Raw genomic sequence first — 72,089 nt, forward strand, 5'->3', positions numbered from 1 at the left:
CACTGAGACCATGGACTTAGGGCACCTCTGCAAGCGCTTGTTTCGGTGGGTCCAAAGGGAGACTGTAGCTCAGTATGTAAATGCGTTGCAGGAAGTGATGGCCCATATCACCAAGAAGACTCCAAATGGGTACAGAGGGCTGGGGCCATTGGATGAAATGATGAGGGACCAACTGGTTGCTGGAATGAGGTACCACTATCTGAGGCAGCATTACAGGAACCTGATTCTGAGCTTTCTAGAAGTCGGAGCTGAAGCCCGGATAACAGAACGAGAAGCCGCTGTCCTGACAGCTTAATATGCCGGATGAAGAAGATGGGGAGCGTCTTGGGACCTCCATGTGGCTTATAGTAGACTGGCGTGGATTTTTTTCTTTTTAATAAATGGGTGAAAGAGAAAAATTGTTGGGGAACTATTTTTACAAATAAAGGACTTTTGTGTGGCTGTGTAACAATGTGGCACTGGGTGGTAGTTGTGGGCGAGTTCACTAAGCAATAGTCAGTGAGCACCCCGGACCCTTGCACATGAAAATACATTTTTACTATATGTGTGCGTTACCCCTTTAAGAGCAGGGGAGCATGTGTGCCCTATGTACGCCACTGGGACTTAGAACAGGAGGGAGGCAGGGAGCATGCAAGGGGATCACAAAACACCATATTCCTCACATGTCCAAAAGAAGATTGTCCATATCTGTCCCACGATATGTCCCATGGTTTGGAGAGCAGACACATCCGTGATCAATGACGGCTGTCCATGCCAGCCAGAACACACTGAGCAGAGCGTGAGAAGTGCTGCCTACCTGTGACCAGCAGTGATGTCATTGAAGTTACCGCTGGTCACAAGCAGAGCTTCTGACTCTGTTCAGTGTGTTCCAGCTAGAAAGGAGAGTGGTCGCATCACTGATTTGACTACTCTCCAAATCATCTGGTTCATAGTGGGACAGATATGGATTATCTTCTCATCAGACAAGTGAGGAACATGGTGTTTTATTATTTGTATTTTTTGACAAAAGCTCCATTTGCTTTGAATGGATTTGCTCATCTCTAAGCTAATGTCTGCAATTTGATGGGAAGGGCTAACTAAATAAAATGTATTGAAATATTCTGATTTTTCTCTGATAGCAATTATCTTGGAAAAGAAAGATAAGGCATCATGAATTCAACATGCATGCCTGGTCCCCAGCAGAGATAAGGCACTTTCCGAAGTATTTGCCAGTGGCATACACCCCTATCTCCATTCATAGTGCACTGAGGGTACATGAGTATGGTGGAATTGGAGGTATATTTGTTCCCTGAATGAGATTTTTACTGACATTAGAAACCTAATGCTCTTTTTACCCATCCATTGTCCTTCATAACACACTACTGTCTATTGTAGGTCTCTTTATAATAGGCTATCAGACAGAAAGTGCTTATGCCCTAACATAACAACAAGAATGCATACCCGCATAGCTCTATGCATTCTACTGATGCCACCTAGTCTGCTTCCCGTAGATTATACATTGCTACTACAAACCAATTATCCCTGCAATAAAGGTTGCATGTTGTTGCATTGGACATTCAGTCTTTTGAGAGATGATTCCTTTTCAAATTTGTGTTTTATATTCTCCAACATCCAGGACAAAATTAGGAAATGTGTAAGTAATATTTTCTGATAGAGGTGACCTGGCCACAATTTCCTTTGTGTTTTTACCCTAATCTATTGTGGTGTGATACCATTTGATAAGAAGTGATAAGAAGCAATGTGACAATAAAAAATTCAATCTTTATTAATGAACAACGATAGAAAAATAAATGTAAAAAGGCAGGGCAGAAAAATAGGCCTCCAAATGGTGGGGAACCGAAAAAAGCAGCAAGTAATGGTAAAGTGCGCAGTGGGTTTGAAGAAGGATAAGGAGAGCACATATATAAAAGAGGCTGAGTTGACAGTATAATCCTTATGTTCATAGAAGGGCACCAACAGAGGGACTAATAGTTGCATTAAGTGCTGAGTTTTGTAAATACAATATTATAAACTTGCCCTTAAACAAAAAGTAAGGAACAGTGGCCCAAGAAGTGTACAGTAAGAGTAAAGCTAAATGCTTATCAGTAATGTTATAGATCTTCCCTCCAGCGTCGGTCTGAAACACCTTGGGCCCACCAGAGAAAATCACTCTTGGGGCCCACTATGTAGCTACATAGAATTAAATACAAGACCACCAATTATGTGGTAAAACACGTTAATATCAAGGTATAATATAAGGTAGTACACATCTTAATTATGTAGCAGGGGTTGAGGTAGCCCCCTCATATAATATAATGCAGCCCCTCATAGAATATAATGTAGCCTCCCTCATGGAATATAAAGCAACCCCCCTCATGGAATATAATGCAGCCCCTCATAGAATATAATGTAGCCTCCCTCATGGAATAAAAAGCAACTCCCCTCATGGAATATAATGCAGACCCCCTCATGGAATATAGTGCAGCCCCCTCATAGGGTATAATGCAGCACCGCACAAAATATAATGCAACCCTCTCATAAGGTATAATGCAGCCCCTCATAGAATATAATGTAGCACCCTCATAGGGTATAATGCAGCCCCTCTCATACAGTATAATACAGCGCCTCTACATAGAATATAATGTAGCCTGTTGTGATTTTGCTTTTTGCTCCCTCTAGTGGTCATTAGTGATTTTACTCTGGAGCTTCTGTCTTTTCCTATATCCTCACCTGGGCCGTTAGTTCAGGGGCGTTGCTATATAAGCTCCCTGGACCTTCAGTTCAATGCCTGGCATCGTTGATATCAGAGCTAATCTGTTGTGCTCTTGTCCTATGATCCTGGTTCCTGTATTTCAAGCTAAGTCTGCTTCCTTGCTTTTTGCTTTTGTTTAGTTTGGTATTTTTGTCCAGCTTGTTCCAATCTGTATCCTGACCTTTGCTGGAAGCTCTAGGGGGCTGGTGTTCTCCCCCCGGACCGTTAGACGGTTCGGGGGTTCTTGAATCTCCAGCGTGGATTTTTTATAGGGTTTTTGTTGACCAGATAAGTTATCTTGCTATATTCTGCTATTAGTAAGCTGGCCTCTCTTTGCTGAACCTGGTTCATTTCTGTGTTTGTCATTTCCTCTTACCTCACCGTTATTATTTGTGGGGGGCTTGTATCTTGCTTTGGGGTCCCTTTCTCTGGAGGCAAGAGAGGTCTTTGTTTTCTTCTCCTAGGGGTAGTTAGATTCTCCGGCTGGCGCGAGTCATCTAGCGATCACCGTAGGCATGATCCCCGGCTACGTCTAGTGTTGGCGTTAGGAGTAGCTATTTGGTCAACCCAGTTACCACAGCCCTATGAGCTGGATTTTTGAATCTCGCAGACTTACACGTTCCTCTGAGACCCTGTCCACTGGGGTCATAACAGTATGCCAGGCCAGTATTAAATGTTTAATGCATTGCAGAAGTGGGATTATAAGAAAGAAAATTTTGAGTTTTTTTTTTCTCTCTCTCATTTTTTTTTTTTTTCTTTTCCCCTTTACCTCAGAGTGGCTTAAGCTTGCTGCAGACATGAATGTCCAGACCTTGATTACAAGTGTGGACCAGCTTGCCGCTCGTGTGCAGGGTATACAAGATTATGTTACCAGAAATCCTAGGTCTGAACCCAAGATTCCGATTCCTGAACTGTTTTCAGGAGACCGATTTAAGTTTAGGAATTTCAGGAATAATTGTAAATTGTTTTTGTCCCTGAAACCTTGTTCGTCTGGAGACTCTGCTCAACAAGTAAAAATTGTTATTTCATTCTTACGGGGTGACCCTCAAGATTGGGCTTTTTCGTTGGCGCCAGGAGATCCGGCATTGGCTGATATTGATGCGTTTTTTCTGGCGCTCGGTTTACTTTATGAGGAACCAATCTTGAGATTCAGGCAGAGAAAGCCTTGCTGGCTATGTCTCAGGGCCAGGACGAGGCTGAGGTGTATTGCCAAAAATTTCGGAAATGGTCCGTGCTGACACATTGGAACGAGTGTGCACTGGCCGCTAATTTTAGAAATGGCCTTTCTGAGGCCATTAAGAATGTTATGGTGGGTTTTCCCATTCCCACAGGTCTGAATGATACCATGTCCCTGGCTATTCAAATTGACCGGCGGTTGCGGGAGCGCAAAACCGCAAATTCCCTCATGGTGTTGTCTGAACGGACACCTGATTTGATGCAATGTGATAGAATCCTGACTAGAAATGAGAGGAAAATTCAAAGACGCCGGAATGACTTGTTTGCCCGGATTAAAGGTGCCAAGTGGTTTACCAAGATAGACCTTCGTGGTGCGTACAACCTTGTGCGCATTAAGCAAGGGGATGAATGGAAAACCGCATTCAATACGCCCGAAGGTCATTTTGAGTACTTGGTGATGCCTTTTGGGCTCTCTAATGCCCCTTCAGTTTTTCAGTCCTTTATGCATGACATTTTCCGGAACTATCTGGATAAATTTTTGATCGTTTATCTGGATGATATTCTGTTTTTTTCTGATAATTGGGACTCGCATGTGGAGCAGGTCAGGATGGTCTTTAAAATTTTGCGTGAAAATTCTTTGTTTGTCAAGGGCTCAAAGTGTCTTTTTGGTGTACAGAAGGTTCCCTTTTTGGGGTTCATTTTTTCCCCTTCTGCTGTGGAGATGGACCCAGTCAAGGTCCGAGCTATTCTTGATTGGACTCAGCCCTCGTCAGTTAAGAGTCTTCAGAAGTTCTTGGGTTTCGCTAACTTCTACCGTCGTTTTATCGCTAACTTTTCTAGCATTGTGAAACCTTTGACGGATATGACCAAGAAGGGCTCCGATGTGGTTAATTGGGCTCCTGCTGCCGTGGAGGCTTTCCAGGAGTTGAAACGTCGGTTTACTTCGGCGCCTGTTTTGTGCCAGCCTGATGTCTCGCTTCCCTTTCAGGTTGAGGTGGATGCTTCAGAGATTGGAGCAGGGGCCGTTTTGTCGCAGAGAGGCCCTGGTTGCTCTGTTATGAGACCTTGCGCCTTTTTCTCTAGGAAGTTTTCGCCTGCGGAGCGAAATTATGATGTGGGCAATCGGGAGTTGTTGGCCATGAAATGGGCATTTGAGGAGTGGCGTCATTGGCTCGAGGGTGCTAAGCATCGTGTGGTGGTCTTGACTGATCACAAAAATCTGATGTATCTCGAGTCTGCTAAACGCCTGAATCCTAGACAGGCCCGCTGGTCATTGTTTTTCTCCCGTTTTGACTTTGTTGTCTCGTATTTACCAGGTTCAAAAAATGTGATGGCCGATGCTCTTTCCAGGAGCTTTGTGCCTGATGCTCCTGGAATCGCTGAACCTGTTGGTATTCTTAAGGATGGTATTATCTTGTCAGCTATTTCTCCAGATCTGCGACGTGTGTTGCAGAGATTTCAGGCTGATAGGCCTGATTCTTGTCCACCTGACAGACTGTTTGTGCCTGATAAGTGGACCAGCAGAGTCATTTCCGAGGTTCATTCCTCGGTGTTGGCAGGTCACCCAGGAATTTTTGGCACCAGAGATCTGGTGGCCAGATCCTTTTGGTGGCCTTCCTTGTCTAGGGATGTGCGGTCATTTGTACAGTCCTGTGGGACTTGTGCTCGAGCTAAGCCTTGCTGTTCTCGTGCCAGCGGGTTGCTCTTGCCCTTGCCTGTCCCTAAGAGACCTTGGACACATATCTCCATGGATTTCATTTCTGATCTTCCGGTGTCTCAAGGCATGTCTGTTATCTGGGTGATATGTGATCGCTTCTCCAAGATGGTCCATTTGGTTCCTTTGCCTAAGCTGCCTTCCTCTTCCGATCTGGTTCCTGTGTTTTTCCAGAACGTGGTTCGTTTGCACGGCATCCCTGAGAATATTGTGTCAGACAGAGGATCCCAGTTCGTTTCCAGATTCTGGCGATCCTTTTGTAGTAGGATGGGCATTGACTTGTCGTTTTCGTCTGCTTTCCATCCTCAGACTAATGGACAGACGGAGCGAACTAATCAGACTTTGGAGGCTTATTTGAGGTGTTTTGTCTCTGCTGATCAGGACGATTGGGTGACCTTCTTGCCGTTGGCTGAGTTTGCCCTTAATAATCGGGCTAGTTCCGCCACCTTGGTTTCGCCGTTTTTCTGCAACTCTGGTTTCCACCCTCGTTTTTCTTCGGGTCATGTGGAACCTTCTGACTGCCCTGGGGTGGATTCTGTTGTGGATAGGTTGCAGCGGATCTGGAATCTTGTGGTGGACAACTTGAAGTTGTCACAGGAGAGGGCTCAGCGCTTTGCCAACCGCCGCCGCGGTGTGGGTCCCCGACTACGTGTTGGGGATTTGGTGTGGCTTTCTTCCCGCTTTGTTCCTATGAAGGTTTCCTCTCCCAAATTTAAACCTCGTTTTATTGGTCCTTACAAGATATTGGAAATCCTTAATCCTGTATCCTTTCGCCTGGATCTTCCTGTGTCGTTTGCTATCCACAACGTGTTTCATAGGTCCTTGTTGCGGCGGTACGTTGTGCCTGTGGTTCCTTCTGCTGAGCCTCCTGCTCCGGTGTTGGTTGAGGGCGAGTTGGAGTACGTGGTGGAGAAGATCTTGGATTCTCGTCTCTCCAGGCGGAGGCTTCAGTACCTGGTCAAGTGGAAGGGCTATGGTCAGGAAGATAATTCCTGGGTGGTCGCCTCTGATGTTCATGCGGCCGATTTAGTTCGTGCCTTTCACGCTGCTCGTCCTGATCGCCCTGGTGGTCGTGGTGAGGGTTTGGTGACCCCTCACTAAGGGGGGGGTACTGTTGTGATTTTGCTTTTTGCTCCCTCTAGTGGTCATTAGTGATTTTACTCTGGAGCTTCTGTCTTTTCCTATATCCTCACCTGGGCCGTTAGTTCAGGGGCGTTGCTATATAAGCTCCCTGGACCTTCAGTTCAATGCCTGGCATCGTTGATATCAGAGCTAATCTGTTGTGCTCTTGTCCTATGATCCTGGTTCCTGTATTTCAAGCTAAGTCTGCTTCCTTGCTTTTTGCTTTTGTTTAGTTTGGTATTTTTGTCCAGCTTGTTCCAATCTGTGTCCTGACCTTTGCTGGAAGCTCTAGGGGGCTGGTGTTCTCCCCCCGGACCGTTAGACGGTTCGGGGGTTCTTGAATCTCCAGCGTGGATTTTTTATAGGGTTTTTGTTGACCAGATAAGTTATCTTGCTATATTCTGCTATTAGTAAGCTGGCCTCTCTTTGCTGAACCTGGTTCATTTCTGTGTTTGTCATTTCCTCTTACCTCACCGTTATTATTTGTGGGGGGCTTGTATCTTGCTTTGGGGTCCCTTTCTCTGGAGGCAAGAGAGGTCTTTGTTTTCTTCTCCTAGGGGTAGTTAGATTCTCCGGCTGGCGCGAGTCATCTAGCGATCACCGTAGGCATGATCCCCGGCTACTTCTAGTGTTGGCGTTAGGAGTAGCTATTTGGTCAACCCAGTTACCACAGCCCTATGAGCTGGATTTTTGAATCTCGCAGACTTACACGTTCCTCTGAGACCCTGTCCACTGGGGTCATAACAGTAGCCCCCTCAGAATATAATGCAACTCCTCATAAGGTATAATGCATCCCCCATAGAATATACTGTAGCCCCCACATAGGGCATAATTGAGCCCCCTCATATAGTATTATGTAGCCCCAGAATATAATGTAGCCCCCTGAGAGAATAATGCAGCCCCCACACAGAATATATTGCAGCCCCCCACAGAAAATAATGTAGCCCCCCTCAAGATATAATGCAGCTCCCCTCATAGGGTATAATGCAGCCCCCCTCCACCTCCATCACTGTCTTCATCACCACCTCCATCATTGCCTTCTCACCCACAACCCCTATCATTGCCCATTCCATCACCTCCATCATTGCCTCCTCACTCACCACCATTGTTCTTTCCACCACTACCATCATTTTCCTTTCCACCACCTTCATTTTTGCTTTCTTCCCCACCACCTCATCATTGCCCTTTCTACCACCTCCATCATTGCCTCTTCCTCCACAGCCACCATTGTCCTTTCCACCACTACCATCATTGTTCTTTCCACTACCCCATCATTGCTTTCTTCCCCACCACTCCCAATCATTGCCCATTTCACCACTCCCATCATTGTCCTTTCCACCACCCCATCATTGATTTCTCCCCCACCACCCCCATCATTGCTAATTCCAACACCTCCATCATTGCCTCCCCCACCACCACCATCATTGTCCTTTCCACCACAACCATCATTGCCTTGTCCCCCACCACCCTCATCATTGCCCATTCCACCACCTCCATGATTGCCTCCTCTCCACCACCCCATCATCCTTTCCACCCCCACCAACATTGCCATTCCCATCACTGATCTCTCCATCACCCACATCATTGCAAATCTCCAATACACACAGCAACACACACACAGCACCATTCCCATCACTGCTCTCTCCATCACCCATATCATTGCCAATCTCCAATACACACACAAACACACACCACACCACATACACTCACGCAGGCAGACAAACAGAGACGCAGCAACACTCACCTATCCGCATGTTCTCCACAGCCGCAGCACATCCAGGAAGCAGCATCTTCGGTGCTGGCAGCTTTCTCTCTGAAACAGCTGAGCTGAATGATGACGTCATCCAGCCACGCTGTGTCAGACAGGAAGCACCGGGCAGCAGACAGAAAGCAAGACGGCATTGGATCCCTGCAGCTCCGCTTTGCTGCCAAGCTGCAGGGATTAGCTGCTTTGCAGGGGCCCACCTCTGGGGCCCCAATGCAGCTGCTCCAGATTTAAATGCTGGCAGTGTTAGCCTCAGCCTGTGGCTAACACTGCCCGCTATGTGAAATGAATACTCACTCCTCTTCACGCCCATGGGGGCATGGGGAAGCGTGAATATTCATTTCTCTTTAGCAGCGGGGACAGGCTCCTGTCTCCAGCTGCTGCTCAGCTGACACTGTGTGGGCCCCCCTGACTCAGGGGCCCCATAGCTGAGTTCTCACATGCCATAAAATGCTGATCAGTACACTACCCTCATCAAATGTCTATTGTTACACTGCCGTGAATCCTAAAGATGATTATCCTTATTCAATTGTCCTGACCATTTCCTTAAACTGTATACAGTCTATGATATATATCTGTGAGCTAAAGTGCCTGGGCTTCATGTTGATATATTTTACCTTTACTGATAGATTATGGCTAACACCGTGAAGAATTTGTTCTACTGTACAAGGTTGCAGAAATGGCTTTCAGCAAATTGGTTTTACTTAGTTTATTGGTTTTTATCCTCATTCCCATCCCTCTCTCTTTCTGGAACCTGCCATTAAAAGCCTTGAAATCCCACACAATAACCTTCCTCACCTTTCACAGAATGTTTACAGCATATCCCTGCAATTATATGAGTGCTGGAAAGGATTGTTTAGCGTTGGATGAGTTCTTTACTCTGCCTTTTCATTTACTGTTTTGTGCCCAGGGCTCCGGTACTTGTGCAGATGGCGAAACAGCAGGACCAGACTGACAAGTTATGGTCACTTGGCAATGGCTTGAGTTCTAACATACAGTACATCTCTTGTCATTTTAAAATATTAGTTTGGGGCTAGTGATGAGCGAACATGCTCGGATAATGTCTTATTAGGGCACGCTCGGGTATAATCCAAGCATCTGGGCGTGCTCGTATACTATGTTCGAATCCCTGCGGCTACATGGTTTGTGGATATTGAGATATGTGCAGACGATCAGTAAACACTGCGGGTTGGAAGCTGATTACTTGTGCAGCGTCCAATCCACATTATCCAGATGTTACAGCATAGTGGATGAGATTTCAAGAAATCCCATGCCCACTATGCGTCCAGTGATGCCAGAAACTCACCCGCGGAGACGGACATGCGGCTCGTCTTTCCAGAAATAAACATTATATACATAAAGTGCTCGTGATAACCAGTGCACTAGATAAAAAATGGCACAATCTCACCCAAATTCTTTGCTGGCACTTGGAATTCTGCTCCAAATATCATGAGACCAGACGATGGGGAGAAAGGACATAAAGACCAAACAACAACAGGGGGGAGTGGGGAACACGGGGGGCCTCTTTACCCTGTCGTGCCCTCTGCAATTAGCTCCCGCCCTTACAAGGGCAGTACCCAAGTGTGAGCCTATTTTTCGGTGCCCCTGGTCAAATATAGCCTCCCTGAAAAAATCATGTGTCTTCCCTACGCGTTTCCCCACCCGTTTGGGGGGTTCATCAGGGGAAGTTTATCCGGGCTAAAGAAAAACGAACGAGGTCACCTGCAGTGGCAGGGTATGACCTCTCTGTATGCCGAGATCCTGTGTGTAAGGAAAAAAGGTCTCTCACCTGTTCAATGTTAACTGCCATTATATAGAGAGAGGAGATAGGTAGGAGGGTGGTGCTAAAATTTAGCGTCTGACATCACTTCCTCCTTTATTCCAAGAAGAAATATATTTCTTTCTTTATGCTTAACCGTATGTTTTCTATACATTAATTTCGTACCCCTTATTTTCACTTGCTTCTCTCATGCCCCCTAGCGTTCTCTTTATTATCTGTTTATACACATTTTCCTTTTTCATTTACTAAAGCTTGCGCAGGCGCCATAGCAACCGTACCATGTGACCGCAGGTCCTGGTCGGCGCTAGTTTACTTATGCGCTTGCGTTCTGGATAGAATACCAGTCAGCTCCTCTAAGGTCCTGAGCGTTATACATTCTTGACGGTTTCCTTCATTATTTCCTGGAACTTGCGCAAGCGCCGTGACGACCATACAGACCATGTGACCTCAGGTCCTGGTCGGCGCTAGTTTGCTTATGCGCGTCCGTTCTAAAATCAATACAGAACACCCGGTCGGCTGATCGCAGGTACTGACCGTGGTACATTCATTATTTACTGGAACTCGCTCAAGCGCTGTGACGACCATACAGACCATGTGACCTCAGGTCCTGGTCGGTGCTAGTTTGCTTATGCGCGTATGTTCTAAAATCAATACAGGACACCCGGTCAGCTGTCCCAGGTACTGCCCGTCTACGTTCATGACGGTACATGTGCGTGCCCCTATTACCATTTTCCACCTGGTGTATCATTAAACTTACCCGGGTGTACTCTATGGATAGTTTCAGCGTTCCCAGTCATATAACCATCAGATCTCAATGTACAACCCATAAATTATTGCGCTTGCGCTCTCTCTGCGTGTTTACATATAACTCAGCAAGTTTGTGTCCATCTGTATTGAAGTAGGGGTACCAACCTAGATTAATAAGCATATTTCCTCTCAGAACCCAATTATTCCATTTCATATTACCCTTCGCTCCCCTTTAATATTAGGTATACTTATACAGAACTTCACTGCTACCAGAAGGCTACGGTTTACACATATATCCAAATGTGCAGCGCCATGATACAGAATGCAACAGTGAAAGTATACGCACCTATATATGCTGCTTGATGCAGCCAAGGTTTAATATTCAAGATCATAAATAGACCTATATACAGGTTGCCTCTCTTGGCCCTGTTCAACCACCATCATAGTACAGACACAACATCGCCTAATGAGGAGACACTCTCAATAATAATTAATCAGAGGGGGAGAATTTCTTATAAGAAGCAGCTGTAATTAAGTTGTTCATTTAGTCCTAGGGGCCACTGGGTGTCCAGCCGGTATATCCAGCGGCACTCCCTCTGTAAAATCAGTCTATCATGATTCCCCCCTCTATTGGGTGTTCTCACTTGGTCAATACCCATGAATTTGATAACTCCACAGTTACCGCCATGGCAATTGTTTACATGTTTTGCCAATGGCGTGTCTCTATCATTACGTATGTCCCCTAGGTGTTCTCCCACTCTGCGTCTAAATTCTCTGATTGTTTTTCCCACATACGCTTTTCCACAGATACATGAGGCCTATAAGTTATAAATTATTCCTGTTGTTTTACAGTTAATAAACTGTCTAATTGTGAAACTCTCCTGAGTGGTATCATTCACAAAACATTTTCCAGTTTGTATGAAATCGCATGCCATGCATTGTCCACACCTATAGCACCCACTAGGTTTTACCGGGAGCCATGTTCCTCTAGCCTCAGGTCTCTGTAGGTGACTGTGTACCAGTCTGTCCCTAAGGGATCTACCCCTTTTGTAGGTAATTTGGGGAGCAGCTCCAATTACTTTCGCCAGGTCCTGATCCATTAGGAGAACATTCCAGTGTTTCCTCAGGACATCACGTACTGCCGATGTCCCATTGTCAAATGTAGTGATTAAACGAATAAGCCCCACATTTTCCTCATTTCTCATTTTGGGTTTCAACAAAGCTTCTCTTGATTGAGTTTGTGCAAATTGAAATGATTGTCTCAAGACCCCATCCGGGTAGCCCCTCCTATGGAATCTCTCTCTTAAATCATCTGCCCAGAATTTGAATTCCTTTTTCTCTGAGCAGTTACATTTTAGTCTTAGGTCTTGCCTCTTCGGTATACCTCTTTTTTGAGCAACCGGGTGATGACTCTCCCATCTTAATAGGGAGTTTGTTGATGTTGGTTTACGGTAGATGGATGTTGTGGGGACACCTTTATCAAGTGCTTTGGTGATACAAATATCTAGGAAGGGTAACCTGTCCGTCTCAATCACTGAGGTGAACCGAAGGCCTATTCTATTAATATTAAGGGCTGCCACAAATGCCTCGAACATGTCCCTCGTACCACTCCACAAGACAAAAACGTCGTCAATGAATCTCACCCAGAGATCCACAAATCTGGTGAATTCATTCATAACCTCTGAGAAGACTATTGTATCCTCCCACCAGCCCAGGAACAAATTTGCATAACTTGGCGCTGCCGGATTGCCCATTGCAGTGCCCCTGAGATGGTGGTAGGTGTCTCCATCGAAGGTGAAAGTTGTTTTTGAGAGAGAATTCTAGGAGTTCCACAACAAATTGATTGTGTTTTCTAAATTGGCATCCTCTAGACCCAAGGAAATATTTAACTCCTTGTATCCCCTGATCATGGGGTATAGAGGAGTACAACATTTCTACATCTATACTAGCCAACAACGTTTCTTGGTCAATAGGGATCCCCTCCAATTTCTGTAACAAATCTGTTGTATCACGAATGTGTGAAGGCAACGCCGTCACAAAGGGTTTTAAAATGTAGTCAACATATGTCCCCAAGTTATTACAGATACTCCCTATTCCAGAGACTATCGGTCTTCCTTTAAGAGGGGTGTACCCTTTGTGTACCTTTGGAAGGCTATAAAATGTGGCCATAATCGGATACCGGGGCAAGAGAAAAGCCAGTTCATCTTGGCTAATCAATTGATTCTCTTTTGCTCCCAACAACAAATTTTTAAGAGTATCAATGCATTTAGTCAGCGGGTTACCCCTAACAATTTCATATGTCATGGTATCCTGGAGGAGAGAAAAGCACATTTCCTTATATCGTTCAATGTCCATTATAACAATATTACCCCCTTTGTCGGAGGGCTTTATTGCTATAGAATTATCTTGTTCCAAATTTTGGAGGGCTTTCATCTGCTCTCTAGAAAGATTGTGTGGTACATGTGCCTTTCCCATCTCCTTAATATCTTTCGTTACCAGATTAAGAAAGACATCAATAGCTGACACATCCCCTCCACTAGGGGGCATTTTGGTGCTCGGATTCTTGAGGGGGGTAAACGGACCCAAACCTAATGACATTGGTGGCACCTCATCAAGTTCCGCTAGACACTGTACATCAGATAGCATTTCAGGGGGGATATTATATTCACGACAGATTTTCTGATCCTTATCCTTAAAAAACTTATGCCACCTAAGTTTTCTAACAAAAAGATTCACGTCTTTAATGACATCAAAGGTTACCATATCAGTTGTAGGCACAAATGATAGCCCTTTACTGAGAACCGTCATTTCAACTTCCGTGATGGGTCTCTGGGATAAATTAATGATTTGTAGGTCTATTCCTTGTTTGGGAGGTTGTTCCGATTCCTCAGGGGGTATGCTCGATCTAAAAAAACCCCTCTTGGTGAAGAGGCTATATACCTCTCTTTCCCGGAATAACCTCTTTGTCTCCCTCTCTGTCGCCCCCTGCTGTTTCTCTGTCTAGCGTCTGTATCTGAGAGCTCGGTGTCTGTCGATGAAATATCCGTTTCCCTCTCCCTCTCTTGTCTCCCTCCTACATACTGATACACCTTGTTATCCTTGAAGTCCTGTAAATCTCTACAAAATTGTTTATGCTTTCTTTCCTTTAGATGATACTGAAATTTTTCAATTGTATTTTGTAGGGCTACCTCTTTTACACCAAAATCCCCCTCTGTTTTAAACTTCTTAGTGATGTCTATTTGTTCTTTAAGCTTAGTATTTAGGATTTCAAAATTACATTTCTCCTCATTCACCAAAATCTGCATCAATCTTAGAGAACTAGCAGTCGCTTCTTTTTCCCATTAACTCATCAGCTGTGGAGACCGACAACGAGGTGCTGGTAACAAATTAATTCGTAGGCCTCTGGGTACTATGTTATTTTTTATGTAGCTCTCCAAACTCTGTATTTCCCACCAAGAGGAAATCTGCTCTTTATACACCTTAGTAAGGTCATTGAAAGCTGCCGCGTATGTGGGAGTGTATTTCTTTTGACAGAAAGTTTTTTCAGAGAAAATATCTTTGGCCTCATTAAGCCATGCTTCTGTGTCCGGACAAGACGAAAGAAAACCGGCCATAACAACCACAGAATTATTACCAGATTATGAGCAATGCGACAACCCAGAAATTCTATTCTGAATGTCTCTGACTCCAAATATCAACCAGACGCAGCAAAGTCAGCCCTTTAAATGTCAGATAAAACTTAGCATTTGATTTATACACCTAAAATGAAAAAACATGGATAGAAATAAACATTATATACATAAAGTGCTCGTGATAACCAGTGCACTAGATAAAAAATGGCACAATCTCACCCAAATTCTTTGCTGGCACTTGGAATTCTGCTCCAAATATAATGAGACCAGACGATGGGGAGAAAGGACATAAAGACCAAACAACAACAGAGGGGGGAGTGGGGAACACGGGGGGCCTCTTTACCCTGTCGTGCCCTCTGCAATTAGCTCCCGCCCTTACAAGGGCAGTACCCAAGTGTGAGCCTATTTTTCGGTGCCCCTGGTCAAATATAGCCTCCCTGAAAAAATCATGTGTCTTCCCTACGCGTTTCCCCACCCGTTTGGGGGGTTCATCAGGGGAAGTTTATCCAGGCTAAAGAAAAACGAACGAGGTCACCTGCAGTGGCAGGGTATGACCTCTCTGTATGCCGAGATCCTGTGTGTAAGAAAAAAAGGTCTCTCACCTGTTCAATGTTAACCGCCATTATATAGAGAGAGGAGATAGGTAGGAGGGTGGTGCTAAAATTTAGCGTCTGACATCACTTCCTCCTTTATTCCAAGAAGAAATATATTTCTTTCTTTATGCTTAACCTTATGTTTTCTATACATTAATTTCGTACCCCTTATTTTCACTTGCTTCTCTCATGCCCCCTAGCGTTCTCTTTATTATCTGTTTATACACATTTTCCTTTTTCATTTACTAAAGCTTGCGCAGGCGCCATAGCAACCGTACCATGTGACCGCAGGTCCTGGTCGGCGCTAGTTTACTTATGCGCTTGCGTTCTGGATAGAATACCAGTCAGCTCCTCTAAGGTCCTGAGCGTTATACATTCTTGACGGTTTCCTTCATTATTTCCTGGAACTTGCGCAAGCGCCGTGACGACCATACAGACCATGTAGCAAATAGATAATGGCTGCACTCAAGTTTATTGTGCTAAAGCAAGGAAATGTGCAATACATGAAATGTGAACAGCATAATGGCTTGTGAAATTTATGAAAAAACACATGAGATTTTTAGCACAAAATTTGGCCAAATGTTGTGAGCCCATTCACCAAACGTCAAGGTAATCTCAGATCGAATGGGTAACTAACCTGTCTGCCTAGTGTGAACACTTACCTATGGCTAATAAAATGGTAAAGCCTGTATTTATAGAGGAGGTTAGAACCAACTGTGTTTGGATGTAGTTAAAATCACAGCATGGTGAAGGGCGGGGCGTTCAAGTCAGAAAAAGCAATACATAGTAAATATAGAAAAACTGACTGAACAGCCATCTAGTCTGAACTGGTGCATAACCAAAAAGTCTTACATAGCAAATAGATAATGGCTGCACTCAAGTTTATTGTGCTAAAGCAAGGAAATGTGCAATACATGAAATGTGAACAGCATAATGGCTTGTGAAATTTATGAAAAAACACATGAGATTCTTAGCACAAAATTTGGCCAAATGTTGTGAGCCCATTCACCAAACGTCAAGGTAATCTCAGATCGAATGGGTAACTAACCTGTCTGCCTAGTGTGAACACTTACCTATGGCTAATAAAATGGTAAAGCCTGTATTTATAGAGGAGGTTAGAACCAACTGTGTTTGGATGTAGTTAAAATCACAGCATGGTGAAGGGCGGGGCGTTCAAGTCAGAAAAAGCAATACATAGTAAATATAGAAAAACTGACTGAACAGCCATCTAGTCTGAACTGGTGCATAACCAAAAAGTCTTACATAGCAAATAGATAATGGCTGCACTCAAGTTTATTGTGCTAAAGCAAGGAAATGTGCAATACATGAAATGTGAACAGCATAATGGCTTGTGAAATTTATGAAAAAACACATGAGATTCTTAGCACAAAATTTGGCCAAATGTTGTGAGCCCATTCACCAAACGTCAAGGTAATCTCAGATCGAATGGGTAACTAACCTGTCTGCCTAGTGTGAACACTTACCTATGGCTAATAAAATGGTAAAGCCTGTATTTATAGAGGAGGTTAGAACCAACTGTGTTTGGATGTAGTTAAAATCACAGCATGGTGAAGGGCGGGGCGTTCAAGTCAGAAAAAGCAATACATAGTAAATATATAAAAACTGACTGAACAGCCATCTAGTCTGAACTGGTGCATAACCAAAAAGTCTTACATAGCAAATAGATAATGGCTGCACTCAAGTTTATTGTGCTAAAGCAAGGAAATGTGCAATACATGAAATGTGAACAGCATAATGGCTTGTGAAATTTATGAAAAAACACATGAGATTCTTAGCACAAAATTTGGCCAAATGTTGTGAGCCCATTCACCAAACGTCAAGGTAATCTCAGATCGAATGGGTAACTAACCTGTCTGCCTAGTGTGAACACTTACCTATGGCTAATAAAATGGTAAAGCCTGTATTTATAGAGGAGGTTAGAACCAACTGTGTTTGGATGTAGTTAAAATCACAGCATGGTGAAGGGCGGGGCGTTCAAGTCAGAAAAAGCAATACATAGTAAATATAGAAAAACTGACTGAACAGCCATCTAGTCTGAACTGGTGCATAACCAAAAAGTCTTACATAGCAAATAGATAATGGCTGCACTCAAGTTTATTGTGCTAAAGCAAGGAAATGTGCAATACATGAAATGTGAACAGCATAATGGCTTGTGAAATTTATGAAAAAACACATGAGATTTTTAGCACAAAATTTGGCCAAATGTTGTGAGCCCATTCACCAAACGTCAAGGTAATCTCAGATCGAATGGGTAACTAACCTGTCTGCCTAGTGTGAACACTTACCTATGGCTAATAAAATGGTAAAGCCTGTATTTATAGAGGAGGTTAGAACCAACTGTGTTTGGATGTAGTTAAAATCACAGCATGGTGAAGGGCGGGGCTCACAACATTTGGCCAAATTTTGTGCTAAAAATCTCATGTGTTTTTTCATAAATTTCACAAGCCATTATGCTGTTCACATTTCATGTATTGCACATTTCCTTGCTTTAGCACAATAAACTTGAGTGCAGCCATTATCTATTTGCTATGTAAGACTTTTTGGTTATGCACCAGTTCAGACTAGATGGCTGTTCAGTCAGTTTTTCTATATTTACTATGTATTGCTTTTTCTGACTTGAACGCCCCGCCCTTCACCATGCTGTGATTTTAACTACATCCAAACACAGTTGGTTCTAACCTCCTCTATAAATACAGGCTTTACCATTTTATTAGCCATAGGTAAGTGTTCACACTAGGCAGACAGGTTAGTTACCCATTCGATCTGAGATTACCTTGACGTTTGGTGAATGGGCTCACAACATTTGGCCAAATTTTGTGCTAAAAATCTCATGTGTTTTTTCATAAATTTCACAAGCCATTATGCTGTTCACATTTCATGTATTGCACATTTCCTTGCTTTAGCACAATAAACTTGAGTGCAGCCATTATCTATTTGCTATGTAAGACTTTTTGGTTATGCACCAGTTCAGACTAGATGGCTGTTCAGTCAGTTTTTCTATATTTACTATGTATTGCTTTTTCTGACTTGAACGCCCCGCCCTTCACCATGCTGTGATTTTAACTACATCCAAACACAGTTGGTTCTAACCTCCTCTATAAATACAGGCTTTACCATTTTATTAGCCATAGGTAAGTGTTCACACTAGGCAGACAGGTTAGTTACCCATTCGATCTGAGATTACCTTGACGTTTGGTGAATGGGCTCACAACATTTGGCCAAATTTTGTGCTAAAAATCTCATGTGTTTTTTCATAAATTTCACAAGCCATTATGCTGTTCACATTTCATGTATTGCACATTTCCTTGCTTTAGCACAATAAACTTGAGTGCAGCCATTATCTATTTGCTATGTAAGACTTTTTGGTTATGCACCAGTTCAGACTAGATGGCTGTTCAGTCAGTTTTTCTATATTTACTATGTATTGCTTTTTCTGACTTGAACGCCCCGCCCTTCACCATGCTGTGATTTTAACTACATCCAAACACAGTTGGTTCTAACCTCCTCTATAAATACAGGCTTTACCATTTTATTAGCCATAGGTAAGTGTTCACACTAGGCAGACAGGTTAGTTACCCATTCGATCTGAGATTACCTTGACGTTTGGTGAATGGGCTCACAACATTTGGCCAAATTTTGTGCTAAAAATCTCATGTGTTTTTTCATAAATTTCACAAGCCATTATGCTGTTCACATTTCATGTATTGCACATTTCCTTGCTTTAGCACAATAAACTTGAGTGCAGCCATTATCTATTTGCTATGTAAGACTTTTTGGTTATGCACCAGTTCAGACTAGATGGCTGTTCAGTCAGTTTTTCTATATTTACTATGTATTGCTTTTTCTGACTTGAACGCCCCGCCCTTCACCATGCTGTGATTTTAACTACATCCAAACACAGTTGGTTCTAACCTCCTCTATAAATACAGGCTTTACCATTTTATTAGCCATAGTTAAGTGTTCACACTAGGCAGACAGGTTAGTTACCCATTCGATCTGAGATTACCTTGACGTTTAGTGAATGGGCTCACAACATTTGGCCAAATTTTGTGCTAAGAATCTCATGTGTTTTTTCATAAATTTCACAAGCCATTATGCTGTTCACATTTCATGTATTGCACATTTCCTTGCTTTAGCACAATAAACTTGAGTGCAGCCATTATCTATTTGCTATGTAAGACTTTTTGGTTATGCACCAGTTCAGACTAGATGGCTGTTCAGTCAGTTTTTCTATATTTACTATGTATTGCTTTTTCTGACTTGAACGCCCCGCCCTTCACCATGCTGTGATTTTAACTACATCCAAACACAGTTGGTTCTAACCTCCTCTATAAATACAGGCTTTACCATTTTATTAGCCATAGGTAAGTGTTCACACTAGGCAGACAGGTTAGTTACCCATTCGATCTGAGATTACCTTGACGTTTGGTGAATGGGCTCACAACATTTGGCCAAATTTTGTGCTAAAAATCTCATGTGTTTTTTCATAAATTTCACAAGCCATTATGCTGTTCACATTTCATGTATTGCACATTTCCTTGCTTTAGCACAATAAACTTGAGTGCAGCCATTATCTATTTGCTATGTAAGACTTTTTGGTTATGCACCAGTTCAGACTAGATGGCTGTTCAGTCAGTTTTTCTATATTTACTATGTATTGCTTTTTCTGACTTGAACGCCCCGCCCTTCACCATGCTGTGATTTTAACTACATCCAAACACAGTTGGTTCTAACCTCCTCTATAAATACAGGCTTTACCATTTTATTAGCCATAGGTAAGTGTTCACACTAGGCAGACAGGTTAGTTACCCATTCGATCTGAGATTACCTTGACGTTTGGTGAATGGGCTCACAACATTTGGCCAAATTTTGTGCTAAAAATCTCATGTGTTTTTTCATAAATTTCACAAGCCATTATGCTGTTCACATTTCATGTATTGCACATTTCCTTGCTTTAGCACAATAAACTTGAGTGCAGCCATTATCTATTTGCTATGTAAGACTTTTTGGTTATGCACCAGTTCAGACTAGATGGCTGTTCAGTCAGTTTTTCTATATTTACTATGTATTGCTTTTTCTGACTTGAACGCCCCGCCCTTCACCATGCTGTGATTTTAACTACATCCAAACACAGTTGGTTCTAACCTCCTCTATAAATACAGGCTTTACCATTTTATTAGCCATAGGTAAGTGTTCACACTAGGCAGACAGGTTAGTTACCCATTCGATCTGAGATTACCTTGACGTTTGGTGAATGGGCTCACAACATTTGGCCAAATTTTGTGCTAAAAATCTCATGTGTTTTTTCATAAATTTCACAAGCCATTATGCTGTTCACATTTCATGTATTGCACATTTCCTTGCTTTAGCACAATAAACTTGAGTGCAGCCATTATCTATTTGCTATGTAAGACTTTTTGGTTATGCACCAGTTCAGACTAGATGGCTGTTCAGTCAGTTTTTCTATACATGCAGACCATGTGACCTCAGGTCCTGGTCGGCGCTAGTTTGCTTATGCGCGTCCGTTCTAAAATCAATACAGAACACCCGGTTGGCTGATCGCAGGTACTGACCATGGTACGTTCATTATTTACTGGAACTCGCGCAAGCGCTGTGATGACCATACAGACCATGTGACCTCAGGTCCTGGTCGGTGCTAGTTTGCTTATGCGCGTATGTTCTAAAATCAATACAGGACACCCGGTCAGCTGTCCCAGGTACTGACCGTGGTACGTTCATGACGGTACATGTGCATGCCCCTATTACCATTTTCCACCTGGTGTATCATTAAACTTACCCGGGTGTACTTTATGGATAGTTTCAACGTTCCCAGTCATATAACCATCAGATCTCAATGTACAACCCATAAAGACAAGAGAGGGAGAGGGAAACGGATATTTCATCGACAGACACCGAGCTCTCAGATACAGACGCTAGACAGAGAAACAGCAGGGGGCGACAGAGAGGGAGACAAAGAGGTTATTCCGGGAAAGAGAGGTATATAGCCTCTTCACCAAGAGGGTTTTTTTTAGATCGAGCATACCCCCTGAGGAATCGGAACAACCTCCCAAACAAGGAATAGACCTACAAATCATTAATTTATCCCAGAGACCCATCACGGAAGTTGAAATGACGGTTCTCAGTAAAGGGCTATCATTTGTGCCTACAACTGATATGGTAACCTTTGATGTCATTAAAGACGTGAATCTTTTTGTTAGAAAACTTAGGTGGCATAAGTTTTTTAAGGATAAGGATCAGAAAATCTGTTGTGAATATAATATCCCCCCTGAAATGCTATCTGATGTACAGTGTCTAGCGGAACTTGATGAGGTGCCACCAATGTCATTAGGTTTGGGTCCGTTTACCCCCCTCAAGAATCCGAGCACCAAAATGCCCCCTAGTGGAGGGGATGTGTCAGCTATTGATGTCTTTCTTAATCTGGTAACGAAAGATATTAAGGAGATGGGAAAGGCACATGTACCACACAATCTTTCTAGAGAGCAGATGAAAGCCCTCCAAAATTTGGAACAAGATAATTCTATAGCAATAAAGCCCTCCGACAAAGGGGGTAATATTGTTATAATGGACATTGAACGATATAAGGAAATGTGCTTTTCTCTCCTCCAGGATACCATGACATATGAAATTGTTAGGGGTAACCCGCTGACTAAATGCATTGATACTCTTAAAAATTTGTTGTTGGGAGCAAAAGAGAATCAATTGATTAGCCAAGATGAACTGGCTTTTCTCTTGCCCCGGTATCCGATTATGGCCACATTTTATAGCCTTCCAAAGGTACACAAAGGGTACACCCCTCTTAAAGGAAGACCGATAGTCTCTGGAATAGGGAGTATCTGTAATAACTTGGGGACATATGTTGACTACATTTTAAAACCCTTTGTGACGGCGTTGCCTTCACACATTCGTGATACAACAGATTTGTTACAGAAATTGGAGGGGATCCCTATTGACCAAGAAACGTTGTTGGCTAGTATAGATGTAGAAATGTTGTACTCCTCTATACCCCATGATCAGGGGATACAAGGAGTTAAATATTTCCTTGGGTCTAGAGGATGCCAATTTAGAAAACACAATCAATTTGTTGTGGAACTCCTAGAATTCTCTCTCAAAAACAACTTTTTCACCTTCGATGGAGACACCTACCACCAGCTCAGGGGCACTGCAATGGGCAATCCGGCAGCGCCAAGTTATGCAAATTTGTTCCTGGGCTGGTGGGAGGATACAATAGTCTTCTCAGAGGTTATGAATGAATTCACCAGATTTGTGGATCTCTGGGTGAGATTCATTGACGACGTTTTTGTCTTGTGGAGTGGTACGAGGGACATGTTCGAGGCATTTGTGGCAGCCCTTAATATCAATAGAATAGGCCTTCGGTTCACCTCAGTGATTGAGACGGACAGGTTACCCTTCCTAGATATTTGTATCACCAAAGCACTTGATAAAGGTGTCCTCACAACATCCATCTACCGTAAACCAACATTAACAAACTCCCTATTAGGATGGGAGAGTCATCACCCGGTTGCTCAAAAAAGAGGTATACCGAAGGGGCAATACCTAAGACTAAAACGTAACTGCTCAGAGAAAAAGGAATTCAAATTCTGGGCTGATGATTTAAGAGAGAGATTCCATAGGAGGGGCTACCCGGATGGGGTCTTGAGACAATCATTTCAATTTGCACAAACTCAATCAAGAGAAGCTTTGTTGAAACCCAAAATGAGAAATGAGGAAAATGTGGGGCTTATTCCTTTAATCACTACATTTGACAATGGGACATCGGCAGTACGTGATGTCCTGAGGAAACACTGGAATGTTCTCCTAATGGATCAGGACCTGGCGAAAGTAATTGGAGCTGCTCCCCAAATTACATACAAAAGGGGTAGATCCCTTAGGGACAGACTGGTACACAGTCACCTACAGAGACCTGAGGCTAGAGGAACATGGCTCCCGGTAAAACCTAGTGGGTGCTATAGGTGTGGACAATGCGTGGCATGCGATTTCATACAAACTGGAAAATGTTTTGTGAATGATACCACTCAGGAGAGTTTCACAATTAGACACTTTATTAACTGTAAAACAACAGGAATAATTTATAAGGCCTCATGTATCTGTGGAAAAGCGTATGTGGGAAAAATAATCAGAGAATTTAGACGCAGAGTGGGAGAACACCTAGGGGACATACGTAATGATAGAGACACGCCATTGGCAAAACATGTAAACAATTGCCATGGCGGTAACTGTGGAGTTATCAAATTCATGGGTATTGACCAAGTGAGAACACCCAATAGAGAGGGGAATCATGATAGACTGATTTTACAGAGGGAGTGCCGCTGGATATACCGGCTGGACACCCAGTGGCCCCTAGGACTAAATGAACAACTTAATTACAGCTGCTTCTTATAAGAAATTCTCCCCCTCTGATTAATTATTATTGAGAGTGTCTCCTCATTAGGCGATGTTGTGTCTGTACTATGATGGTGGTTGAACAGGGCCAAGAGAGGCAACCTGTATATAGGTCTATTTATGATCTTGAATATTAAACCTTGGCTGCATCAAGCAGCATATATAGGTGCGTATACTTTCACTGTTGTATTCTGTATCATGGCGCTGCACATTTGGATATATGTGTAAACCGTAGCCTTCTGGTAGCAGTGAAGTTCTGTATAAGTATACCTAATATTAAAGGGGAGCGAAGGGTAATATGAAACGGAATAATTGGGTTCTGAGAGGAAATATGCTTATTAATCTAGTTTGGTACCCCTATTTCAATACAGATGGACACAAACTTGCTGAGTTATATGTAAACACGCAGAGAGAGCGCAAGCGCAATAATTTATGGGTTGTACATTGAGATCTGATGGTTATATGACTGGGAACGCTGAAACTATCCATAGAGTACACCCGGGTAAGTTTAATGATACACCAGGTGGAAAATGGTAATAGGGGCACGCACATATACCTTCATGAACGTACCACGGTCAGTACCTGGGACAGCTGACCGGGTGTCCTGTATTGATTTTAGAACATACGCGCATAAGTGTTATGACCCCAATGGCGAGGGTCTCAGAGGTACGTGGAAGTCTGCAGAATACAAAAATCCAGCTCATAGGGCAGTGGTAACTGGGTTGACCATATATCTACTCCTAACGCCAACACTAGAAGTAGCCGGGGATCATTCCTACGTTGATTCTAGATGACACGCTCCAGCCGGAGAATCTAGCTACCCCTAGTAGAGGAAAACAAAAGACCTTTCTTGCCTCCAGAGAAGGGGACCCCAAAGCTGGATAGAAGCCCCCCACAAATAATAACGGTGAGGTAAGAGGAAATGACAAACACAGAAATGAACCAGGTTTAGCACAGAGAGGCCCGCTTACTGATAGCAGAATAAAGAAAGGTAACTTATATGGTCAACAAAAACCCTATCAAAATCCACACTGGAAATTCAAGAACCCCCGAACCGTCTAACGGTCCGGGGGGAGAACACCAGCCCCCTAGAGCTTCCAGCAAAGGTCAGGATATAGATTTGGAACAAGCTGGACAAAAATACAAAACCAAAACAAATAGCAAAAAGCAAAAGGCAGACTTAGCTGATATAACTGGAACCAGGATCAGTAGACAAGAGCACAGCAGACTAGCTCTGATAACTACGTTGCCAGGCATTGAACTGAAGGTCTAGGGAGCTTATATAGCAACACCCCTAACTAACGACCCAGGTGCGGATAAAAGGAATGACAGAAAAACCAGAGTCAAAAAACTAGTAACCACTAGAGGGAGCAAAAAGCAAATTCACAACAGTACCCCCCCCTTAGTGAGGGGTCACCGAACCCTCACCACGACCACCAGGGCGATCAGGATGAGCGGCATGAAAGGCACGAACTAAATCGGCCGCATGAACATCAGAGGCGACCACCCAGGAATTATCCTCCTGACCATAGCCCTTCCACTTGACCAGGTACTGAAGCCTCCGCCTGGAGAGGCGAGAATCCAAGATCTTCTCCACCACGTACTCCAACTCGCCCTCAACCAACACCGGAGCAGGAGGCTCAGCAGAAGGAACTACAGGCACAATGTACCGCCGCAACAAGGACCTATGAAATACATTGTGAATAGCAAACGACACAGGAAGATCCAGACGAAAAGATACAGGATTAAGGATTTCCAATATCTTGTAAGGCCCAATAAAACGAGGTTTAAATTTGGGAGAGGAGACCTTCATAGGAACAAAGCGGGAAGAAAGCCATACCAAATCCCCAACGCGTAGTCGGGGACCCACACCGCGGCGGCGGTTGGCAAAGCGCTGAGCCCTCTCCTGTGACAACTTCAAGTTGTCCACCACATGATTCCAGATCCGCTGCAACCCATCTACCACAGAATCCACCCCAGGACAGTCAGAAGGCTCCACATGACCCGAAGAAAAGCGAGGATGGAAACCAGAGTTGCAGAAAAAAGGCGAAACCAAGGTGGCGGAACTAGCCCGATTATTAAGGGCAAACTCAGCCAACGGCAAGAATGTCACCCAATCGTCCTGATCAGCAGAGACAAAACACCTCAAATAAGCCTCCAAAGTCTGATTGGTTCGCTCCGTCTGTCCATTAGTCTGAGGATGGAAAGCAGACGAAAACGACAAATCAATGCCCATCCTACTACAAAAGGATCGCCAGAACCTAGAAACGAACTGGGATCCTCTGTCTGACACAATATTCTCAGGGATGCCGTGCAAACGAACCACGTTCTGGAAAAACACAGGAACCAGATCGGAAGAGGAAGGCAGCTTAGGCAAAGGAACCAAATGGACCATCTTGGAGAAGCGATCACATATCACCCAGATAACGGACATGCCCTGAGATAGCGGAAGATCAGAAATGAAATCCATGGAGATATGTGTCCAAGGTCTCTTCGGGACAGGCAAGGGCAAGAGCAAACCGCTGGCACGAGAACAGCAAGGCTTAGCTCGAGCACAAGTCCCACAGGACTGCACAAATGACCGCACATCCCTTGACAAGGAAGGCCACCAAAAGGACCTGGCCACCAGATCTCTGGTGCCAAAAATTCCCGGGTGACCTGCCAACACCGAGGAATGAACCTCGGAAATGACTCTGCTGGTCCATTTATCCGGGACAAACAGTCTGTCAGGTGGACAAGACTCAGGCCTATCAGCCTGAAATCTCTGCAACACACGTCGCAGATCCGGAGAAATAGCTGACAAGATAACTCCATCTTTAAGAATACCAACAGGATCCGCGACTCCAGGAGCATCAGGCACAAAGCTCCTAGAAAGAGCATCGGCCTTCACATTCTTTGAACCTGGTAAATACGAGACAACAAAATCAAAGCGGGAGAAAAACAATGACCAGCGGGCCTGTCTCGGATTAAGGCGTTTAGCAGACTCGAGATACATCAGATTTTTGTGATCAGTCAAGACCACCACACGATGCTTAGCACCCTCGAGCCAATGACGCCACTCCTCAAATGCCCATTTCATGGCCAACAACTCCCGATTGCCCACATCATAATTTCGCTCGGCAGGCGAAAACTTCCTGGAGAAAAAGGCACAAGGTTTCATAACAGAGCAACCAGGGCCTCTCTGCGACAAAACGGCCCCTGCTCCAATCTCTGAAGCATCCACCTCAACCTGAAAGGGAAGTGAGACATCGGGCTGGCACAAAACAGGCGCCGAAGTAAACCGGCGCTTCAACTCCTGGAAAGCCTCCACGGCAGCAGGAGCCCAGTTAGCTACATCGGAGCCCTTCTTGGTCATATCCGTCAACGGTTTCACAATGCTAGAAAAATTAGCGATAAAACGACGGTAGAAGTTAGCGAAACCCAAGAACTTCTGAAGACTCTTAACCGACGAGGGCTGAGTCCAATCAAGAATAGCTCGGACCTTGACTGGGTCCATCTCCACAGCAGAAGGGGAAAAAATGAACCCCAAAAAGGGAACCTTCTGTACACCAAAGAGACACTTTGAGCCCTTGACAAACAAAGAATTTTCACGCAAAATTTTAAAGACCAACCTGACCTGCTCCACATGCGAATCCCAATCATCAGAAAAAACCAAAATATCATCCAGATAAACAATCAAAAATTTATCCAGATACTTCCGGAAAATGTCATGCATAAAGGACTGAAAAACTGAAGGCGCATTGGAGAGCCCAAAAGGCATCACCAAGTACTCAAAATGACCTTCGGGCGTATTGAATGCGGTTTTCCATTCATCACCTTGCTTAATGCGCACAAGGTTGTACGCACCACGAAGGTCTATCTTGGTGAACCACTTGGCACCTTTAATCCGGGCAAACAAGTCAGACAACAGCGGTAAAGGATACTGAAATTTGACAGTGATCTTATTTAAAAGCCGATAATCAATACAAGGTCTCAAAGATCCGTCCTTTTTTGCCACAAAAAAGAATCCCGCACCAAGGGGGGAAGAAGACGGACGAATATGTCCTTTCTCCAGAGACTCCTTGATATATGAACGCATAGCGGTATGTTCAGGTACCGACAGATTAAACAGTCTTCCCTTAGGAAACTTACTGCCTGGGATCAAATCTATAGCACAGTCACAGTCCCTATGAGGAGGCAGTGCACTGGACTCAGACTCACTGAAGACATCCTGATAATCAGACAAATACTCCGGAACTTCCGAAGGCGTAGAAGAAGCAATAGACACAGGCAGGGAATCCCCATGAATACCACGACAGCCCCAACTTGAGACTGACATAGCCTTCCAGTCCAGGACTGGATTATGGGTCTGTAACCATGGCAGCCCTAAAACAACCAAATCATGCATTTTATGTAAAACCAGGAAACGTATCACCTCGCGGTGTTCAGGAGTCATGCACATGGTAACCTGTGTCCAATACTGCGGTTTATTTGCTGCCAATGGCGTAGCATCAATACCCCTAAGAGGAATAGGATTTTCTAATGGTTCAAGAGTAAAACCACAGTGCTTAGCAAATGACAGATCCATAAGACTCAGGGCAGCACCTGAATCTACAAACGCCATGACAGGATAAGACGACAGTGAGCAAATCAAAGTTACAGACAGAATAAATTTAGGTTGCAAATTACCAACGGTGACAGGACTAACAACCTTAGCTATACGTTTAGAGCATGCTGAGATAACATGTGTAGAATCACCACAGTAGTAGCACAAGCCATTCCGGCGTCTATGAATTTTCCGCTCATTTCTAGTCAGGATTCTATCACATTGCATTAAATCAGGTGTCTGTTCAGACAACACCATGAGGGAATTTGCGGTTTTTCTATCACATTGCACCGAATTAGGTGTCTGTTCAGACAACACCATGAGGGAATTTGCGGTTTTGCGCTCCCGCAACCGCCGGTCAATTTGAATAGCCAGTGCCATAGTATCATTGAGACCTGTGGGAATGGGAAAACCCACCATAACATTCTTAATGGCTTCAGATAGGCCATTTCTAAAATTAGCGGCCAGTGCACACTCGTTCCAATGTGTCAGCACGGACCATTTCCGAAATTTTTGGCAATACACTTCAGCCTCGTCCTGCCCCTGAGACATAGCCAGCAAGGCCTTTTCTGCCTGAATCTCAAGATTGGGTTCCTCATAAAGTAAACCGAGCGCCAGAAAAAACGCATCAATATCAGCCAATGCCGGATCTCCTGGCGCCAGCGAAAAAGCCCAATCCTGAGGGTCGCCCCGTAAGAACGAAATAACTATTTTTACTTGCTGAGCAGAGTCTCCAGATGAACAGGGTCTCAGGGACAAAAACAATTTACAATTATTCACAAAATTCCTAAACTTAAACCTGTCTCCGGAAAACAGTTCAGGAATCGGTATTTTAGGTTCTGACCTAGGATTTCTGATAACATAGTCTTGTATGCCCTGCACACGAGTAGCCAGCTGGTCCACACTTGTAATCAAGGTCTGGACATTCATGTCTGCAGCAAGCATAGCCACTCTGAGGTAAAGGGGAAGAAGAAAGAAAAAAAAAAAAAACTCAGAATCTTCTTTCTTATAATCCCTCTTCTGCAACGCATTAAACATTTAATACTGGCCTGGCAAACTGTTATGACCCCAATGGCGAGGGTCTCAGAGGTACGTGGAAGTCTGCAGAATACAAAAATCCAGCTCATAGGGCAGTGGTAACTGGGTTGACCATATATCTACTCCTAACGCCAACACTAGAAGTAGCCGGGGATCATTCCTACGTTGATTCTAGATGACACGCTCCAGCCGGAGAATCTAGCTACCCCTAGTAGAGGAAAACAAAAGACCTTTCTTGCCTCCAGAGAAGGGGACCCCAAAGCTGGATAGAAGCCCCCCACAAATAATAACGGTGAGGTAAGAGGAAATGACAAACACAGAAATGAACCAGGTTTAGCACAGAGAGGCCCGCTTACTGATAGCAGAATAAAGAAAGGTAACTTATATGGTCAACAAAAACCCTATCAAAATCCACACTGGAAATTCAAGAACCCCCGAACCGTCTAACGGTCCGGGGGGAGAACACCAGCCCCCTAGAGCTTCCAGCAAAGGTCAGGATATAGATTTGGAACAAGCTGGACAAAAATACAAAACCAAAACAAATAGCAAAAAGCAAAAGGCAGACTTAGCTGATATAACTGGAACCAGGATCAGTAGACAAGAGCACAGCAGACTAGCTCTGATAACTACGTTGCCAGGCATTGAACTGAAGGTCTAGGGAGCTTATATAGCAACACCCCTAACTAACGACCCAGGTGCGGATAAAAGGAATGACAGAAAAACCAGAGTCAAAAAACTAGTAACCACTAGAGGGAGCAAAAAGCAAATTCACAACACATAAGCAAACTAGCACCGACCAGGACCTGAGGTCACATGGTCTGTATGGTCGTCACAGCGCTTGCGCGAGTTCCAGTAAATAATGAATGTACCACGGTCAGTACCTGCGATCAGCCGACCGGGTGTTCTGTATTGATTTTAGAACGGACGCGCATAAGCAAACTAGCGCCGACCAGGACCTGAGGTCACATGGTCTGTATGGTCGTCACGGCGCTTGCGCAAGTTCCAGGAAATAATGAAGGAAACCGTCAAGAATGTATAACGCTCAGGACCTTAGAGGAGCTGACTGGTATTCTATCCAGAACGCAAGCGCATAAGTAAACTAGCGCCGACCAGGACCTGCGGTCACATGGTACGGTTGCTATGGCGCCTGCGCAAGCTTTAGTAAATGAAAAAGGAAAATGTGTATAAACAGATAATAAAGAGAACGCTAGGGGGCATGAGAGAAGCAAGTGAAAATAAGGGGTACGATATTAATGTATAGAAAACATAAGGTTAAGCATAAAGAAAGAAATATATTTCTTCTTGGAATAAAGGAGGAAGTGATGTCAGACGCTAAATTTTAGCACCACCCTCCTACCTATCTCCTCTCTTTATATAATGGCGGTTAACATTGAACAGGTGAGAGACCTTTTTTCCTTACACACAGGATCTCGGCATACAGAGAGGTCATACCCTGCCACTGCAGGTGACCTCGTTCGTTTTTCTTTAGCCTGGATAAACTTCCCCTGATGAACCCCCCAAACGGGTGGGGAAACGCGTAGGGAAGACACATGATTTTTTCAGGGAGGCTATATTTGACCAGGGGCACCGAAAAATAGGCTCACACTTGGGTACTGCCCTTGTAAGGGCGGGAGCTAATTGCAGAGGGCACGACAGGGTAAAGAGGCCCCCCGTGTTCCCCACTCCCCCCTGTTGTTGTTTGGTCTTTATGTCCTTTCTCCCCATCGTCTGGTCTCATGATATTTGGAGCAGAATTCCAAGTGCCAGCAAAGAATTTGGGTGAGATTGTGCCATTTTTTATCTAGTGCACTGGTTATCACGAGCACTTTATGTATATAATGTTTATTTCTATTCATGTTTTTTCATTTTAGGTGTATAAATTAAATGCTAAGTTTTATCTGACATTTAAAGGGCTGACTTTGCTGTGTCTGGTTGATATTTGGAGTCAGAGACATTCAGAATAGAATTTCTGGGTTGTCGCAGTGCTCATAATCTCGTCTTTCCAGACCACAGCATGTCTATTTCTCTTTATTTGTCTCTGCAAGATACATTTCACCCATAGAATGTATTGGATGCGGTGAATCTACACGGTTCAGTGAACACATGCGGACTCACCTGTGTTCAGTAGCCAGCAGCGCTTTGGACGCAGCAGACATGTGCTGCGTAAAAGCGCTGCCAACAACTGATCGTCTGCACCATACCCTTTGACAGCCTGAATACTTGTGGGGACTGCCTGTTTGTTATGGAATCCCCACATGTTGAGTCTGTCTAACAGCCACAAATCATGCAGCCGCAGGGACTCAAACTTAATATACGAGCACGCCTAGATGCTCAGATAATGCCTGAGATGATCCGTGCACGTTCGCTCATCACTATTTAGGTCTGATTACTAGAATAATTAGCTCCTGGCCTCTTGTATCCTAAAATAAAGACATTTTCAAATAGTACTGAATAAACATCGGCTACCGTTTTGTGTATAAAGATCTAATGCAGATTTCTTTGCCCAGACACCACTCATTTTGTCCCCTTTTCTTCATCACATTCAGTCAGTAGAAAGTGGAGTATCTCAGTACCACTAAGAAATCAATTACATTGGATTTGTTTCTATTTTATAACCATGAATACACATTGGTCTGGGGGAGCTATATACACAAAAACGTAAGTTTTCACAATTATTTGGTTATTTTATGATTTATTTTTTGTTAGATGCGTCGAGGACAATATTAAAAAATGACTAAAACATGTATACTCTCTAATGTTCAATGTCATCATGTTTGTACTCGTAATTCCTAGGTAGATGGATAATGTTGGATAGTGCTTGTAAAAACACATACTTTTGCAATTTATTGTTTATTAAAACTTGCAGTCATTCTTGAGATATTAACACTTTTCTTTGTTTACAGCTTATTGCCTAAGAGACCGACTACCGCTGCTGTTTCCTTGTAAGCACTGTGCTGAAATCAGTTTCAATTAGGAGGTAACAGCGCAATGCTGGCTATAAGATGCTTCTCTGTTACTAACCCCATAATAAGACTGTAAAAAGGACACCGCCGGAGTAAAATCCTTTATTTGAAAGAAACACACTGACTCCTTTATTTGAAATAAAAGTAAAAAAGCACAGTTTTACTCGCCTTACGCCTATTCCATTGAAGCCCCTGTCCCCTGTAAAAAAAAAAAAGACGAATAGTAACCATATATATCACCTGTCCAAAGAGGCAGTTTAAAAACAGGCAAACATAATTACTCATCTTCCATGGGTACAGCACAGCATCTCTGTCACTATTCCTGGTGATTGTTATTGTCTGTAGCGCTGATATAACATCAACAGTGCTTCTGCCAATCAGTAAGCTCAGTGGCTCAGTGCACCTTATGCTATCAATAAAAGCAGAGCCTCTGAGCTTAGTTATTGGCTGTTTTCACATTCCCTAATGGCTAAGTGTATTACTAGGTTGATTCTCAGGTGAAAGATCACTGGTTCGACTCAAGGAGCAGCCATGAAGACAATTTCCCAAGAAAAGAGAAACAGCGTCATCCAGTTCATCGATAGCAGTCTTTTGGCCAAGAAAACTGCCAAACTGCATCATGTGAGTGCCATGACAGTTGGAAGAAAACAAAATCAAGTCAGTCCATCCATTGCAAAATATCTGAGTCAACAAGTCGACTCATCCCAAGGTATATTGGTTCTGGCGTGACAAATATGGCAGTGGAGGTAGCTTGTATGCTTCATAATAGTGAGATTATGGATGTCGATGCAAGCACCATTCGACATACATTACACAAGTCTGGAATGGTAGCCCAAAAATGCGAAGAAGCCTCAAATTCAATATTGTGATAAGAAGCATCGGTTTGAGTTTGCAAACAAGTACAAAAAGTGGACATTTAAAGATTTGAAACGGGTGATTAGGAGCGATGGCACGAAAGTCAATAGACTAGGCTCTGATAGGTGCAAACTGGTATAAAAGAAACAAGAGAAAAAGGGGCTAACAAATTGAGAAATTGAAGGAAATGTCAAGTTCGGTGGAGGAAGCCTGATAATATGAGGTTGGTTCACAGCCAAAGGCATTGGATACCTGACCAGGATCGATTGTGGTCTCAGTGTTGAGCTATATGTGAGTATCCTATCAGATGAGTTACTTCGTGAACTCAAGTGCTACGGGTATGAAAAAGACGACATAGTGTTCCAACAGAACAACAACACAAAGCAAATGTCGAGATTGACAAAGAAACGGTACAATGACACTGAAGTAGAGTTGCTGGAATAGCTCCCACAGTAGCCAGACCTCAACCCAATCAAACACTTGTGGGTAGAATTGAAGAAAAAAAACTCTACACATACCCAAGTGAGTCGACCAGTGTGCACCAACTTTGGGAACGTGTAGAAGAGACCTAAAATCAAATTTCGGTCGACGCATGTTTGAATTTGATCGAGAGCAGCCCAGAAGGATACAGGCAGCATTGAAAGCCAAAAGGTGGAGTTACAAAATACTAACAATATAATAAAAATTTAAATTTGGATCTTTAGGAGAAAAGTAGTAACGATGCAGTGACATGGCAAAAAATCTGCATAACTAATCATATGCTAAATAGTTGCAAGTCAAATATAAGTATGAGATAGTCAAGATGATTGTCTGTAAAATGATGGCAGTTTCAAGTTCAAAGCAGAAGTGGATAATGAGATATGGAGCCTGAAAATCAAAAGTTCAAAATATTCACTGAATATATTTATATTATCTGTAGAGCTGCAGCGTTTATACAGCACATGTTCTGTATTTTGTAAATTTAATTGTGATAGTAGCAGCTTTAGACCATGTATTAACTTATATTATAATGTGTCCCTATCATTGCCTATCCCTTTTATATTACATTTGGCATTGGATAACTCCTTTTTGATAACATAAATTGCCAACATTCGGCCCGATGACAGAGATTAATGGGGGTTGTCCATTACTGGTAGACCATCAGTGGTCACATGACACCCTCTCCATATGTTGATGACGGGAGACTGGTGGGGTCATAGCATTAAGTACAGAAGAGCAGCACCAGTCTGGGAAATGAACATCATATTATTTTCCTACTTTTTATTTTTTACCTCCCAGAGTACTGGACAATGGAAGAGGCAGTAATGTCAATATCTCTGGGCGACATTGAAGTTGTCTGTAATATGTCTTTAACTGATTCTATTGCCCCTGTTTATCCCTACTACTTTATATAGCATGTTTAATACCTCTTGGTGACACTGGACTGACATGATATTTCACTTTTCTGCCAACTTTGCCTCTCCCTCTATCATTCTGTTTCTGACTTTTCCTAGCTCCTGACCTTACCTTTGTTTCCTTAGGCTATGTTCACACGTTCAGGATTTCCATCCTTTTTTTTTCCTGACTGAAACTGCAGGTCTCTGCAGAAAACGCAGGTGCGTTTTTTGGTGCGTTTTTGGTGCGTTTTTGGTGCGTTTTTTGGTGCGTTTTTTAGTGCGTTTTTTGATGCAGTTTTGTCTGCAGATTGTCTGTGTTTGACAGAAATAAAGTTTACTGCAGTGGGGGGAAAAAAAAAAAAAAATGATGTCATTTCCTTGTCCAACCCTTTTCTTCTTCCATCCTCCATTTTGGGACTAAACACCAAAATGAGTGGACGTGTTTTGAATGACAGCGCTCCGCGTTTTGCGCCGCATGCGTCACTGCAGCGCACGCATCCGGGCGCAGAGGACGCAGCAAGTTGCATTTTTGCTGCGTCCAAAATCAATCAAAAAAAGGACGCATGCGGCGCAAAACGCAGCGTTGTGCATGCGTTTTGCTGCGTTTTACTTTGCGTTGTGTGTTGCGGCGCCGACGCTGCGGCGCACAACGCAAATGTGAACATAGCCTAAGTGCCACGTATTTCAGTGCCACGTGCCACGTATTTAAGTGCCACGTGCCACGTATTTCAGTGCCACGTATCACGTATTTAAGTGCCACGTGCCACGTATTTAAGTGCCACGTGCCACGTATTTCAGTGCCACGTATCACGTATTTAAGTGCCACGTGCCACGTATTTCAGTGCCACGTGCCACGTATTTAAGTGCCACGTATTTAAGTGCCACGTGCCACGTATTTAAGTGCCACGTGCCACGTATTTAAGTGCCACGTGCCACGTATTTAAGTGCCACGTGCCACGTATTTAAGTGCCACGTGCCACGTATTTCAGTGCCACGTGCCACGTATTTCAGTGCCACGTGCCACGTATTTAAGTGCCACGTATTTAAGTGCCACGTGCCACGTATTTCAGTGCCACGTGCCACGTATTTAAGTGCCACGTATTTAAGTGCCACGTGCCACGTATTTAAGTGCCACGTGCCACGTATTTCAGTGCCACGTATCACGTATTTAAGTGCCACGTGCCACGTATTTAAGTGCCACGTGCCACGTATTTCAGTGCCACGTATCACGTATTTAAGTGCCACGTGCCACGTATTTAAGTGCCACGTGCCACGTATTTCAGTGCCACGTATCACGTATTTAAGTGCCACGTGCCACGTATTTCAGTGCCACGTGCCACGTATTTAAGTGCCACGTATTTAAGTGCCACGTGCCACGTATTTAAGTGCCACGTGCCACGTATTTCAGTGCCACGTGCCACGTATTTAAGTGCCACGTATTTAAGTGCCACGTGCCACGTATTTAAGTGCCACGTGCCACGTATTTAAGTGCCACGTGCCACGTATTTCAGTGCCACGTGCCACGTATTTAAGTGCCACGTATTTAAGTGCCACGTGCCACGTATTTAAGTGCCACGTGCCACGTATTTCAGTGCCACGTGCCACGTATTTAAGTGCCACGTATTTAAGTGCCACGTGCCACGTATTTCAGTGCCACGTATCACGTATTTAAGTGCCACGTGCCACGTATTTAAGTGCCACGTATTTAAGTGCCACGTATCACGTATTTAAGTGACACGTGTCACGTATTTAAGTATCCACGTATCCCACGAAGATTTTCCATGGAGAACAGACACATCCAGAGATATGTCTGCTCTCCACGGATGCAGCAACACACTGACAGGAGCCATAGTTCCTGTCGGTGTGTCACTGCGCATGCGCGAGCGAGTTTACCGGCGGTCATTGACCCCGGCACTCTCGCTTAACGGCAGTGCTGCGTGGGAAAGTTCAACGCAGCTGTACTGCTGTTAACCGAGACGCCGGAGCCATTGAACTCCGGAACAGTACGCGATACACTGCTAGGAGCTTCGCTCCTGGCAGTGTATCGCCGGAGAGCAGGGGATCGGCGTGGGACACTCGTTTTATGGATTCTGCGGACAGGGAGTATGAATTTGGTTTATTATTTTTGGATTTTTTCCTGGAGGATCGAGGGCTTCGCCTACAAGTGTGCTGTTGGTGAGTATATACTCTGTGTTATGTGTTGTATGTACTGTACTGTGTGTCATGTATGTGTATTGTGTGTAGGTGTTTGGTGTAAACTTTACTATTGTGCTAAGTCGCCGGACACAGGGACAACTCTCCCATCCTAATACCGGATGGGAGTAGTAGTCCCATACGGCGACTTAGCACAATGGTGGCACTAGCGTCGCATGGGGACACACGCACGCACACACACACACACACACACACACACACACACACACACACAGACACATACACTCACAGACACACATACCAAATCAATCAAACGGCCGACACGATCCCCATGCGACGCTATGCCTCCATGTCTCTCCGCCCACGCACTTCCGGCCCCGCACTTCCGCCGGCTTCCCCGCACTTCCGGCTGCAGCGGTTCTGCACATCAAACCGCAGTAAAACACGCAGATATATTTTTGATCTGCGTGTTTTACTGCGATTTTGACCTCACAATGGAGGTCTATGGGTGCAGAACCGCTGCGGTTCAGGAAGAAGAATTGACATGCTCCTTCTTTTTTCCGGGAGCTATTCAGCACGGCTTTTTTTTAAAATTTCCGGACCATGTGCACAGTGTGTCCTGTTTTCCATAGGGTACAGTGTACTGTACCCTGCATGGAAAACAGCTGCGGAACCGCAGCGGCAAAACCGCCGCGGTTCCGCGGTAAAAAACGCACTGTGTGAACATGGCCTTATTTTGGTTTTTGTTACCCTTTTTAGTTTTCACCCACCTGATCAAATTTCCTCTGCCAGATCACTCCACCGGCCAGCAGCTAATCTGTGAATACAATCCCGGTGTCTCAGCTGTAATTTCATATCCCAGTACAGGGGTCGAAGGGTAAAGGAAGTGATACCACTGAGACATGCTATGTGGAGTAGCTTGTGAAAACTCTGTGGACGTCATGTTAATAGCTATCAGATTTCCACAAAGAGTTCTCCATTACGGGAAATAAGTAAAAAAAAAAGATAAGTGAAAACAAAATTCTATAAAATAATCATATCTTCAAATGTACGTTTCTGGGAGAAATAATAAAAAAGATAAAACGTGCAAAAGTAAAAACAGAAGCTAAATAAGAAATTCATAATAAAGAATAAAAACAACCAATAAATAAATTGTCAATTATATTGAAATCCCTGCCCCCAAACAAGGGCATGTCATACAGTATATAAAAAACATTCTTTGCACAATGGTGGAAAAAATGTAAATAAGTTTTTTCAAAATATTTAATTTAAGGTTATTTAACCTCAGTAACAAAAAGTTTGAACATGAAAAAAATATGGTAGTACACATAATAAAGAAACAATTAGCGCAAAATTGCCCCCAAAATCTGTTTAGTAAAAATTGGTATATAAAAAAGTTAAAGTCATATTTGCCGTATGAGCCTACGACACAAAGAATCACTTTAATAAAAAATGTTCTTGCCAATAATGCTTAAAAGTGTGTTAAGATATGGGATGTCATATTAGATGTTCATTTCTTACACCTCCACTTCATCAATGAAGTTCTCCCGCCTTCCACCAATAGGAAATCTACATAATATAAAACCGTAGTTCTTATTTCCCCTTATGTAACATAAGCTCAGACATTATTATAATTAACATAAATTTGGAAATGTACCCCTCTTGCCTACAGTCAGATGTGATTTTGTTACTTTTTGCAAGTCCCATGCTTCTTTGCTTGGCAATTATCTTTAATTATAAAATTTGCTTATTCAATACAAATATCCTGCAGGTACATATTTAATGAAGCCGCTGGAGTAAAAAAGTAGTAAACACCTCCAATAAGGGTATTCATTACTCGGAACTCTTTGCGATGTTTGCATCAGGAATACAAGACGTGGAGTTCATACAATTAAGGGATACACTAAATGTAATATATGTGCTTATTTATCTGTCACATGAAACTGTGAGGCTATGTTTCCACTGTTCTGTCTTCATACACGTTGATACGATGTGTGATCCGACATACGGCATAAACCACTTCTGTCTCCCAAATAAGCAGACTGTTCTCTGTAGTCTAACTTGTTTATTGGTAAACATGAGCACGGTAAAACTATAAGAATACAAATGATTTGGTTAAGTATTGGGCAAATAACAGCACAACTGATACTTATAACTAGCAGGGAAAGCATACAGGATGATGCAACGTCTACATGTAACTACATACAGTAACTCACAGATAATAGATTTCGCAGGTACTAGTTGCTATACAGTAATCACATTCTGTAGAACACTATATTGCAAGAACAGGGATAACAATCTTACCGGATAAACTTAACCAGGGTGGCAAGTAAGTGAGGTAGTTCCAACACAGCAGATTAACACGAGTGTCCAGGGAAATACACAGAGAGAAAATGGGGAATTTCCCTATCTCATGATACCTTGGTGCAACCCAGAATGCAACACTCTGATTATTACTGAAAAAACACAGGTAATAAATTTAACCACCACTGGGTGGTGCTATAACACAGCAAAAACCAAAACACTAATAGTAGTGAAACTTTAATGCTTGAAACAAACCCCTGTCCTTCATTAGAAAGGGCAGAACACTCCCCGCTTGGCATCAACCAATGCCACCTACAGGTTCTTTTGGCGAAAACAGTAAGACAAGTTCCGTTACTGGTCAGAGAAATAGTTTACTCTCCCTGGACTCGCCTACTTTGACCTCAACTTTACGGACCTTCCCATCTTTGCTTGGGAATATTTTAGTGATGAGGCCTAGTGGCCACTGATTACGGTGAGACTGGCTGTCTTTCATGAGAATGACATCACCGGTTTTGATGTTTGGTTTGTCGGTCTGCCACTTCTTCTTTGGTTGTAAAGTGGAGAGGTACTGCTTCCTCCATCTGTCCCAGAAGGTATTGGAGAGACTTTGGACTAAGTTGTCTCCATTGTCGTCTGTAGAGGTCCTTGTTGCTGAATTCTCCAGGTGGAGCGCTGAGGACGCTGGCTTTCTGAGTAAGCAACATGGCAGGAGTGAGAATGGTAGGATCCTCAGAGTCACTAGAAAGTGAAGTCAATGGTCTAGCATTAATGATGGCTGAAACTTCTGCCAGGAATGTGGTCAAACTTTCATGTGTGAGTCTTGCGCTATCTGTTTGCAAGAAAATGGAGTAAAGGATTCTGAGTGCCATTCCTATCATCCTCTCCCAAGCACCTCCCATGTGAGAAGAGTGTGGAAGATTGAAAGTCCAGGTACATCCCTGCTCACTCAAGTATCTTTCCACACTGGTGGTGTCCAGGTTGGAAGGAATTTGAAGTTCTTTCACTGCTCCTACAAAGTTGGTACCTCTATCGGAGCGTATGTGCTTCACGGGGCCTCTGATGGCGATGAAACGTCGGAGTGCATTTATAAACCCTGAAGTGTCCATGGACTCAATTACTTCGATGTGGACTGCTCTGATGGACATACAGGTGAACATAAACCACCCAGCGTTTGGCGTTGGCTTGGACTCTTCTAGTGTGCCTTGCAACTACAGACCATGGCCCGACTACGTCCAGTCCGATGTTGGTAAAAGGAGGTTCTGTACTAAGTCTGTCCGATGGGAGATTGGCCATCTTCGGCTTTTGAGTCCCGCCACGGAGTTTGCGACAAATCACGCAGTTGTAAATGAGTTTACTCACGCATCGCTTTGCTCCAACTATCTATAGTCCAGCAGTTCGTAGATTTCCTTCGGTAAACAGTCGGCCCTGATGTTTCACCAAAACGTGGTGGTGTTGCACAAGCAGGGTCGTGACATGATGTTGTCCGGGAATTATTACAGGGTGTTTCTCCCCAAATTCCACTTCAGCTTCTTGAAGACGACCTCCAATTCTTAACAGCCCATCTTGGTCGATGATTGGATCAAGCTTCTTCAAGACACTGTCTCTAGAAACAGGTTGGTTTTTATTGAGGTTATCTATTTCTTTGGCGTAACATTCACGTTGTATGGTACGAATTATAACATTCTTGGTATTTTCCATGTTTGGAACGGTAAACGCAAGCTTGCAGTGGTGCCAACCATTGCAAGGTTTCTGAATGGTGGGTGATGTTGACTTATAGGACCGAGCCACATGAATCAAACAAACGAGGGCACGAACAAGCGAGTTCCAAGTTGAGAACCTGTTGAAACGGTGGGATTTGAGGTGATTGTCTTTAGTCACCGTACGTAGAATGGATACCTGAGGGCGGATTTCCTCATCTGCCTCTGGATCTACCAGTTCAAAGATGTTTGACTCGTCCATGTTTGGCGTCGTAGGGCCAGTAAACCAGGTTGTGTCCTTAAGGTGTCTTGCTTCCACGGATCTGGTTGCGTGGTCCGCAGGATTGTGGTTTGTGGACACATAGTGCCACTGTTTAGGTTCGGTGGATCTACTGATCCTTAGCACCCGATTGCTGACATAGACATAGAAGCGATGAGTTTCATTGCAAATGTATCCCAGCACTACCTTGCTGTCAGTGTAGAACTCGACTTCTTTGATTTCCAGGTCCATTTCTGTCGAGATAAGTTCAGCTAACTCTACTGCTAGCACAGCTGCACAGAGTTCCAGTCTGGGTACTGTGTGTTCACGGAGTGGGGCCAGTTTTGTCCGGCTCATAACAAGCCTTACGTGGCATTGTTCATTGATGTCGGTAGTTTTCAAATACGCCACTGCTGCAATTGCTTTGGTTGAAGCATTGCAGAAGATACAAAGCCTTTGCATCTTGATTTCTGTTGATGGCACAGAAGCATATGGTCGTGCCACGTAGAGACTTGACAGGGCTTCTAAAGAGTTCTTCCATCTTACCCACAAGTCTCTTTTCTCGCTGGGAAGCGGATCATCCCAATCGGACGTCTCTTGGGTGAAGTCTCTCAACATCATTTTACCTTGGATAGTTACAGGGGTTACAAATCCCAGAGGATCGTACAAGCTGTTTACAACGGACAGGACGCCTCTACTCGAGAAGGGTTTCTCTTCTTCACTGATCTGGAAGGTGAATGCATCCTTTTTCAAATCCCAGAGTAAACCCAGGCTCCACTGCATGGGAAGGGAGTCCGTGCTTAACCCCTTAGTGACAGAGCCAATTTGGTACTTAATGACCGAGCCAATTTTTACAATTCTGACCAGTGTCACTTTAAGAGGTTATAACTCTGGAACGCTTTATCGGATCCCACTGATTCTGAGATTGTTTTTTCGTGACATATTGTACTTCAAGTTAGTGGTAACATTTCTTCGATATTACTTGCGATTATTTATGAAAAAAATGGAAATATGGCGAAAATTTTTAAAATTTTGCAATTTTCAAACTTTGTATTTTTATGCCCTTAAATCAGAGAGATATGTCAAACAAAAACAAACAAAAAATAGTTAATAAATAACATTTCCCACATGTCTACTTTACATTAGCACAATTTTGGAAACAATTTTTTTTGTTTGTTAGGGAGTTATAAGGGTTAAAAGTTGACCAGCAATTTCTCATTTTTACAACACCATTTTTTTTTAGGGACCACATCTCATTTGAAGTCATTTTGAGGGGTCTATATGATAGAAAATAACCAAGTGTGACACCATTCTAAAAACTGCACCCCTCAAGCTGCTCAAAACCACATTCAAGAAGTTTATTAACCCTTTACGTACTTCACAGGAACTGAAACAATGAGGAAGAAAAAAATGAACATTTAACTTTTTTTTGCAAACATTTTACTTCAGAACCATTTTTTTTAATTTTCACAAGTGTAAAAACAGAAATGTAACCACAAATTTTGTTGTGCAATTTTTCCTGAGTACGCCGATACCCCATATGTGGAGGTAAACCACTGTTTGGGCGCACCACAGAGCTTGGAAGTGAAGGAGCACCGTTTGACTGTTTCAATGCAGAATTGGCTGGAATTGAGATCAGACGCCATGTCGCGTTACCATTTTGGAAACTAGACCCCTTAAGGAACTTATCTAGATGTGTGGTGAGCACTTTGAACCCCCAAGTGCTTCACAGAAGTTTATAACGTAGAGCCGTGAAAATAAAAAATCGCATTTGTTTTCACAAAAATGATTTTTTCGCCCACAAATTCTTATTTTCACAAGGGTAACAGGAGAAATTAGACCACAGAAGTTGTTGTGCAATTTCTCCTGAGTATGTCAATACCCCATATGTGGGGGTAAACCACTGTTTGGGCGCACCGCAGAGCTTGGAAGAGAAGGAGTGTCGCTTTACTTTTTCAATGTAGAATTGGCTGGAATTGAGATCGGACGCCATGTCACGTTTGGAGAGCCGCTGATGTGCCTAAACAGTGGAGACCCCCCACAAATGACAACATTTTGGAAACTAGACCCCTTAAGGAACTTATCTAGATGTGTGGTGAGCACTTTAAACCCCCAGGTGCTTCACAGAAGTTTATAACGTAGAGCCGTGAAAATAAAAAAATCGCATTTTTTCTACAAAAATGATCTTTTTGCCTCCAAATTTTTATTTTACCAAGGGTAACAGGAGAAAATGGACACCAGAAGTTGTTGTACAATTTGTCTTGAGTACGCCGACACCCCGTATGTGGGGGTAAACCACTGTTTGGGTGCATGGCTGAGCTCGGAAGCAAAGGAGCGCCATTTGACTTTTCAATGCAAAATTGACTGGAATTGAGATCGGACGCCATGTCGCGTTTGGAGAGCCATGATGTGCCTAAACAGTAGAAACCCCCCAAAAGTGACCCCATTTTGGAAACTAGACCCCCCATGGAACTTATCTAGATGTGTAGTGAGAACTTTGAATGCCCAAGTGCATCACAGAAGTTTATAATGCAGAGTCGTGAAAATAAAAAATATATTTTTTTTAACAATAAAGATTTTTTAGCCCCCAAGTTTTTATTTTCACAAGGGTAACAAGAGAAATTGGACCCCAAAAGTTGTTGTCCAATTTGTCCTGAGTATGCTGGTACCCCATATGTGGGGGTAAACCACTGCTTGGGCGCACGGCAGAGCTCGGAAGGGAAGGAGCGCCATTTTGGAATGCAGACTTTGATAGAATTGTCTGCGGGCGTTATGTTGCGTTTGCAGACCTCTAATGTACCTAAACAGTAGAAACTCCCAACAAGTGACCCCATTTTGGAAAATAGACCCCCCAAGGAACTTATCTAGATATGTGGTGAGAACTTTGAATGCCCAAGTGCTTCACAGAAGTTTATAATGCATAGTAGTGAAAATAAAAAATATTTTTTTTTCCCACAAAAAAGATTTTTTTAGCCCCCAAATTTTTATTTTCACAACGGTAACAAGAGAAATTGGAACCCAAAAGTTGTTGTCCAATTTGTCCTGAGTATGCTGGTACCCAATATGTGGGGGTAAACCACTGTTTGGGCGCACGGCAGAGCTCGGAAGAGAAGGAGCGCCATTTTGGAATTCAGACTTTGATAGAATTGTCTGTGGGTGTTATGTTGCGTTTGCAGAGCCCCTGATGTACCTAAACAGTAGAAACCCCCCACAAGTGACCACATTTTGGAAACTAGACCCCCTAAGGAACCACAAAAGTTGTTGTCCAATTTATCCCGAGTACGCTGATGCCCCATATGTGGGGGTAAACCACTGTTTGGGCGCACGGCAGAGCTCAGAAGGGAAGGAGCACCATTTGACTTTTTTAGCGCAAAATTGGCTGTCGTGTTTGGAGACCCCCCTGATGTACCTAAACAGTGGAAACCCCCAAATTATAACTCCAACCCTAACTCCAACACACCCCTAACCCTAATCTTAACCCGATCCATAATCCTAATCACAACCCTAACGATAATCACAACCCTAACCCCAAAACAGCCCTAATCTCAACCCTAACCATAACCCTAATCAAAACCCTAAATCCAACACACCCCTAACCCTAATCCCAAACGTAACCCTAATCCCAACCCTAATCCAAACCCTAATCCCAACTCTAACCCTAGCTTTAGCCCCAACCCTAACCCTAACTTTAGCCCCAACCCTAACCATAACTTTAGCCCCGTCGTCACAAAAAAGTTCAATGTAACCTTTTTTTTGTACGTCGCGTCCGCCATTTCCGTGCATGCGTGGCCGTAACTCTGCCCCCTCCTCCCCAGGACATAGACTGGGCAGCGGATGCGTTGAAAAACTGCATCCGCTGCCCACGTTGTGCACAATTTTCACAACGTGCGTCGGTACGTCGGGCCGACGCATTGCGACCGCCCCGTACCGACGCAAGTGTGATAGAAGCCTAAGGCTACTTTCACACTAGCGTCGTACTCGGCCCATCGCAGTGTGCCGGGCCGACGTACCGACACTAGCGTTGTAAGCGCCGCACAACGGGTGCAGCGGATGCTGTTTTTTCAACGCATCCGCTGCCCCATTGTGAGGGGAGGCGGAGTTCCGGCCACGCATGCGCGGTCGGAAATGGCGGACACGTCGCACAAAAAAGTTACATGTAGCTTTTTTTGTGCCGACGGTCCGCCAAAGCACGACGCATCCGTCGCATGACGGATGCGACATGTGGCAATCCGTCGCAATGCGTCGCTAATGCAAGCCAATGGAGAAAAAATGCATCCTGCAAGCACTTTTGCAGGATGCGTTTTTTCTCCGACGCATTGCGACGGAAGCCAAAAAACGCTAGTGTGAAAGTAGCCTAACCCTAACCCTAGCCCTAACCCTAACCCTAAATTTAGCCCCAACCCTAACCCTAGCCCTAACCCTAACTCTAGCCCTAACCCTAACCCTAACCCTAACTCTAACCCTAACCCTAACCCTAACCCTAACTCTAACCCTAACCCTAACCCTAATTTTAGCCCCAACTCGTCTTCTCCTGCCGGCCGGCAGATGGCAGCAGATGGCGGGCGCACTGCGCATGCGCCCGCCATAAGGAAAAAGCCGACTGGCAGGAGAAGACAGAAGAGGACCCAGGGACACCGGGTGAGTATGTTAGGGTCCCCGAATCCCCCTATTTCTCTGTCCTCTGATGTGTGATCACATCAGAGGACAGAGAATTACAGATCGCTTTTTTTTTTTTTTTTGCGGTCGCCGGTAAACTGCTAATTACCGGCGATCGCAAAACAGGGGTCGGTGCAAACCGACCCCGATCATGTTCTTTGGGGTCTCGGCTACCCCCGGCAGCCGAGACCCCAAAGATCTTCCGGGTGCCGGGCGGCGGGCGTACTGCGCGTGCGCCCGCCATTTTTTCCCGGAAAAAAGATGGCGGCGCCCATGGGGACCCACAAGGAGCACCGAGGGAGATAGGTGAGTATTGGGGGGCTACCGGAGGCCATCGGGGACCCTATTTCTCTGTCCTCCGATGTGCGATCACATCGGAGGACAGAGAAATTAAACGGCAAATTGCGTTTTTTTTTTTTGTTGCGACCGCCGGTAAACGGTTAATTACCGGCGATCGCAACTCGGGGGTCGGTAAAAAACCCCCGAATCATGTTCTCTGGGGTCTCGGCTACCCTCGGCAACCGAGACCCCAGAGAAAATCCGACTCTGGGGGGCGCTATTCACTTTTTCCACAGCCCCGTTAATTAACGGCGCTGTGGTTTAAGTACCCTTAGCGGCCGCCGTTAAAAGGCGTATCGGCGGTCGTTAAGGGGTTAAATCCAAGTCTTTTAAATCGGTTGAGTAATCTTGAGAGGGAAAGGCTGCCATTAGTTTTTGGCTGTTGGAAGCAATTTTGCGCAACCTCAAATTGGATGAAGCGAACATTTCTTGTGCCCTTTTCAGGAGACTGACTGCCGACTCATCTGTGGGTGTGGATTTCAGGCAATCATCTACGTAGAAATCCTTTTCTACAAACAATCTTACATCCGATCCATACTTTGCTTCACCCTCTCTGGCTGAATGTCTAAGGCCATAGATAGCGACAGCAGGGGAAGGGCTGTTCCCGAAGATGTGTACCTTCATACGATATTCCACGATGTCCTTGTAGGGGTCATTATCGCGGTACCAGAAAAAACCTCAAGTAGTTTCTGTGTTCTTCTTTAACAAGGAAGCAGTGAAACATCTGTTGTATGTCGGCCATAAATGCTACTGCATCTTTGCGGAAACGAAGAAGTACTCCCAGAAGTCTGTTGTTGAGGTCTGGACAAGACAGAAAGACATCATTTAGAGAAACACCTTCGTATCTGGCACTTGAGTCAAATACCACTCTTATCTGACATGGTTTCTTTGGATGATACACGCCGAAAATAGGTAAGTACCAACATTCCTTGGAATCTTGAAGTACAGGTGCAATTTCCGCGTGGCCACTCTGGAATATTCTCTCCATGAAGGTAAAGAAGTGTTCTTTTGTTTCTGGTGCCTTCTGCAGTTTGCGTGTAAGGGAGACAAATCGACTGTAGACAAGTTCTCTGTTGTTGGGTAAGCGTTGCCTCTGTGGTTTGAATGGTAAAGGTGCGACCCAACTCTTTGATTCATCTCTTACTATCTCTCGCTCCATGATGTCCAAGAACAGTCTGTCCTCTATGGACGTTGCTACCTGGTTGTCTTCTCTTGTCCTGTGGAAAACTGTGCACCCTATATGATCTTGCTCACCATCGCATGCATGGTCTTCACAGGAAGGATCAGCTAACAGACAAGGTGGAGGGGTGTGGTGTGGTAATTCTTTAATCAGGAAACTGCTCTCGCATGGCTGGAAGAGAGACGGACGTCCATTCTCGAGGGTATTGGTGAGCATGCTGTTGACTGATGTCGGCCTGTGTGCTCCACCCAAACAGACGTCTCCCACAATGACCCATCCTAGGTCAAGTCTCTGAGCATATGGGGCATTTTGTGGGCCGTTAATCTAGCCTTGCGGACCCGTAGTATGTCTCTTCCGAGGAGTAAGACGATAGGAGCTCCTTGGTCAAGCTCTGGTATCAGGTGAGCTATACATCTCAAGTGGGTGTGAAGAGCTGCTACATCTGGTGTAGGTATCTCAACCTGTTGTCGGGAATCTGGTTGCACTCCAGTATTGATGGCAAGGATAAGCAGGTTTGACCGTCTATAGACTCTACTTTGAATCTGGTCACTTTTCTCCCTGCCGTCCCGACAGTACCTGCACATGTCTTCAAGGAGTACGGAGAGCTGGGACCAGCAATGTTGAAGGTGTCGAAGAGAAAGGACTTAGCTAGAGACCTGCTGCTCTGATCATCCAAGATTGCATATACCTTGATTGCCTTATCCCGTTGGCTCGCTGGGAATACTCTGACAAGACAGATCTTTGAGCAGGATCTTCCTGCTACGAGTTCCTTGCAGATCTCTGTACACTGAGAAGTAACCACTGGGGTGTCTATGTCAGTGTCCATCTGTTTTTAGGCAGACTCTTCTACTCATGACGATACCCCTGAGGGTTGTCCAGGGTGTAAGGCCGTGTTGTGCTCCACACTGCTACATTCTGTGCATTTCACACTGGTTTCACAGTTCTTGGAGAAGTGTGAGGTCGTCGCGCAGCATCTGAAGCATATCTTATTTTCCTTTAAGAAACTCTTATGGTCTTCTAGAGACTTCTCCCTGAAGGCTCTACATTTTAGTAGAGGATGAGGTTTCTTGTGTAAGGGGCAGTGTTTGCTGAGATCTTGGGGTTTGTCCTCTTCTGGAGAGGACTTACTTCCCTGAGCTTTTGATAACCCTTATTTGCTATCTTGGGGAAATCATCAATTCTTTTATACAAAGCATTTTCTATAGCTTCTATTGACCTATAACATTCTTCGAGTCTCTCCCACACCATGCGAAGTCCTGTGTGTGGGTACTTTATGTTAATGTTCCTGATTCTTTTGGCGTGTTCAGCTGACTTGCTCCCAAGCCACTTAACCAGTAGATCTAACTCTTCACTACTGGAAAGATGCAAGTCTCTGATGGCATTCTGGAAAGAGGCTTGCCATGCTCTGCAGCTTTCAGCTCGATCAGTGAACTTTACAAGTCCCTTGGTCACCAGCTCCCGGCGGGTAAAGAACCTTGCAAAGTTCATAGTGGCTGAGTCAGTGCCAACATGAGCTGGTGTGCTGTTGTCATGCGGTGTGTGTGGTGCATCCTCATACCTGGTAGGAGCTTCTGGCCTAGGAAAGTCTATATAAAACCGTTCCGAAGCGAAGGGTGTCCCTGTCAGTCTGGGAGGAGGCCGTACCTTCTGTTTTGTAAGACGGTAGTGGTGGTCGACGTCATTTCGCAGTATACCTTCCTGCTTCCAGTACAGTGTTTGGAGGAAAGATCTCTGGTAATCTGTATAGGCTGGATGGTGTAACGGATCAGAGTTGTCTTCTATTCTGGGATGTTGGTGGACATATTCTGAGGCGCGTTGAGCAGGGTCCTGACGATCAAGGTCTGGTCCACGTACGTCGCTGTCACGCTCAGATTCAGGAAACTCCACTGTTGTGAACTCTGTTTTTGGGCTCCCTCTTGTGGTCACAAGTGGTACTGTGTGAGTGCTGTCTTTGGGCTCCCTCTGGTGGCTCTTTGTGTCTTTCTGCAGGTCTGAGGTGGATCAGCTGTCTCGTTATCTGTTAGCTGGTTTCCTATTTAGCTCACCTGGACTTTCAGTGTTTGCCTGCTGTCGATGTATTCAGTGCTATCTTGATCCTCCTGAATTCCTTCGCTATCAGTCTCTCCAAGAGAAGCTAAGTTTTCTGTTTGGTTATTTTTTGCTCATTAGTGTTCAATATGTTTCTTGGTTATTTACTTGTCCTTTTCCAGCTTGCTAATATGTGATTTCCTTGCTTGCTGGTAGCTCTAGGGGGCTGAGTTTCTCCCCTCATACCGTTAGTTGGTGTGGGGGTTCTTGTATTCTCAGCGTGGATATTTTGTATAGGGTTTTTTACTGACCGCACAGTTCCCTGCCTGTCTTCTGCTATCTAGTATTAGTGGGCCTCATTTGCTGAATCTGTTTTCATTTCTACGTTTTGTATTTTCCCCTTACCTCACCGTTAATATTTGTTGGGGGCTTACTATATCTTTGGGGTCATTTCTCTGAGGCAAGTGAGGTCTTACTTTCTCTATAGGGGTAGCAAGTTTCTCAGGCTGCGTCGAGACGTCCAGGAATTTAGGCACGTTCACCGGCTACCTTTAGTGTGTTTGGTTAGGATCAGGTTTGCGGTCAGTCCAGTTACCACCTCCCTAGAGCTCGTTCTATGTTCAGTAACTTAGCTAGTTCATTCTGTGATCCTCAGCCACTAGGATCATAACAGTACAGCAGGCCATAAAGTGTTTAATGCATCGCAGAAGTGGGATAAGAGAAGCCCTGAGTACATTTTTTTTTTTTCCTCTCCCTTTGCTGCAGTCTGTCCAGCTTCTCTCATCCCCTTAATCTCTGGGTGGCTTTGAGTTCAGCTGCAGACATGGATATTCAGAGTCTGACTTCTAGTGTGGATCATCTTGCTGCAAGGGTGCAAAGCATTCAGGATTTTGTTGTTCATAGCCCTATGTCAGAGCCAAAAATACCTATTCCTGAGTTGTTTTCTGGAGATAGATCTAGGTTTCTGAATTTTAAGAATAATTGTAAATTATTTCTTTCTTTGAGACCTGGTTCCTCTGGTGATTCCGCTCAGCAAGTTAGAATTGTTATCTCCCTGTTACGTGGGGACCCTCAGGATTGGGCTTTCTCCCTGGCGCCAGGAGATCCTGCATTGCTGAATGTGGATGCGTTTTTTCTGGCGCTTGGTTTGCTTTACGAGGAACATAATCTTGAGAACCAGGCAGAAAAGGCCTTGCTGGTGCTCTCTCAGGGCCAGGATGAAGCTGAGGTGTATTGTCAAAAATTTCGGAAATGGTCGGTGCTTACTCAATGGAATGAGTGTGCCCTGGCTGCAAATTTCAGAGGTCTTTCTGAAGCCATTAAGAATGTTACGGTGGGGTTCCCCACGCCTGCAAGTCTGAATGACGCAATGGCTTTGGCCATTCAGATTGATCGGCGTTTGTGGGAGCGCAAATCTGCGCACCATCTGGCGGTGTTTTGTGAACAGAGACCTGAGTCTATGCAATGTGACCGAATTCTGACCAGAATTGAGCGGCAAAATCATGGACGTCAACATGGGTTGTGCTTTTACTGTGGTGATTCAACTCCTGTTATCTCAGCATGCTCTAAGCGCGTAAAAAAAAATCGCTAAATCTGTCACCGTTGGTACTATACAGCCTAAATTCATTTTGTCTGTTACTTTAATTTGTTCTTTGTCATCCTACTCGGTTATGGCTTTTGTGGATTTAGGTGCTGCCCTGAACCTGATGGATTTGTCGTTTGCCAGGCGCTGTGGTTTTGTTCTGGAGCCTTTAGAATTCCCTATTCCACTGAGGGGAATTGATGCTACACCATTGGCTGAGAATAAGCCTCAGTATTGGACTCAAGTGACCATGTGCATGACTCCTGTACATCAGGAGGTGATTCGCTTTCTTGTGCTGCATAATTTGCATGATGTTGTCGTTTTGGGTCTACCATGGCTGCAGGCCCATAATCCAGTTCTGGATTGGAAAGCTATGTCTGTTTCAAGTTGGGGTTGCCAGGGGGATTCATGGCGATGCTCCTTTGGTGTCAATTGCTTCTTCCACTCCTTCTGAGGTTCCTGAGTTTTTGTCAGACTACCAGGATGTATTTGATGAGCCCAGATCCGGTGCCCTGCCTCCTCACAGGGATTGTGATTGTGCTATAAATTTGATTCCTGGTAGTAAGTTCCCTAAGGGACGACTTTTTAATTTGTCTGTACCAGAACATGCCGCGATGCGGAGTGATATATAAAGGAGTCTTTAGAGAAGGGACATATTCGCCCGTCCTCCTCCCCTCTTGGTGCAGGATTCTTTTTTGTGGCCAAAAAGGATGGTTCTCTGAGACCTTGTATAGATTATCGTCTTCTAAATAAAATCACGGTCAAATTTCAGTATCCTTTGCCATTATTATCTGATCTGTTTGCTCGGATTAAGGGGTCCAGTTGGTTCACCAAGATAGATCTTCGTGGTGCGTATAACCTTGTGCGTATTAAGCAGGGGGATGAATGGAAAACAGCATTTAATACGCCCGAAGGCCATTTTGAGTACTTGGTGATGCCTTTTGGACTCTCTAATGCTCCTTCTGTGTTCCAGTCCTTCATGCATGACATCTTCCGAGAATATCTGGATAAATTTATGATTGTGTATCTGGATGACATTTTGGTCTTTTCTGAGGACTGGGAGTCCCATGTGAAGCAGGTCAGGATGGTATTTCAGGTCCTGCGTGCTAATGCCTTATTTGTGAAGGGCTCAAAATGTCTCTTCGGAGTACAGAAGGTTTCCTTTTTGGGTTTTATTTTTTCTCCTTCAACTATTGAGATGGACCCAGTCAAGGTCCAGGCTATTCATGACTGGACTCAGCCTACATCTGTTAAGAGTCTTCAGAAGTTCTTGGGTTTTGCTAATTTTTACCATCGCTTCATTGCTAATTTTTCTGGCGTGGTTAAACCCTTGACGGATTTGACCAAGAAGGGTTCTGATGTGACTAATTGGTCTCCTGCGGCCGTGGAAGCCTTTCGGGAGCTGAAGCGCCGGTTTTCTTCGGCTCCAGTTTTGTGTCAGCCTGATGTCTCTCTTCCTTTTCAGGTCGAGGTTGATGCTTCTGAGATTGGAGCAGGGGCTGTTTTGTCGCAGAGAAGCTCTGATTGCTCTGTGATGAAACCTTGTGCTTTCTTTTCAAGAAAGTTTTCGCCTGCCGAGCAGAATTATGATGTTGGTAATCGGGAGTTGTTGGCTATGAAGTGGACATTTGAGGAGTGGCGACATTGGCTCGAGGGAGCTAAGCATCGTGTGGTGGTCTTGACTGATCACAAAAATCTGATTTATCTCGAGTCTGCCAAGCGGCTGAATCCTAGACAGGCTCGTTGGTCGTTGTTTTTCTCCCGTTTCGATTTCGTGGTCTTGTACCTGCCTGGTTCGAAGAACGTGAAGGCTGATGCTCTTTCTAGGAGTTTTGTGCCTGACTCTCCGGGAGTTTCAGAGCCGGCTGGTATCCTCAGAGAGGGAGTGATTTTGTCTGCCATTTCCCCAGATTTGCGACGAGTGCTGCAGAAATTTCAGGCGGATAGACCTGACCGTTGCCCACCAGAGAGACTGTTTGTCCCAGATAGATGGACCAGCAGAGTTATTTCCGAGGTTCATTCTTCGGTGTTGGCAGGCCATCCTGGGATTTTTGGTACCAGAGATTTGGTGGCTAGGTCCTTCTGGTGGCCTTCCTTGTCGCGGGATGTGCGTTTCTTTGTGCAGTCCTGTGGGATTTGTGCTCGGGCTAAGCCTTGCTGTTCTCGTGCCAGCGGTTTGCTTTTGCCTTTGCCTGTCCCAAAGAGGCCTTGGACGCACATTTCCATGGATTTTATTTCGGATCTTCCAGTCTCTCAGAGAATGTCTGTCATCTGGGTGGTGTGTGATCGTTTTCCAAAATGGTCCATTTGGTGCCCTTGCCTAAGTTGCCTTCCTCATCCGATTTGGTTCCTCTATTTTTTCAGAATGTGGTTCGCTTGCACGGCATCCCTGAAAATATTGTGTCTGACAGAGGATCCCAGTTTGTGTCCAGATTTTGGTGGATCTTTTGTGCTAACATGGGCATTGATTTGTCTGTTTCGTCGGCCTTCCATCCTCAGACGAATGGCCAAACCGAGCGAACTAATCAGACCTTGGAAACTTATTTAAGATGTTTTGTTTCTGCTGATCAGGATGATTGGGTGACTTTTTTGCCATTGGCCGAGTTTGCCCTTAATAATCGGGCTAGTTCTGCTACTTTGGTTTCGCCTTTTTTCAGCAATTCTGGTTTCCATCCTCGTTTTTCCTCGGGTCAGGTTGAGCCCTCTGACTGTCCTGGGGTGGATTCTGTGGTGGATAGGTTGCAGCAGATTTGGAACCATGTGGTGGACAATTTGAAGTTGTCACAGGAGAAGGCTCAGCGCTTTCCCAACCGCCGTTGCGGTGTGGGTCCCCGACTTCGTGTTGGGGATTTGGTATGGCTGTCTTCTCGGTATGTTCCTATGAAGGTCTGCTCTCCTAAGTTCAAGCCTCGCTTCATCGGTCCTTATAAGATTTTGGAAATCCTTAACCCGGTGTCATTTCGTTTGGACCTCCCAGCGTCGTTTGCCATTCATAACGTGTTCCATAGGTCTTTGTTGCGGAGGTATGTGGTGCCTGTGGTTCCTTCTGCTGAGCCCCCTGCCCCGGTGCTGGTTGAGTGCGAATTGGAGTACGTGGTGGAGAAGATCTTGGATTCTCGTATTTCTAGACGGAGGCTTCAGTATTTGGTTAAGTGGAAGGGCTATGGTCAGGAGGATAATTCCTGGGTTGTCGCCTCTGATGTTCATGCGGCCGACTTGGTTCATGCCTTCCATGTGGCGCATCCTGATTGCCCTGGGGGTTTTGATGAGGGTTCGGTGACCCCTTCTCAAGGGGGGGTACTGTTGTGAACTCTGTTTTTGGGCTCCCTCTTGTGGTCACAAGTGGTACTGTGTGAGTGCTGTCTTTGGGCTCCCTCTGGTGGCTCTTTGTGTCTTTCTGCAGGTCTGAGGCGGATCAGCTGTCTCGTTATCTGTTAGCTGGTTTCCTATTTAGCTCACCTGGACTTTCAGTGTTTGCCTGCTGTCGATGTATTCAGTGCTAACTTGATCATCCTGAATTCCTTCACTATCAGTCTCTCCAAGAGAAGCTAAGTTTTCTGTTTGGTTATTTTTTGCTCATTAGTGTTCAATATGTTTCTTGGTTATTTACTTGTCCTTTTCCAGCTTGCTAATATGTGATTTCCTTGCTTGCTGGTAGCTCTAGGGGGCTGAGTTTCTCCCCTCATACCGTTAGTTGGTGTGGGGGTTCTTGTATTCTCAGCGTGGATATTTTGTATAGGGTTTTTTACTGACCGCACAGTTCCCTGCCTGTCTTCTGCTATCTAGTATTAGTGGGCCTCATTTGCTGAATCTGTTTTCATTTCTACGTTTTGTATTTTCCCCTTACCTCACCGTTAATATTTGTTGGGGGCTTACTGTATCTTTGGGGTCATTTCTCTGAGGCAAGTGAGGTCTTACTTTCTCTATAGGGGTAGCAAGTTTCTCAGGCTGCGTCGAGACGTCCAGGAATTTAGGCACGTTCACCGGCTACCTTTAGTGTGTTTGGTTAGGATCAGGTTTGCGGTCAGTCCAGTTACCACCTCCCTAGAGCTCGTTCTATGTTCAGTAACTTAGCTAGTTCATTCTGTGATCCTCAGCCACTAGGATCATAACACTCCACGGCTTCTAAGAACTCAGCCTTGGCTATTGCGGCTGCTGCTTCTTTTTCAGCGGAAAGCCTTTCTAAGGTTGCTCGCAGGCGTGCTGTATCTGCGTCTCTATCGGCTTGCAGGCGGGCTCTTTCAGTTTCTTGGCGGGCTCTTTCAGCTTCTTGGCAGGCTCTTTCTGCTTCTTGCTCTGCTTGCAGGCGGGCTCTTTCTGCTTGCAGGCGAGCGCTTTCTGCTTCTTGGTCTGCTTGTCTTAACTTTAACTGCATCTCTTGTGCAGTGAAGGAGGATCTTACTTTCACCGCCTCAGCTTCTGCACGGGCGAGGGTGACAGACCTTTTCGAGGAAGACTTGCTAGAGCGGCTTGTTTGGGACCTCGTCCCGAATGAAGATGCTCGACTTGCAGACATTTCGTGTCCGTTTGCAGGCTGTAGGACGTCTCAGAGCGGGTAGGAATGACTTCAGCATGGACTGAGATGTGTCGTGCTTGGTGGGCTGCACTCTCGGTACTTGTGACTGTATGGCGGCCGCTGCGGTATCTGCAGGCAGTGCGGAGTGGTACAAGTGGCTGCGTAAGTGGTTTTTACTATCGCTGGCATCTAGCCTCCATTTACTGCTATCGCTGGCATCTAGCATCCGTTTTACTGTTCTGTCTTCATACACGTTGATACGGTGTGTGATTCGACATACGGCATAAACCACTTCTGTCTCCCAAATAAGCAGACTGTTCTCTGTAGTCTAACTTGTTTATTGGTAAACATGAGCGCGGTAAAACTATAAGAGTACAAATGATTTGGGTAAGTATTGGGCAAATAACAGCACAACTGATACTTATAACTAGCAGGAAAAGCATACAGGATGATGCAACGTCTACATGTAACTACATACAGTAACTCACAGATAATAGATTTCGCAGGTACTAGTTGCTATACAGTAATCACATTCTGTAGAACACTATATTGCAAGAACAGGGATAACAATCTTACCGGATAAACTTAACCAGAGTGGCAAGTAAGTGAGGTAGTTCCAACACAGCAGATTAACACGAGTGTCCAGGGAAATACACAGAGAGAAAATGGGGAATTTCCCTATCTCATGATACCTTGGTGCAACCCAGAATGCAACACTCTGATTATTACTGAAAAAACACAGGTAATAAATTTAACCACCACTGGGTGGTGCTATAACACAGCAAAAACCAAAACACTAATAGTAGTGAAACTTTAATGCTTCAAACGAACCCCTGTCCTTCATTAGAAAGGGCAGAACATCCACAATTAGTTTTTGGTGAGTTTTTAATGTTGCATGTTTAAAAAAAAAAATACTATTAATCTATTTTACTTAGGCTGGTTTCACACATCCTGATATTTCTGGTACTGGAAAAAACGGTACCAGAGATATCCGTGTCCGTGTGTCCATGTTTGTAAGTCGTGTGGCAACCGTGTGCCGCCCATGTGCCGCATCAGTACCACACACCGACGCCTGAGAAGCAACTGTACAATAAGCGCTGTTCCCCGGCACTGGGTGCTAAAGACGTCCCTCATCATTCTCCCCTGCTCTGCCGGCGATCAGTGCGAGCAAAGGAGAATGATGAGAGTTATATTCAACTGATAGCAGCGACAGCAGGCGGTGGCTGATGGGACTATTACTCTCATCAGACTACACCTGCTGCTGCTAATAATAGTGAGAGCAGGAGCAGCTGATGGGAGTATTCATAATTCGCTGCTTGTGTGGCGCCCCTGAGGGTCAGTCACCACAGAGGTACTGCACCTCAACCAGAGGTGTGGTACTCTGCTCTCAGGTAAGGAAGGGGGCAATACCCAGAACCAGACATTTGCATCCAACACCAGATCTCTCAGGCGCAGGGAGGGACTGGGTAGAGGGTGTGGGTGGAGAGAGTAGAGTTGTCATAGAAACAAGAGGGAGGAGTTAGTTAGAGAGTTAGTCAGTTGGAACTGGGGACTTGAGCAGTGAGGAGCTCGTCTCAGAACCAGAGACAGAGAGAGAGAACGAGGAAGATAGAGAAAAGCTCCTGACAGAAAGACGAGGAAGAAGGGGTCCTAGGGGCTTGGGTAGTGAGAAATCCACCCATGGGGCCCGTATCCATGCCAATCGTAGTTGGGTGGAGGGACCCGGTTGCAGTGGTGGAACCAACCCCTAGCCTAGTGGAGAAACTAAGGACTCAGCTAGCTAACCGGAGATTGCAGTGTCTGCAAGTGCTGCAGCCACATCCAACACATTTGCTGAAAAGGCAGCCGGATATGATCAATGGGACTTAGAGCAGATCACCGACAAGATCTGGGGCTGCTGGCTTGGAACACTGTGTGTGAAGGCGCAGGGCAGGGAGCCAGCGCAGTGACACAGCCAAGAAAGGAACATCTAAAGGGGGTTCTGTTATGATCCGGTGGTAAGATCTCAAAGCTGACCTGATACATATAACCAGAATGTTAGGACAAGTTCTGGGGATGTGGAAGCTATACTGACTGCAATCCTGATCCTATCCAACACACTAAAGGCAGCCGTGGAGCGTTACCTAAAAACCTAGACGCCTCTTCACAGCCTGAGAAACTGACTGCCCCTAGAGAGAAAGCAAAGACCTCACTTGCCTCAGAGAAATAACCCCAAAGTTATAGACAGCCCCCCACAAATAATAACGGTGAGTTAAGGGGAAAATACAAACGTAGAAATGAAACAGGTTTAGCAAATGAGGCCCGCTAACACTAGATAGACAGAAAATAGATAGGAATCTGTGCGGTCAGTACAAAAACTATCAAAAATAAACCACGCAGAGAATACAAGAACCCCCACACCGACTCACGATGTGAGGGGCGCACTCTGCACCCCAGAACTAACCAGCAAGCAAAAAATCACATAAAAGCAAGCTGGACTGAACTCATCATATACTGAGAATCGTTTTCAAGGAAATAATGAGCAAAATGAACAAGCAAACTTAGCTTCTCCAGCAGGAGACTGGTCACAAGGAATATTCAGGAGAGCTGAGAATCAGGACTGAATACACCGACAGCAGGCAACAAATGAAGGTCCAGGTGAGTTAAATAGGCCCAGCATAGAAGGAAATGAAGCAGCTGAGCCCAGCCATATCGCTAAAGGCCACCAGAGGGAGCCCAAGAACAAACTCACACAGTACCACTCATGACCAAAGGAGGGAGCCCGAGAACGGAATTCACAACAGTACCCCCCCTTGAGGAGGGGTCACCGATCCCTCACCAGAGCTCCCAGGCCGAACAGGACGAGCCGAAAGAAAGGCACGAACCAAATTGGCCCCATGGACATCGGAGGCGACAACCCAGGAATTATCCTCCTGACCATAGCCCTTCCATTTAACTAAGTACTGAAGCTTCCGTCTCGAAATACGAGAATCCAAGATCTTCTCCACCACATACTCCAACTCCCCCTCGACCAAGACAGGAGCAGGAGGATCAACAGAAGGGACCACAGGCACCACATATCTCCGCAACAATGACCTATGGAACACATTATGAATGGCAAACGATGTTGGAAGGTCCAAGCAAAATGATACAGGGTTGAGGATTTCCAAAATCTTATAAGGACCGATGAAACAAGGCTTGAACTTAGGAGAGGAAACCTTCATCGGGACATAACAAGAAGACAACCATACCAAATCCCCCACACGAAGTCGGGGACCCACACAGCGACGGCGGTTAGCAAAGCGCTGGACCTTCTCCTGGGACAACGTCAAATTGTCCACCACATGGTTCCAAATCTGCTGCAACCTATCCACCACAGAATTCACCCCAGGACAGTCAGAGGGCTCAACCTGACTCGAGGAAAAACGAGGATGGAAACCAGAATTGCAAAAGAAAGGTGAAACCAAAGTAGCAGAACTAGCCCGATTATTGAGGGCGAACTCAGCCAATGGCAAAAAAGTCACCCAATCATCCTGATCAGCAAAAACAAAACATCTCAAATAAGTTTCCAAGGTCTGATTAGTTCGTTCGGTTTGGCCATTCGTCTGAGGATGGAAGGCCAACAAAAAAGACAATTCAATGCCCATCTTAGCACAAAAGGACCGCCAAAATCTGGACACAAACTGGGATCCTCTGTCAGACACAATGTTCTCTGGAATACCATGTAAACGAACCACATTCTGAAAAAACAGTGGCACCAAATCGGAGGAGGAAGGCAGCTTAGGCAAAGGTACCAAATGGACCATTTTAGAAAAACGATCACAAACCACCCAGATGACAGACATCCTCTGAGAGACAGGAAGATCCGAAATAAAATCCATGGAAATATGCGTCCAAGGCCTCTTCGGGACAGGCAAAGGCAAAAGCAATCCACTGGCACGAGAACAGCAAGGCTTGGCCCGAACACAAATCCCACAGGACTGCAGAAAGGAACGCACATCCCGTGACAAGGAAGGCCACCAAAAGGACCTCACCACCAAATCCCTGGTACCAAAAATCCCAGGATGACCCGCCAACACCGAAGAATGAACCTCGGAAATAACTCTACTGGTCCATCTGTCCGGGACAAACAGTCTCTCCGGTGGACAACGGTCAGGTCTATTGGTCTGAAACTCCTGCAACACCCGTCGCAGATCAGGAGAGATGGCAGACAAAATCACCCCCTTTTTGAGGACACCAGTCAGTTCAGAAACTTCCGGGGAGTCAGGTACAAAACTCCTAGAAAGTGCATCAGCCTTCACGTTTTTCGAACCCGGAAGATATGAAACCACGAAATTGAAACGAGAGAAAAACAGCGACCATCGAGCCTGTCTCGGATTCTCGAGTCTGCCGTTTGGCAGACTCGAGATAAGTCAAATTCTTGTGATCCGTCAAGACCACCACACGATGCTTGGCCCCCTCAAGCCAATGTCACCACTCCTCAAATGCCCACTTCATTGCCAACAACTCACGATTACCAACATCATAATTCCGCTCGGCAGGCGAAAACTTTCTTGAAAAGAAAGCACATGGTCTCATTACAGAGCCATCAGAGCTTCTCTGCGACAAGACAGCCCCTGCTCCAATCTCAGAAGCATCAACCTCGACCTGAAAGGGAAGAGAGACATCGGGCTGGCGCAAGACAGGAGCCGAAGAAAATCGATGTTTCAGCTCCTGAAAGGCCTCCACGGCCGCAGGAGACCAATTTGTCACATCAGAACCCTTCTTGGTCAAATCCGTCAAAGGCTTAACCACACTAGAAAAATTAGTGATGAAGCGACGGTAAAAATTAGCAAAACCCAAGAACTTCTGAAGACTCTTCACAGATGTAGGTTGAGTCCAGTCATAAATAGCCTGGACCTTGACTGGATCCATCTCAATAGTAGAAGGAGAAAAAATAAAGCCCAAAAAGGAAACCTTCTGGACTCCGAAGAGACATTTAGAGCCCTTCACAAACAAGGCATTGGCACGCAGGACCTGAAATACCATCCTGACCTGCTTCACATGAGACTCCCAATCATCAGAAAAGACCAAAATATCATCCAGGTACACATTCATAAATCTATCCAGATACTCTCGGAAGATGTCATGCATGAAGGACTGAAACACAGAGGGGGCATTAGAAAGCCCAAAAGGCATCACCAAGTACTCAAAATGGCCTTCGGGCGTATTAAATGCTGTTTTCCATTCATCGCCCTGCTTTATGCGCACAAGATTATACGCTCCTCGAAGATGTATCTTGGTGAACCAACTGGCCCCCCTAATCCGGGCAAACAGATCGGACAACAGTGGCAAGGGGTACTGAAATTTGACCGTGATGTTATTTAGAAGGCGATAATCAATACAGGGTCTCAGAGAACCATCCTTCTTGGCCACAAAAAAGAACCCCGCACCCAAAGGGGACGAGGACGGGCGAATATGCCCCTTCTCCAAGAACTCCGTTATATAACTCCGCATAGCGGCATGTTCTGGTACAGATAAATTAAAAAGTCGTCCCTTAGGGAACTTACTACAAGGAATCAGATTTATAGCACAATCACAATCCCTATGAGGAGGTAGGGCACTGGATTTGGGCTCATCAAATACATCCTGGTAGTCCGACAAAAATTCAGGGACTTCAGAAGGAGTAGAAGAAGCAATTGACACCAAAGGAGCATCGCCATGAATTCCCTGGCAACCCCAACTTGACACAGACATTGCTTTCCAATCCAGGACTGGATTATGAGCCTGCAGCCATGGCAGACCCAACACTACAACATCATGCAAATTATGTAGCACAAGAAAGCGAATCACCTCCTGATGTGCAGGAGCCATGCACATGGTCACTTGGGTCCAGTACTGAGGTTTATTCTTGGCCAATGGCGTAGCATCAATTCCCTTTAGTGGGATAGGGAATTGTAAAGGCTCCAAGATAAAACCACAGCGCATGGCAAATGACAAATCCATCAAATTCAGGGCGGCACCTGAATCCACAAAGGCCATAACTGAGTAGGATGACAGAGAGCAAATCAGTAACAGACAAAATGAATTTAGGTTGTACAGTACCAATGGTGACAGACTTGGCGAACCTTTTTGTGCGCCTAGAACACTCTGAGATAACATGAGTAGAATCACCACAGTAAAAGCACAACCCATTCTGACATCTGAGGTTTTGCCGTTCAACTCTGGTCAGAATCCTGTCGCATTGCATTTGCTCAGGTTTCTGCTCAGAAAATACCGCCAGATGGTGCACAGGTTTGCGCTCCCGCAAACGCCGATCAATCTGAATGGCCAAAGACATTGACTCATTCAGACCCGCAGGCGTGGGGAACCCCACCATAACATCTTTAAGGGCTTCAGAAAGACCCTTTCTGAAAATCGCCGCCAGGGCGCACTCATTCCATTGAGTGAGCACAGACCACTTCCTAAACTTCTGACAGTAAACCTCTGCTTCATCTTGACCCTGAGAGAGAGCCAGCAAAACCTTCTCTGCTTGGTCTACCAGATTAGGTTCCTCATAAAGCACTCCAAGCGCCAGAAAAAACGCATCCACATTTAGCAATGCAGGATCTCCTGGCGCCAGAGAGAATGCCCAATCTTGAGGGTCACCACGTAACAAAGAAATAACAATTTTAACTTGCTGAACAGAATAACCAGAGGAGCGAGGTCTCAGAGAAAGGAATAACTTACAAATATTCTTAAAATTCAAAAACCTAGATCTATCTCCGGAGAACAGCTCAGGAATTGGTATTTTAGGCTCTGACATAGGACTGCGGACTACATAATCCTGAATGCCCTGTACCCTTGCAGTGAGATGATCCACACTAGAAGACAGACTCTGAATGTCCATATCTGCAGCTGAGTTCAGAACCACCCAGAGATTAAGGGGAGGAGAGAGGCTAAACACAGTGCAGAGAAGAAAAAAAAATGTCTTCAGGATTTCTCTTCTCCCTCTTCTGCTGCATTAACACTTTGTGGCCTGCTGTACTGTTATGATGCGGTGGTAAGATCTCAAAACTGACCTGATACATATAACCAGAATGTTAGGACAAGTTCTGGGGATGTGGAAGCTATACTGACCGCAATCCTGATCCTATCCAACACACTAAAGGCAGCCGTGGAGCGTTACCTAAAAACCTAGATGCCTCTTCACAGCCTGAGAAACTGACTGCCCCTAGAGAGAAAGCAAAGACCTCACTTGCCTCAGAGAAATAACCCCAAAGTTATAGACAGCCCCCCACAAATAATAATGGTGAGTTAAGGGGAAAATACAAACGTAGAAATGAAACAGGTTTAGCAAATGAGGCCCGCTAACACTAGATAGACAGAAAATAGATAGGAATCTGTGCGGTCAGTACAAAAACTATCAAAAATAAACCACGCAGAGAATACAAGAACCCCCACACCGACTCACGATGTGAGGGGCGCACTCTGCACCCCAGAACTAACCAGCAAGCAAAAAATCACATAAAAGCAAGCTGGACTGAACTCATCATATACTGAGAATCGTTTTCAAGGAAATAATGAGCAAAATGAACAAGCAAACTTAGCTTCTCCAGCAGGAGACTGGTCACAAGGAATATTCAGGAGAGCTGAGAATCAGGACTGAATACACCGACAGCAGGCAACAAATGAAGGTCCAGGTGAGTTAAATAGGCCCAGCATAGAAGGAAATGAAGCAGCTGAGCCCAGCCATATCGCTAAAGGCCACCAGAGGGAGCCCAAGAACAAACTCACACAGTACCACTCATGACCACAGGAGGGAGCCCGAGAATGGAATTCACAACAGGGTTCTGACACAGTGTACCCCAAATTACCTGAGAGCTACCTGGACCACTGACCCGGAGGACACAGTACCCTGGCTGGGGAATAACATCTGAACTGTGAGTAAACTGTGGAAACTGCACCCTGCTGTGTCCTCTGAATTATTGCTGTGCCAACTGTCCTGCACTATGGCAACCACCATCACATTTAACATTTTCACTGCCCTGGGGCCTAGCTTCACCCATGGAGAGCTGTACCAACTGAGTCACCTACTGCCCCAGTGGACCTGAACTGCAGTGTCGGCCATCCATTGCCGAACACCACGAGTGGCATCATGAACAAACTCCCCTTAAACTTTATTCCCTTTTATCATCATTTTTCATTGGACACCCTGGGCCATGGACCAGGTCTTTGCTGCCATGACACATCCCTTTAAGAACCGGCCCGGTACCGAGGATCCCCACGGCCCTGGCGGGCGCTCCATTTGTGCTATAAATAAATAAATAAATGATAACCAGCCAGGCAAAACTCACAGCTGCAACCCTCAGCTGTCAGTATTAGCAAGTCTGTTTATCAAGGATGGAGGTGTCCCCACATTTTTGACAACCAGATTTGCTAAAGCTGACAGCTGGGGGCTGATATTCTCAGGCTGGTAAGGGCCATTGATATTGACCCCCCAGCCTAAAAGTAGCAGCCCTCAGCTGACCAGAAAAGGCACATCTATTAGATTTGCCAGTTCTGGTGCTTTAGCTGGTTCTTTCCACTTGCCCTGTAGCGGTGGCAAGTGGGGTTCATATTTGTGAGGTTGATGTTACCTTGGTATTGTCAGGTGACATCAACCCCACGGATTACTAATGGAGAGTTGTCTACAAGACACCTATCCATTACTAATCCTATAGTTATATGGTAACTAAAGAGACAGGGAGAATAAAGTATTTTATTTGAAAAAAAACAAAACACACTTTTAATTGTTTATGTAAATATAACAAACACAGTTATACTTACCTAATGCCTAATTCCACTGAAGCTCTCGTCTCCTGTAATAAAACAAAAATAAAAACAATATCCCTCACTTGACCACCACTGAACCACTGGTGAATGAGCTTCTGTTAGTGCAGCAGCAGTGACCAATGGTGGCAATACAAAGTAGTAATGGGGCATCTTATAGATGCTTCTACATTACTAACCCTTGGGCTTGATGTCAGCTGACATTACAAAGCTGACATCAACCCCACAAATATTACCCCACTTGCCACCACTACAGAGCAAGTGGGAAGAAAAGGGCAAATCACCAGAATTGGTGCATCTAATAGATGTGCTTTTGTTGGGTGGCTGTGGGCTGCTATTTTTAGGCTCAATATTGATGGCCCCTTATCAACCTGAGAATACCAGCCCCCAGCTGTCTGCTTTAGCAAGACTGGTTGTCAAAAATGGGGGTGACCCCACACTGTTTTGTTAAATGATTTATTTAAATAATTAAGAAATACGGCATGGGGACTCCTCTATTCTTGATAACCAGCCTTCCTATCACTGACAGCGAGGGTTGTAGCCCACAGCTGTGAGTTTTGTCTTACTGGTTATCAAAAATACATTGAATCCATGCCGTTTTTTTCCTTTAATTATTTATAGCGCAGGCGGCGGGTGTTGAATACTGCCATCAGCCGCTCCTGCTCTCACTGTTATTAGTGGCAGCAGGAATAGGCTGATGGGAGTAATAATCCCATCTGCTGCCGCCTGCCTCATTTTTATCACTTGAATATAATTCTCATTATTCTCCCCTGCTCGAGCTGATTGCCGGCAGAGCAGGGTAGAATGATGAGAGCCGTCTTCAGCACCCGACACCAGGGAACAGCAATTCCAAGGCACTGGGACGTGTCACATGACATCCCATTGTGTCATCCATGTGTGGGACGTTTTGCGACCCGTGCTGCCGTTAAAAAACGGACATGTCAGCGTGTTTTGCCCACGGACACACGTTTTGTGGAAGCACACTGACATGTGCACAGACCCATTCACTTGAATGGGTCTATGTGTGTAAGTGTCTCCAGCACATGTGAAAACTGTCACCACACGTACTGGAGACACTGATGTGTAAAAGAGGCCTTAATGGGTGCAGAAATGGTGCAGATAATCTGCAAAATTAAAAACTCACCAAAAAGTTCATTGTGGGACCATAGTCTGAGGCTATGTTCCTACAGTGCGTTTTTGGTGAGTTTTTTACACTGTGTATTATAAAAAAAAACGCAACATAAGTGCAGACAATTGAAAACGCATCAAAGGCTCATCATAAAAGCGTAGTCTAAGATAAGCATATAGGGTTGAATAATAGTGATGAGCGTACCTGTTGGGATAAGGTGTTATTGTGAGACGGTCTTCCTGGTGTACGAAAAATATGTTTGCAAATCCCACAGCTGTTCTAAAGCCGCAATACATGCTTGTATTGCCTGTTATTTAATCCCTGCATGTGATGCGGCCGTTCAACAGCCGCGAGATATGTGGCCGCAGGGACTCAAACACTTGCAAAATGAAATATCACCAGTAAAAATCCACAACTTAAGATGGCATGTTGTGGGTAACATTTATTAATGCCTCATACAGTTTGCAGCTCCTGTAAGGGAATGTTCACATGGAGATTTTTATGTGGATTAGTTAATAAAAACAGCATTAAGGTTTTTTTTGTGATCTTTGTCCGGGTTTTTTTTTTACACACTTTATGTGTAATCTGGATTTTTTTCTGCCTCCATTCATTGGTCAAATTTAGAGCAGTGTTTCAAGCAGAAATGCCTAGAGAATTGAAATGTTGCTTATTTTTTACATATACGAAAATCACGCTAAAAAAGCAGCATGCGCACTATAGACATGTCTTACCATAGAAATCAATAAGAAATGTTTTCAGAGAGTGTTTGGAGTGGTTTAGTATTTGGATTTTGCAGTAAAATCTACTCCACAAACGATGTAAAAACTCAATGTAGGCATACCTTAATACACTATATTTTTTTTGTCCACAAATCCACACTGAAAATCCACAACATATCCATTTGGTGTGAAGATACCCTTAAGCTATGCGCAGATAGAATTCTTTAAGGTTTTTAAAATGACAAGTTTTTTAAGCGGGGCGGACACAGACAGAAAAGGGCCCCTGTGCAAGAACAATGTAAGGGCCTTTTATCGTCCAATAGCTCCTCATAGTGCACAATTCCAACTGCTTTGGAGGCGGAAATGAGCCCCCTTACCTTTTGGACCCCTGTGAAGTTGCATGAACGTCCACTCGAGTTTTCAACCAGAAACTGCTTTAGGAAACCACTTTTTTGCTGATTTTTTTCTTTTTCTGAAGCATTCTTTTGCTTTTACAGTGTCTAGTTTAGTATAGTTTCTTTCAGTATCTACTGCATAAAAAGTAACATAGACTTTTTTTCCAATATACATTTTTCAAAACTCTGGCTAGGGGCACATGGCGTCTTTTTCAGAAAAATGAAAAAGCACCACAAAAATGCCCCATAAAATGAACATAATGCACAGGAATATCAAAAAGATGTTGTGCACATGTTGCGGCTTATGTCACTTTGTTTAAGGGCTCCTACTCACTTGCGTGAGACTCGGATGAGTCTCGCACGGCAATACCCCGGCACTGCACCTGGCACTGCACCTGGCACAGAGGATCGGAGCATGCGGCTGCATGTATTCCTCTGCGGCCGCACGCTACGATCTGAGTGCCGGGTGCAGAGCCGGGTTTTAAACATGCAAGACTCATCCGAGTAGCTCGCAAGTGAGTAGGAGCCCTTACTGTTTCAGGAATCGGAAACCATAGAGCAATTAAAACAAGTGACATGCTCATACTTTTGGCTTCCGCTGAGAAACCATAGGTTCTCTATATAGTATATATAGTGTAGATAGAAAGGCACTGGCGGCAGAGCTGGCACAAGATGGATGGCAAAACATCTGGAAAATGACCGCTGGCAATTTCCTCAAGCAAATTTGTCTAGGAAAACTCAGCCGCTGCGCCAGTGCCTAACAGATGCCGTGCAGACTTTGCAGGAATAAAAAAAGCTCAAGAAACTTCTCATGTGACCAGCAAAGCAGATTTTCCCCTATAAATGAGTAGGTAGCGTTTTCAATTTTTTTTGAAGATTTTAGAGAAAACTCTGTGTGAACATAGTCTTATAGTGACTATCCAAAAACAGTAATCCCCAGATATTACAATGATGAAACTTTCATTGGTTGTAATGCTGAAACTGACCCAGGTTGATCATGTTGTGAGAGCCTGTGCGTCTACTACCTGACACACTTCAATTCTGCTCTCTTTATGGGTCATGACTTCTAATGTTATGCTGATTGACAGCTGATTCCCCCGCTGCATAACTGTACGAAGCTGGCTGTCAATCAGCATGACATCGAAAGTCATGCCCCATTGACAGAGCACCCTGGAAGAGGAAGAACTGCTCTGTTGATGCGGAACAGTTGAACTTCTGGTAGGAGCAGTTAGTGACTACTCTGAGCTTGGGCTGGATAGAATAGACAGGTAATTGCTAACTATGGCAATTAGCAGCTACCAGCCAGTTATTTTTTTTGTCAAAAAGTAAAAAAAAAATTTCATCCTGGATAAACCCTTTAATCTAACACACAATGCATTTGTAAAGGGTACAGAGCGGTAGTCATGGGCGAGGGGTTGCTGTTCTCCCACACCCTGGCCCCTACAAGCAAATAATGTTCTGTCTGTCATGTGGTTTGTGTGTAGTGTATAACACTCACTTTTGGGCTTGTAGTCTCTGCCGGTTTTCCCTGATAAAGATGCCTCCACACATTTAACAACAGACTCTGTATCCATTTTTAACAGTTCAGCTTTTCTTAACATCAGGTGTTACAGCATGGCACATTTCCACTTTGTCCATTATTCCAGCCTGAGTGCTCCCATCATTTCCTAGTACCTCTGACCCATGAGACACTCTATCCTGCTCCGCAGCTCTCATGCTTTCTGGCCCACTTCTCTGACACGGTTTTCCATCTAAGTTCTCCTTCAGGGAGGTGAACAGGACACCCACTTCTGTACTTAATTCGGGCCATAGGCCCCGGATATCCTTGGAGGGACCCCTGAAACTAGTGGCGGCCATCCGCATGTTGCTCTGTGATTTTCCATGCTAATCAGCCCACTGGCCTAATCTGCCTTTCCTCTATTGTCTTTGACCCCAGTACTGCTGATCAACTTGGAGGTATGGGGTTTCCCCGTATCATAGCCGCTTGCTGTACTATGGCTGTCACCTGCAGCCACAGGCTCTCATGCATACGCCCACCTCTGGATCATGTTCTGGTCAGAGGAGGGCAACCACTAGAGCGTATAGCCCTCTTGGCATCTATTTTGTGATGAATTTCACCTGGTAACTATCCTGCAGTGGCTGCTGGTATTTCAAGGAGGTCTGGTGACGTTTACATAGACCGGGTCTACGGTACCAAACACCCAGATAAAGTCTGATCGATGGGGCGGATCTGTGTAGATGGGTAGGCCACTTGTCCTCCGGCCGGCCATAGCTCCTACTCCCAGATGCTCTAGTTCCACCCAGATCTCCTTCTTCCATCATTTCTTTTCCTCTACCACCCCTGCAATTCATGAGGCCTGGTAAGGGGTGTGAAAGAGACCTTCTCCCTCCCCGTATTTATGGGATGACACATGGGGAGATGCGGCACCGATTTTGGTCCGGTCTATTAGGGTTCAGGGCTGAGTTTCACCACCATTGTTCCAGAGCCATTTCCCCCGGTGTTTCGGTCACTGCTTCTTCTCGGTTGATTTCTTCTGGTTGTTCAACCGCGCTTTCTTCCAGATTGCATGTCTTTTCTTTTCTACGGCCGCTTGCCACTTACGGTCATCAGTGGTAAAGCTTCCCGACTGGAATTGGAAAGTTGTTGTGCTTGAGTGCCTGGTTGGAGTTGGAGGTTTCCTGGAGGCCTCCTGGCTGCTCATCTTTCTCCACCAGTCACCATTTTCACTTCATGCGGCCGTTACCACCCCGGTACGTCAAGCTGGTGTGCTTCATCCTCGTCTGCATCGGGTGTCACAATTGTGCCGCACTGCTCTGCACATAGGTTCTTTCTTCTGGACTCCACACTTCCATTGTTGTAGCTGCTTCCGGTTGTTCTGCCCATTCAGTCTCAGGCGCCTTCTTCTTTGTCATTGAATATGTCAAGTTGACTTCTCTGCACCCAGATATCTTGCCGCATCGTGTCATTTGTGTTGTTAAAAATGCTACATCTGAATGAGCTTCCCAGACAAAGTATGTCGTGCAACCCATTTAGAAAAAAACTGGAAAATCCCTCTAATGGTGAGTATAATTGATGCCCCGTCAAACCTTCAGCCTATTTATTTTACTCTTTCTTTCTGTAACCCAATAACAATTTCCAAGCAGAGAGAAAATCCAGCAGGTGGCGGAGGTAATAAAAATTTAACTTTTATTCCATATAGATAAAAAATGAACTAACATATGGCATCCAGCTCTTAAACGCACTAGCAGACAAAACTGGCGATCAACGCGTTTCGACTTTCCATCTTATTCATGCATTCATGCTGTAATATTACAATACTAGTTTACTCTTCCACCTTGCATATTCTGGTGACCTTTCTACCCTGCCCGTGCTGTTGTGATTTTGCTTTTTGCTCCCTCTAGTGGTCATTAGTGATTTTACTCTGGAGCTTCTGTCTTTTCCTATATCCTCACCTGGGCCGTTAGTTCAGGGGCGTTGCTATATTAGCTCCCTGGACCTTCAGTTCAATGCCTGGCATCGTTGAAATCAGAGCTAATCTGTTGTGCTCTTGTCCTATGATCCGCGTTCCTGTATTTCAAGCTAAGTCTGCTTCCTTGCTTTTTGCTTTTGTTTTGTTTGGTATTTTTGTCCAGCTTGTTCCAATCTGTATCCTGACCTTTGCTGGAAGCTCTAGGGGGCTGGTGTTCTCCCCCCGGACCGTTAGACGGTTCGGGGGTTCTTGAATCTCCAGCGTGGATTTTTATATGGTTTTTGTTGACCAGATAAGTTATCTTGCTATATTCTGCTATTAGTAAGCTGGCCTCTCTTTGCTGAACCTGGTTCATTTCTGTGTTTGTCATTTCCTCTTACCTCACCGTTATTATTTGTGGGGGGCTTGTATCTTGCTTTGGGGTCCCTTTCTCTGGAGGCAAGAGAGGTCTTTGTTTTCTTCTCCTAGGGGTAGTTAGATTCTCCGGCTGGCGCGAGTCATCTAGCGATCACCGTAGGCATGATCCCCGGCTACTTCTAGTGTTGGCGTTAGGAGTAGCTATTTGTTCAACCCAGTTACCACAGCCCTATGAGCTGGATTTTTGAATCTCGCAGACTTACACGTTCCTCTGAGACCCTGTCCACTGGGGTCATAACACCGTGCCTCATTGCATCACTCAGAGTAAAGCTGAAGCCTTTAGTAGACATAATAGCAGCAGACCACGATAGTTCATCTTTTTAACGTCGGCCAAAGAGACTTTGATTAGATGGGATTTGGATTTAGTAAAAGCATCAAAAGCTATTTCTGGTCAGATCTGTGTAACTTACTCCTGAATTTCAAAGGACTATGATATCAGAAAATTACCTATTATTTACACCTGTTTTTCTTAAATGCACTGTATTTTTTTCTTTTTTTTTAAAGGCAAGATTTTTTAAAATCTGTATTAAAAATAAATGAGAACTATTTTGAAATTAGAAATCAAATTTTTTTCACTGATCACTAGGTCTATTCTAGACTCATACTTCCTGCTCTTTCAGGAAATTATGGTGAACATTAACAGCTTTACACTATCTCAGAAATTTTGTATTGAAGCATCTAGTGAGCGTGTACCATAGATATTGTGACAGGAAGGGAGAACGAGGTTAGCTGTGATATCACCTAATGTTATTGGAGGATCCTGTTTTTATCAGCTGTTTATAAAGATGTTAAAGGGAACCTGTCACCAGGTTTGGCCAATAAGAGATACAACGATCACCTTTCAGGCCTGATATACAGCATTCTATAATGTTGTATATCTGCCCCCAACCCGACCTGCAAGAGAAGAAAAATAACTCACCTGCAGGGCTGTCCAGTCCGATGTACATCACTCATCTTGGTTGGGAGCCTCCCTTCTTCTTGCGATGCCACCCTTCTGCTTCGTGTAGATGACGCGTCTTCTCGGCACCGCACTCTGGCGCAGGCGCACTTCTCTGCAACTGTTGAGGGCAGAGAAAAGTACTGCAGTGCACAGGTGCCAGGAAAGGTCAAAGAACCCCGGCAAATGCGCACTGCAGTACTTTGCTCTGCCCTCGATTGGGCAGAGAAGTACACCTGCACAGGAGAGCTATGCCAAGAAGACTGTGTGGATGACGAAGGGAGGTGTCATCCACACAAAGCAAGCAGGAGGATGGGGATTGTAAGAAGCTTGGAGGCGCCGGACCAAGAAGATGGTTGCATCGGGCTGGGGGCAGAAACAGGTACATCTCACAAAATTAGAATATCATCAAAAAGGTAATTTATTTCAGTTCTTCAATACAAAAAGTGAAACTCATATATTATATTCTATATATATTAGAGTCATTACAGAGTGATCTATTTCAAGTGTTTATTTCTGTTAATGTTGATAATTATGGCTTACAGCCAATGAAAATCCAAAAGTCATTATCTCAGTAAATTAGAATACTTTATAACACCGACTTGAAAAAATGATTTTAAAATCCGAAATGTTGGCCTACTGAAATGTATGTTCAGTAAATGCACTCAATACATGGTCGGGGCTACTTTGGCATCAATTACTGCATCAATGTGGCGTGGCATGGAGGCGATCAGCCTGTGGCACTGCTGAGGTGTTATGGAAGCCCAGGTTGCAATCAAAGTATCCATCATTGATTGTGGATGCTTCACACTACACCTTGGAAATCAAGGTCCCAGAGTCTGGAGGAAGTGTAGAGAGGCCACAATCCAAGCTGTTGGAGGTCTAGTGTGAAGTTTCCACAATCAGTGATGGATTGGGGAGCCATGTCATCTGCTGGTGTAGGTACACTGTGTTTTATCAAGACCAAACTCAGCGCTGCCATCTACCAGGAAATTTTAGAGCATTCATGTTTCCCTCTG

Source organism: Ranitomeya variabilis, chromosome 1, assembly GCF_051348905.1.
Source record: "Ranitomeya variabilis isolate aRanVar5 chromosome 1, aRanVar5.hap1, whole genome shotgun sequence".
In the NCBI taxonomy this organism is placed as follows: domain Eukaryota; kingdom Metazoa; phylum Chordata; class Amphibia; order Anura; family Dendrobatidae; genus Ranitomeya; species Ranitomeya variabilis.